The 65,395-nt window shown below is 47.0% G+C and overlaps 1 protein-coding gene across 1 annotated transcript; it reads right to left on the bottom strand.

Annotated features, from left to right (window-relative positions):
• Nucleotides 1-7,784: 7,784 nt before the first annotated feature.
• Nucleotides 7,785-33,805, bottom strand: LOC118935953 (matrix-remodeling-associated protein 5). Its single transcript, XM_036932630.2, has 7 exons — nucleotides 33,410-33,805; nucleotides 31,112-31,326; nucleotides 24,588-24,717; nucleotides 23,973-24,363; nucleotides 16,407-21,329; nucleotides 13,117-14,017; nucleotides 7,785-10,762 (listed from the first exon to the last, which is right to left on the bottom strand). Exons 2-7 carry the CDS (start codon nucleotides 31,297-31,299, stop codon nucleotides 8,854-8,856), a joined length of 8,442 nt encoding a protein of 2,813 aa, XP_036788525.2. The 5' UTR covers nucleotides 31,300-31,326; nucleotides 33,410-33,805; the 3' UTR covers nucleotides 7,785-8,853.
• Nucleotides 33,806-65,395: the final 31,590 nt, after the last annotated feature.

The following is a 65,395-nucleotide window of genomic DNA, read 5'->3' as shown; positions in this document are numbered from 1 at the left end:
TAATTTCTGTGCTGTAAATACTCCACTGGGGTTGATTGCAAGCTACCCACGGTTGAACAGATGGCTTGCAGAATTCCTGGATGACTCCAAATGAGCCGTGCCCCCTTGCACAACAGTGTGGGGAAGGCCTTTGATTCATTTCCATACCCTTTCTCAACAAAAGAGCACACTTAGTAACTCAGGAAGATTTCTCTTGAATGTGGTGAATGTTTTGCTTCAGGTTGCCTGCAGATTTTGTTCACTTGAGAAGCCCTTTTGTTTTCTTAGAGCCACTGCTAGAAACGGAGACAAAACCGTAGTTCGGAGCATGACCTAGGAGAAGCTGCTTCTTGGGTATTTTTCTTCTTCAAGAATGAGAGATATTGCTCACCTGCGTCTTTGGAACAAGAGACATCATTAAGAGGTAGAACCCTTGGAGAAGAGAATAAGCTATAATTTTTCACAGACAATATGATCGATTAAGGAGCTCAGCTAAAAATGATGGAGAAGAAAAGATGTCCGCCAGCTGATTCATCAGGATTGTTGAGACCTCTATGAAGAAAAAAGTCAGAATCTATCTGACGGATACAGAAAGATGCTCAGAAACACACAGGCACAAGTCATGTTCTTGCGTGAGAAGACACAAATCTTAGGAGATGTAAATATTACAAAGGTAATTCATGCCTTTCAAACATTGCAATTGACATCTCTGTAACTTTTTGTCGCAAAATGTTTTGTTACAAATTGAAGCTGATCTCAAGGCAAAAATGTGTAAGAATACATATGACAATATGGTAAATATGAAGAGACTTGTATGGGCATATTAAAATATTTTATGAAACACTCTACGATACTCCAGAGGACAAAACCCACATGGATTTTTACTGTAAATCCATTTACATTGTATCACTGGGGAAAGAATAAATGAATGCCTGGTATTAAGGGTGATTGGTTTAATTCAGGTCAAGAAAAGTTAGACTTCTTATACTGTAGAGTCAAGATACTTCTGAATGCTTTAAGTTTTAATATTTAAAAATGAAAAATCTTCTAGGAACATATAGGGGAATATCTAATCCCACAACAAAGAAGAGCTTTATAAACATAAGGGTGAAAACAGGAAAAAATATGTGATATGCGGCTACCAGCAGTTTTAAAACTTCTGGGCTTCCACACAAAATATACTTCTATCCACAAAAATGAAAGGAAAATAAGGACTGTGAATATTGCTATATTTAGGACAATTACTAATGCCTTGTTGTTGCATGTGCTATATTTGGGACGTGTTAATGGGTTGTTATGTAAATTATTATTACTCAAAAAAGAATGTCGAAACAGCTCAGCAGAAATGTAGGGACAGACGAATAAATAATTTCTTCATGAAATGACCGTGTCATGTCATTTGGCTGTTCATTAAGGTGCATGGAAGACAGGAAGAAAGCACCCCTTTCGAAGCACCACGTTAGGAGTGGTTAAAACAACAGCAATGGCTGGGCACAAAGTTTGGGGAAACAGTCCCATCATAGTCTGTGGTGTGGTGGCCATACACACTGCACACCCGTTCTGGAAGGCCTTTCCAAAATGTTTGGCAAGAGCCTTGCCTATGTTCAACCTCTTCACTGGAGTAATTCTAGATTATAGAAATTCAGAGATTTATGGGACATTCTTTGCAAAAGTAGTTTAAAAATATAGAACAATCAAATGTCCATCAAGACAGAATGAAACACTTTACAGCGCATCTGTGTAAAGGGATATCCGTCCAACTAAGGACATTGGAATTTGCAAATCATATGCTTTTATGGGAAAAATAATTGGGCTTCACATCACACGGTGTGGTGTATCAACAGAAGTTTGCACACACGCTTACCCAAATCTCAGCACATTCAGAGTTTCTGTGAGTAATGGAATTATGAATAGTTTTCTCTTACTCACTTTTTCCCCAATTTCTCTATCTTATTTATAACACTTATAATACAAAATAAAGGCTCTACAGCAACTCTGTATAGTATAACCTTTCTGTGTGAAAACATTGGAAATGCAGCCTTTCTCCCCCAAACGGCCCCTATCTGCCTTCCGCTGGCTGCATGGTTGGTGGCATTTTGTGCACTTCTCTGCCTTCCGCTGGAAGGATGTCAAGAAACATTGTTTTTTCCCCATTTTGAAATGTACTCGATGCAGTATTTTCTGTAGGAAAAAATCTCTGTGGTTACTTTTTTTTTTTTTTTTTTTGAGTAGTTTAAATACTGGCTTCACGAAAGTCTCATTTTCCAGAAGCAACCGTAAGAAAATGGAACTGCTGCCAGGGCTAGGAGTCCAGCCCTCTAAAAATCATGCCTTAAATCTCTTCTGTTTGAAATAGATTGGAACCTCCTAGCATCATGCAGAAAGAGAAATAGGAAAAAGCTTTTTGACATAACCTATTTTTATAGTCGTTGGAGTCAAATCCTGAGGATACCACAACTGCAGAAAATGTATCGTTGAATTATGTTGACACGGTTTACAGAAACTTCTACCTTATGAAAGAGTAAGAGGGACTGGGTGGACCTCCATGGTGTGCATATAATGGAGCTCAGCTCTGTTCTTTTCTTTCAGAAGCAGCATGTCTGCATTTTGTTTCTCATAACAGACGGTGGTTGGAGGCATTGCTACTCTCATGCCTCCAGATGACGTTTTAAAAATTAAAATATACTTTACTCTTACTGTAAAATGCTAAAATAGGGCATTAGAGGCTGCACGACTTGACTAGATCAGTGCAGAGAGCCTGAATAGACACCGTGTTTAATAATCTAACTGAAATGTTGGCCTGGACAGTAGGCGATCTCTCCCTGTCACTCCCGGATGGGAGAAGCAGGACCTTCTCCAACCCCATGAGCTCTCGAATAAAGACGTAGCACAAACCATCCATATTGGGTGTCTGTTATGTTGTGCATTCTAAGTCACAGTATAATGAGACGTTGTTTGAAGAGACAACGCATGCATAGATCTGAGCTACACTGTCATTCCATCAAGATCAGCGTAATAACAAATAACCGCTTTTGTTTTGAATTCCACCAGCACGACCTTATTGACACATCACAACCATTTGACGGCTTACTATCTTCTGTGGGGCTCTGCTCTGGGTCGGATAACGCTCAGACTTGCAGAGATGTAAGACAGTGAGCATAGTTTTCTATGTTTAAGAGCAAGGGTGGTTTGCAAACGCTATGGTGCCGGGAAGAGAGGCGAGTTTTTGACCCTTTTAGACTGGAAGGGAGACACATCATTGATGAGAATTCATGGGATTCTCCACCATGGAACCCCAGCTCCAGGTAAGACAGCCTTGGAAATGTAGTGTCTCTCTGGGAACCTGGACCGTCGCATTGCCTCCTGGCAGCTGAGGCTAACAGGATTACTTTTATAAATATGTTTTCTGTAAACTAAAATGTGAGTGAGGTACCGAAGGAAATACTACTGAAGTTTTTTTTTTGCATGACTTTTGGGGGTTGAAAATGTGCCCTGAGATTGTGGTCCTTCCTCTACCTGACCTTTCGGATGATCCGGATGTACACTTGAAGTCCCATTCGCTCATTCCTCCATCGGTTAGGATACTCCCTCCAAAGAGAAAAAAACTTAAAATGAGAAGTAACTCTGAGGACCACATTTGTGTGTGGTGGGGTCTGAACACTGTTTAGGACTGTGCTATTGTCTTCCATGGATAAAGGCAGTTTATAAAAAGATGAGAGTTACCCGTCCAGAAGAGACGTCATAACCGGGGCACATGGACCGTGCAAAGGGACTGGGGTGGTACCTTTATGGTGTGTGGACCAAATCCAGATCATCAGGGGGAAGCAGAGAGTGAGATGTATGTGAGTATTTTGTACGATAAAGGACTCGGCAGGTTCAAAAGTGATATAACAGGGGCTCAGAAAACGGTCCTTAAATTCCAATATACATTCACATGCATATATCATTTTATGTTCACCTGTTTCTATTTTATATTTTTGTTATAAACCATATCTATCTATAGATGTCTATTTATTTGTCATCTATCCATGGGTTCATCTAGCATCTCTATCTTATCTATATGTCACCTATCATCTCTCTAATCTATTATCTCTCTCTCTCATCTGTGTATCTACCATCTATCCATCCACCTGTCTAATCTCTCATCTTTATCTATCATGTATATATCGTCTACTTATGTATCATCTGGTATCTATCCATCACCTATGCTGTCATCATCCATCTATCGTCCATCTATCATCTAAGTCATCACCACTTTGCTCCCTTATCTTAACACCTTACTGGCCATCCAGCCCAGGGAAACTGTCCTTTTACATAATCAAAAACTGTCGTAAAATGTTTCTAAACAAAAACATGTATTTATCTTTCAGATTATGTATGTTACCTTAATAGGTGGTGGGCAGAACTTCAGGACTTTTAAAATAGGTTTTGGACCTTCGTCCCCCCGCCCATGTGCTACCACAGTGGATTTCCCAGTAATCTTGTAAAGTGAGTGGTATGATTGTCATGCAATAAAGAAAGAAATGAAAACTCACATGGCGATGCCACATAGATGAACCTACATTCCCACAACTGTAAAGAGGCAGGACCTAAATTCAAGCCCACACCTCACTGATTCAAAGCTCCGTCTGCCACATTCTAATGAGCCTTGTGGTTGGGCAGAGCCCAGCCTGGCAAACAGGGGGTTTCTGCTTGTGGTGCAACCATGTGTTTGGACAGTCAAGTCACAGCCAGTACTGCATGGTGTAGGATCAGACGGTATCATCTCCAAGAACCCTTCCCCAGGATCCAGCTCTCCTGAGAGTGCTTGCCAAGCTTAGAGGGAATATACTGTGAGTGTGATTTGCAAACCACAGCTCTTTTAAAAGCTCAGAGGATGACAGCACCAGGTGTGGAAAGAGAAATACATATTAAATGCATGGAGTGGCAAGGGCTTGTTCTTAGCACCTTATTACCTATTTCTACAATGGGAGGTGATTGCAAAATTTCTCTTTTTCTCAAGTCTGGAAAATAGAAACATAGAGATTACACAGCACTCACCCCAGTTCTGAAGTCTGTGTGGGGAGGTGCCCTACAATATAGCACCGAAGACCACACAGGATGCCCCACAGTGACTGGCTGGACCACCTGAGGGGTCTCAGCATTAAAGCCCCCACTCATTCATCTCGAGTTTTCTTTCAGCTGATTATCAATGGGGCTTCTATCTCGGAGATTCTGGCTAAGTTACTCAGGGATGTGAGTTGGTGTAGTCAGTTGAATGGTGGCTTATAGAAGACATGTCAACATTCCATCCGTAGGAACCTGTGAATGAGATCTTATTTAGGAACATGATTCTTTTTTAGATTACTTAGGTTAAGGATTGCCAGATGAGGTGCTCTTGGATAGCATGGCCTTAAATGCAATGACAGGTGTCCTCATAAGAGACAGATGAGGAGAGACACAGGCACAGAGGAGAAGCCACGTGGAGATGGAGGCAGAAATGGCAGGGATGTGGCCACATGCCCAGGCTTCCTGGAGCCCCAGAGGCTGGAAGAGGCAGGAAGGAGCCTCCCCTGGGGCCTGCAGAGGGAGGGTGCATGGCCCTGCCCGACCTGCACCTCAGAGCCCGGCCTGGACCTCAGCTCCCCTTTAGGCTTCCCCTCCCTGCAACCTCAGGCCCTCCTGGCATCCAGGGCCTCACCACACTGCCCTGGTCTTATATGATCAAAACTTCAAAAAGTCTCCTATAGGGTCCGGCATCCTGCAGTTTGAGTTCTGTAGCAAAAAGGGAGGCATCCCTCTTCAGGTTCAAAGTCCACTCCCATGTCATCGGAATGACAGCTGTGATGGCAACGACAAGCTAAATCTTACAGAGAAGAGCCTGGTGGGGTTTTGTTTTTCAGTGAGGACCTGGGAGCAATCAAACAGTGACCACTGGCTGCAAGCTCAGGGTTTTGCTTGTGCACAGGGATTTGCAAGCACATTTGCAAGCCAGATGGTAAAAGTTGGCCATCGTACAGGGACGCATCTTTTAATTAGCATGTTATTTACAAATCATTAGAGAGCCATATGTGATCCCAGCGAATTATTTTCTCAGATCCCATGTGTCTGTACTCTGGGGGAGCTGGTTTAAGAGGCTCTCAGTGTAACTACATCACGGAGTACCCAAGTAGCTCTTACTGTGAACGTCCTTACTGGAAAATTTTAAGTATTTATGTATTTTTTCCCCCCATGGCTGCTATGGCCAATTTCCCGAAACTGGGGGCTTACAACCTCAGGAATCATCCTCCCCAGCTCTGCAGACCAGACGTCTGAGGTCCAGGCGGGGCAGGGCCTCCTCCCTCTGCAGACGCCAGGGGAGGCTCCTTCCTGCCTCTGTCAGCTTCTGGGGCCTCCAAGAAGCCTTGGGAGTGTGGCCGCATCCCTGCCCGTCTCTGCCTCCATCTGCACGTGTCTCCTCTTCTGTGTCTTAGAAGCACACCTGTCACTGCATTAGGGCCACCCTGACCCAGGGGGACCGCATCGTAAGTAGTTATACCTGCAAAGACCCTTTTATAAGGTCACATTCTGAGATTATAGGTAGACATGCATTGTTAGAGGACAGTATTTAAGCAACTACAGACTCTTACCATTTGTAACCAAAAATGAAGCACTCTTGAGATTCTCATCCAAATATACCTGTTATTTATCTGTCACTAGACCCCAGGTCTCCCTGCTTCAGGCTGTAACTTTGCAATATTTTTGGTCCTGAGGGTGCAATCCTTGCCTCCTGCCGATCTCATCATGTCCAACCATCCCTTGTTCTTAGCTGGTGAAAATGCCTTCTGCCATAAAAAGTGTCCCTTGTGTTTCCATCTGATGTGGGTCCCCTAGAGCCCGGACACTCCCCGAACCACCTTTGGTGCTTGTGAATATGTCAGGCTGGTATTAAGCTGACTTCTGCAGCTGTTTTCCATCCTGGGAGAGGATGGTGAGGACCAAGCAGGACAGGCAGGTCCTCTGAATGCATGTCGAGTCCTCCGACACGGACCTTTGTCGTGTCTTTAATCTAATACAGGTCAGTGGGATGGCTTACCTGTTTTTTTTCTTCCAGGTGAGATTGCCTGGAGGTGCATCTAGCAGAGGGTTTCCCCGCACCTAGGCTGCTTCACCACCCCAGGACCAAGGTTCTGTGCCCACACACCGAGGCAGGAAGAGCAAATGAACATGGCTCTAACACCCCTAGTTCCATCTACCTATCCAGTCCACTGATCTCCAACCTGGGGTGATCCTGCACCCCAGGGGACGCTTGGCAGTGCCTGGAGATGTTTTCTCGTTGTCACCACTGGGGAGAGGAGATGCTCCTGGCATCTGGGGGTTGGAGACCAAGGATGCAGTGTACATGATGCCCAGCTCCACAGAGTCATCCAGCCCCAAGTGCGGGTGGAGCTAATGCTCAGAAGCCCTGTGGGACACGCTTCCTATGCGTCTGGGAATTCCCAGTGCCCGTCCGGGCACACAGGAAGGTCTCTCATTCAGCAAACGAGTGAGAAAGTCAGGAAAACCCAGTGTTCTTTACTTTCCGAGGCTGCCCTTCCTTAAGGATCTGGCAGCACTGTCTGATCCTCAGGGCTCCCACACGGGACCCAGGGCCCCACCGTGCCTTCCTGTCAAACAGTGGTCAGAGCCACTGCCCTTGACTCAGTTTCCTTTCCTGTAAACACCTGCAGAGAACAGACTAATTCACATGCAGCAGGTCCAATCAGATTTGCAGCCCCTGTCATTTAAACCCACATTCACTTGATGTGCTTTTTGCCCTTAGGAATATCACCGTTGTCATTGCCTGCTTATTTGGAAAATATCATTTTATTATCAAATGTACATTATCTTGACCTTAGCAATACAGTAAGGCAGTCATGGAAATAACAGGTCTCCGGGCTTTCTTGGGAGGCTCTGCATTCCCTCTGTGGGGTCAAGGTTGAGCTCTCTCCTCCTTCTCCCCCACTACAGCTCTTAAGAGAAACTTCACAACGAAGGAAATCCCATATCCCAGGCTCCCCCACTGTAGGATTTCTGGGAAAGCCATTCTAAGAGTGGTTGCTGAATTCGAGCGAAGGAGGGCGGAATATCTTTTCATTGCATTTCCATGCCAGCTCAAATGTATCCCAGTCTTGTAAAGACCAATAATTTATTACTTTTAATGAGACACAAAGTATTTCTTTTTTTCTCTCTAGTCTCATCGTCTGATTAGAAAGAAAAAAAATATACATATAAAAATCACTATATTAAAAGCAAGGTCCAGGGGGAAAGAATTCCATCATAGAACACGGTAGCTGTCATGTATGAAACTTGTACGTGACAAGAAAAAAGAAAAAAATCAATCCCTCTGATTCTAAGCCCTTACTGGGCAAGCGAGAGTTTTGAAGTGACAAGAAATAACTGGAAAGATGGGTATTCATTCTAGAATGTTCTATGAAAACTGCAGCAGAGTCATTGTGGGAGCCATTGTCACTGGGGTAGCAAGGCACTTTAACGTCTCTGGTGTGTTTCCAGTGACGAACCTGAGGTCTCCCTACATGCTCACGAAAGCACCTGGATGGTACTTGCAAAACAGACATTGCACTTTTTGCACAGGTCCTGTGAAACGGCAGACAGGAGGCGTGCATGGCATCCCGTAAGCCTGAAAGTCCTCCAAGAGGCTGAACCCTCCTTCCCATGTGTGCAAGGCTTCTATTGGCCAGCAAGCATAGGTCAAGTCAACTTGAACTTGAAGCCCAACTGGGGGACCGCTGTGCCCTGTGACACATCCTTTGGGGGATGGACTCTCTGTATGGCCTGCTTTCCCTACAAAGGAAGCTTTGTCCTCATTTCCAGAGCCATGACTGTGGAGGAGGCCATGTTCTTCGGGGGGGGTGTTCAGTAGATGTGGATGTAAGTGGTCTTTGAGTCACTGCCAAGGATGTTTTTGGCGGTGCATTTGTAGAAACCTGCATCTCTCTGCGTGGCTTGCTGGATGGTTAAGGATCCCTGGGGGTGAAGGAATCTGTTTCCGTACAGACGGGCCTGGGCCCCGGCAGTCAGATGCGACTTGTCCGGCAGCTCCCACGTTATCTCAGCTTTGGGGATCGCCGTGGCCATGCAGCTGATCTTCACGGTGGTCCCAAGCCGGGTGTACATGACGGGCGTGGGCTCACTGGTAATCCGGGGTGGGTAAGCGATCACAATAACTGGGAAATTCACGACGGAAGGGCCGTACTTGGTGTCCGCCTTGCACACGTAGGTCCCCCTGTCAAACACCGAGGCATCCCGCACCGTGAGGGTGCCATTTTCCCAAAGCGAAAAGCGTCCGTGTGTGTGTGGGCCCCCCAGAATCAGGCCGCTGGGCAGTGTCCAGGAAACATGTGCCTGCGGTCCCCCTGGAGGGATGCAGTGCAGCTGGAGGGTCTCGCCATTGATGATGGTCACCAAGTTGTGGTATTGGTTGTGAATTTCAGGTTTCAGCCCCACCTTCAGAGACACCAGCCTCTCCGAGTGGCCCGCGGCATTCCGGGCCACACAGCGGTAAGCCCCAGCGTCCATGGATGAGAGCCCGCTGATGTGCAACGTCCCTCCCGCCTTATGGTAGAATCTGTGCAGCTGGTGGCCACTCTGCAGCTCCGTCCCATTCGGAAGGACCCACAGCAGACTGGGCACGGGGGTCCCCACGGCCGAGCAGTTGAGGCTGATGGTGTGTCCGGCCATGGCGGTGATCTTCTCGCTGACCGGGTCGTGGAAGACAGGCTTCTCCACTGGCTCCAAAACCGTGAGCTGGACAATCAGCCTGGCTTCCCCTCCTTCGTTGCGCCCAATGCATGCCAGCTGGATGGAGTCGGTCTTCCTTAGACTCCTGATGTCCAGCGTGCCGTTGCGATGGATAACGATCCGGTTCCCGTAGTATGGGGCTGGCAGGACCACACCCTCAGGAAAGGCCCAGAGGACTCTCGGGGTGGGGATGCCTTCCGCTTGGCAGTCGATGAGCTTCCGACTGCCCCTAGGTGCTATCTCCCGCACGGTGGTGATGGCGTCGGGGTTCCCGTTGATTCTGGGTGGCTGCACATTGACGTGAATCCACACCGTCTTCCTGTCCTCGCCAGCGCTGTTCTTGACCACACAAGTGTAGTTACCGCTGTCTGAGCGCTGGGCTTTCTGGATGAGCAGAGTGCCGTCCTGATATATCTGGTACTTCTCGGAGGAGGTGGGGATGAGCCGGTTGGTGGGAGAAAACCAGGTCACCCTGGGCGTGGGCTCCCCTTTGGCCTCACACGCCACGGTGACCACGTTGCCATAGGGCACCTGCACCACAGAGTACGTCTTGTTGCGGATGGCAGCCGGCTCGGTCACCACCTTGACGCGCACCCTCATCTCATCCTTGCCAACCTGATTTTCAGCAAAGCAGGTGTAATCGCCTTCTTCCCGCATGCCCACCTCATTGAAGTAGAGGGTCCCGTTGTTGAAAACGACAAAGCGTTGAGTGCGTCCACCGCCATCGTCCGACTGCATAAAAGAGTTGACCAGGCTGCCATCTGGGAGACTCCAGGAGATTTCAGGATTGGGAAGCCCGGTGGCCACGCAGTCCACTTTCAGGTCACCCCCGTAGAAGACCCTGTGGTCATTCTCCTCTTTGTGTTCGATCTTGGCCGGTTTCATGACCACGTTCACCTTGAGCACGACGAAGTCATCGCCGACCTTATTCCGGGCCACACACAGGTAGTCCCCCGCATCTTTGTCTGTGACGGATTTCACCACCAGGGTCCCGTTGGCAAACACCTTGATCCTCGTATCAAAGCTGACCGAGAAAAAGAAAAGGAGTAAGATGTCAGTCTCCCAGACGCTCCGCTCTGGTTGTACATCTGTGCAATGAAAATATAATAAAATCCATGTGGTTCTGAGAACGATCAGGGCAGGGTTACATCAGATGGTTTTTGCAGCCTGGAGGAGACCACGTCCAAATGTGGAAATGATACACGTACCTCAAATCACTCCCCGGGTGAGCCTGACCTTTGGCTGGCCTGGCCACTGATTCAAAGATGGGAAAGGCAGGGAAAGACATCAGCTCTGTTAGTGTGGGTGTGTGCGGATCAAATTTTTACATGGCACTTATAGCAGGGATAAAATCAGCCACAGTGAATGAATCTGAGCCGACTTTATAAGGAGGTGGTGTTCTTCCCAAAGAGGATGCTCTAGACATCACATCGACTCTTGACGGTTTTTTGGGATATTGTATTCTGGGCAACAGACAGCCAGGTGGTTATCTGATGGACCACACAGTTGTGTCAATGCTAGAATGGGATTCTTCAGAACTTGGCAATATCGATGTGAAATCTTCTTCCCTAGAATCTGTAACTAAAACTGAATATTCACCAGCTAGCATATCAAGGCTGGAGTTTACTTGTTACGTGCATGGATAACAGTTGGACCTAAGCCCTCACACTCCTATGAGCTCTGGAAGGGTTTTCTGTTTAAAGGGAGCAGCGTGGGAAGGATGATAGAATGACCTTCATTACGCATGTGACATTTTCATAAATATGGGGATGTCCTTGCATGATTCAGAACTAATGTTTTGAAAAACAGGTAAAAAGACTGGGGAGTTTTCTTACCTGAAATGTGTTCAGACAGCCAATGTCAATTACACACCATTCGTAAAGGTGCCATGGTGGGGGGAGGGGCAGGGCTTGAATTATCCTCCTGAAATATTCCCTAAACAGCATGCATTACTCAAGTAGGGTGTCTGGAATGCTATTGTAGATTTAAACAAAAAGGTCTGCCTGTGATCAAACTCAACCAGAGAACCTGATTATAGTTAACAACACTCAGACAATCTGTTGCCTTGCCCATGAGTGAGAATTGAGGCAATGTACATCATTACGTCATTTGACAGGTGTGGACAATGAGTTTTAATGTGTTTTGGAGTGAGACAGGTGACTCCGAAACTTTTTGCAGGAGCACATGGCATACGTTTCAAAACTTCCAATGCAATGATTTTCTGGTTGTGATCAGAGCAATTGAGCAACTCTGAAAAACATAGGTGCCTACACTTCACGGGGCCTTGGGCTTTAACAAATGCAGCTCCCATATCTGTATTTGTTAATAGTCTGCACGTATAAGCAGGGAAAAGATTATTTCTATTATATATCAATTTTATATAGATTATTAGGTATAAAATATCTATTATATAATTATTATGTAACTATTATAAAACAGATTGCATTTATTTTTTTATCTATTATAAATCTCATATGGGTTGTTTTGTTTCATTTTACTAAGCATGTAGTTCATCAGAATTTAGTAATAAGGAAGCCTCAGAGATAATGATTTGTGATTTAAAGGGAAATACTGGCCCGTTTTCATTCTGGAAGGACATTCTTTTATGATCGTGCACTCATCCTTTTGTTGGTCATGCCAACGTCAGCTGAAAACAGTTCTCCCAGCAGGAGGACATCCCATCAGCTGGAAGAACTTTCGCGGGAACATTGGGTATGCTGTATTCTGGGTTGATGGTGCAATGGTCAGTAGGCACTGCCCAGCCATCTAGAGTTGAAATACCAGCTGGGAGGAAATGCCCTTGCCCTTCTCCTGCATTGGAAAGCGACTGAGGATGCCAGGCACAGCTGCGGGTTGAGAACCACCATCTAGGTCCGTACCTCTGGGAGCTGGAAGCGCTGGATTCCAAAATAAACTTGTGGAATTGCAAATGCTGAAATAATGCCCTGAAATGCATTGCTTTGTTTACATCCATTCTATCACGAATGCCGTTTTAGGATTGGAAGCATCTGTGTGTTTTGTGGCTGTTGGGAACATAAGGCAACCTAAATTGTTTTATCTAACGTTACCATTTAAAAGATAGAAAGGTGACCTCCCAGCAAGAGTCATTGGTTCCCTTGTCACTGTGCGGGTGGGAGAGAAGGTAGTGTCCAGCTACTTGTGTGGTGAGATTTCACAGTGAAAAAGGAACGGTCCCCGTCCCCCATCCGGGGGAGCACGCAAGGAGTGTCTGTGGGTATTCACCCCTGACAAGGAGTCACGCCCTGTTCCGCCTGCTCACAGGTGGAGCAGAATGGCCCCAGGACTCCATCCCCAGGGTGCAGAGGGGAGCCAGCCCAGAGGCCCAGTGATGGGTGGCCAGAGGGAGCAGCCACGTACCTGAAGAGTGCATCCATCATCTGCTTGGACGGTAGCCTCCAGAGGATGCGTGGCCAGGGGTCCCCCGAGGCGCTGCAGTCGAGCCTCAGGGTGGCCCCGTACCGCACATTGGTCCTCTGCGGGGAGGCGCCGGTGATGCGCGCGTTGACCGCCGCCCGCCTCACGGTCAGCTGCACTGTCCTCCTTGAGGAGCCCACCATGTTGGTGGCCACACACTCGTAGCGGCCGCTGTCCTTGGGCGCCAGATTCCGGATGTACAGCGTCCCATTGGGGAAGACGAACAAGTTCCCGTTGATGAACTGCGAAGGGCGGATCTGGGTGCCGTCTGCGGTCACCCAGCGCACACTGGGCACGGGTGCAGCCTTGGCGGTGCAGTGGATATGAATGCTCAGCCCCGGGGGCAGCGAGATGTTCTCCAGCTTCTCCTGGTGGATGACCGGGGGCAGCGCCGCCACGTGCAGGCGGATGGCCAGGCTGTCCGCCCCGGCGGTGTTGCTGGCCACGCACTTGTACACGCCTCTGTCTGCGAAGGATGCCTCTTTGATGGACAGGGTCCGGTTTTCGTGCAGCGTGACCCTGCCCTCCACGGCGGACACGGTCTGCCACACCCTCCTGTCGGGGAAGATCCAGGATATTTGGGGAGCTGGGGTCCCCTGGGCCAGACACTCCATCAAAATCGTGTCCCCCAGGTAGACGGTGACATCCTGGTAGTGGGAGGCCAGGATTTGGGGCTGCCGCACAGTGACAGACAGCAAGACCACCATCCTGTCCACGCCGTGCAAGTTTTTGGCCACGCACATGTACCGGCCATGGTCCTGGACGTGTACGTTTCGGATGACGAAGGTGCCATTCTTGAGAACTTCGAACCGTTCTGCTCGGGTGTTGGGGGTCATAAGAGCACCTGCAAATCAAAAACAGGGATAAAAAACATCAAGACACACATAAACACACCTTTTCATTAAGGACCAGGAGGGAGCCGAGCTGTCCTCTGCATCCGAAATAGCAAAAGCAAACACCGGTGCCAACTCCAGCAGGCAAAGGACAGAATGTTTAGTTTTGCTGTTCTCTTTGACTCTTACACCAGAAATGCAGCATCAGATTGCACATGTCCCCTTCTAGCAAAGGGCAGCCCGCCTGGGTTCCCCAGACGATTGCAGAGGCGGCCCCAGGCTGGCCGCCTCAGGTTGGCTGGGCTGGAAGACACCCCAGGCTTGCAGCCACTACCCACCTTTTCTGCACAGGGTCCTGAATCCTCCATGATTTTGGAATGGACCACGTGCTTGGGGGTCTGTATTGGTCAAGTGTTTTTCATGCTTTGATATACTGGGGTCTTGCTGACCTTGGAGGGAAGCCTCCCCACTCAGGGCTACTAATTCCTAGACATAGCAAACGACTGCTTTCAGATGGAATCCAGACAATGCAGAGCCCAAGCCCGCCACCTGCCTCGTGGGCTGTCACACTCCAGGCCACCATCCACCTGCCCTCATCTCTCCAGGGCCAGAGGCCAGACAGTGAGAGACGCCCCTACACCGCAGAGCCCACCCAGATCATTCAAGCAGGCCAGTCCTACATCTGTGCTCCACGCCTCGCCTGTGCCTTCCTGCAGAAGCCACAATAAAGACTTTTGTCCACAATTCCCCCTCCTTCTCTGCCTCCTACGGACTGCGGTGTTTCCCTGTGTGGCCCCGCGTGGTGTGTATGTCCCCTCCTCTCAGAACAGTAACAGACTCTCTCAGATGGCAGTCATCTCCTGATCTGTTGGCCTCGCCATTCTGAATGATAACATTCCTATATGCAAAATCTGGAAAGCCCTGAGTTTTGGTCCTCCCTTGGTCTCTGATGCTGTGGGGTTTCCTGAGTTGTGGGGGAATCATTGAGCGCTGACAGTCGTCTGCCGTAGCCAGCAATAGGAGCTGGTTCCTGGCAGTGCACAAGAATGTGCGTGGATGTCTGGTGACATGATGGTCCAGGGATGTCTGAGCCGGTCCAAGGGATGAAGACCCCAAGGATTAATACCGATATCCCTGCAATGGGACGCCTTACAAAGGCACAATCCTTTTAGCATGAGAAGCTCCCGGTGTTTTCCATTTGCTACTTGGAGCAAAATGCCTTACTAAGTCACTGCACACAAGCCTACATGGTCATACGCTGAGCTCATCAAAGACATTGGCGATTTCCCCACGCCCAGAGCCTCTGCTAACCTTTGGGACACTTCCAGTGTTTGTGAGATAACCCTGAATGAAGAATGCAGGGCTTGCTCAAGTCCTGTTAGCATAAAGCACGCCTGGATGAGCAAAATAAAGACCAATCCTCAAAACACCTTAGGTCCGGACCCAGGCCCAACTGATGCAGCCCGGTTGGGAGAGAAGAAATCGTGTTGCCCTTCAGACCAAACAGATGGTTGCCTTGATGAAGCTAAGCACTCTTTGGGGATCACAGGATCCCAAGAATGGAATGTTGTATAGACCATTTGTTGCTGGGGACTGAATTGTGTCCCCCCCAAAATGCATATGAAGCCCTCACCCCAGGACCTCAGAATGGGGCTGTATTTGGAAAGGATCTTTAAAGAGGGGATCAAGGTAAAAATGAGGTCATGGGGTGAGCCCTGATCCCTTAGGACTGGTGTCATTTTAAGAAGAGGGGATTGGGGCACAGATATGCACAGAGGGATGACCCCGTGAGGACACAGGGAGAGGACGGCATCCACACGCCCAGGAGGGAGGCTCTGGAGAATGACCCCAGCCCACACCTGGCCCTCCTGGAGTCCAGCCTTCGGGACAGGGAGGCAATAATGTCCGTCGTTGAAGCCACCTTGTCCGTGGTGCTTTGTTATGGTGGCACCAGGAAATGAATACATCGGTATTTTTTAGGTGTAAATCAAAGCAAAACGTGGCAAGGTCAGACCAAGCCATATATAGCTTTGCAAGCCAATATCAGGACAAGGGGAATCTCACCCCCACTGCGCCCCCACGTGGGTGCCCTGAACCTCACTGGGAGAAGGCAAGAGACTCCTTTGTGAGAAATTCCTAAGCTTAGTTACTCCCTAGCCAAAGAACCTATTATGTGTTTCTCCAGCCCCATTAAATCTCACATGCATCCCAGTTGCTGACTTCCTGTCCCTGTAAAGGAATATCCTTGTATGCAGGTTCTCGGGTGACCCTTCCGTCTTGTCAACCTGTCCTTTGCCCAAAGTCTGCGGTTCTTCCTGGGGTGGGGTGTGGGGTGGCACAGGCTGAAGTAACATCCTACACAAGCCCCAGTTAAAACGCAGGTCCTGAAGCACCCCCTACCTGTGGAAACCTTCGTCCAGGTAATGAGAGGCTTCGGTTTCCCCGTAGCCTCACATGGGAACACGGCATCTGTCTCTGCAATGACAGACACGGTCTGAGGCAGTTTGCTGATGATCTGTGGCTTTTCCCCAAGCGTCCAGAACTTGGAGGCTGGGGCACCTCCGGCAGAGAAGAGCTTTGAGCTGCTCTGAGGGAAGTTTCTGGAGGGCTGGACAGATGGCACAAAGGCCAGGGAGCTCTGGGTGGAGTGGACCACAGGCTTGTGGTGCAAGGCTCTGGAGGGTGGTGCCGCCGTCCGGGGAGGCTGCGCTAACGGAGGGGCAGGGGGTCCGAAGTCCACGTGGATGACGCTCTGAGAATGTAGCCTATTGTAGGGGCCTGGGTTGAGGTTTCTCTCTCTCATCACGGGGGCAGGAGAGGTAGGTATGGGAGGCTTTGCAGTAACCCCCAAATGCGGGAAAGAAAGCGTCGGGTTCAAAAAGAAAGGGAATCTTCCATTGGGATAATGAGGGACTGTTGAACTTGGACGCTTGCCCAAAGGGTCTCTTAGATCTGGGATGTTGTTATTTCCAAAAGCTTTGAAATTGCTGTTCAGTTGGTCAGTTCCCTGCTTGGGAAATTTTGCAGGAACACTGGGTTTGAACCGGTGCCGTGGCACAACAGGAGTCGTACTTGGGAATCTTGGACTCTTAAAGGGCTTGTTCTCTGGCAAGACCCTTGAAGGATATGCAGTTACTTCTGGTTTGTTGGTCAAGGGAGGAGGGGGCTGGGAAGTTGCAAGATGTCTAACGGAGCTTTGTGTGGCCACGGACGCTGGGATGGGTCTGGCAGGAAGTCTGCCTGGAGAAGGAAGCACTTGGAGCCTCCCATCCTGGTGGGGGTGACTCTCTGGGTCACGTGCAAGACTGTTTTTGGTCCTTGCATCCAATGCTTCCCGTCCCAACTCCTGCTTTGCAGTGAAGTTAAATTCGCCGTGGTTGGGCAAGGGAGTGGATAATTCATTTGGCCTCAACACACTTTGAGTCGGTTCGTGAGTCTCCAGGGGTGTTTTGGTTTCTGACGTCCCCACGTACTTGTAGAAGACATTTTCCTTGGAATATGCCCACGTGGAAGATGCCCTTGAAATAAGAGAGATGGGCGGTGTGGCGGTTTGTGCTAAAGTCACAGGAGCCGTGGGAAGGAATTCAGTCACTGGCCCCTCGGAGGAGGCAGGAATAGGGACATGATTCTGGGGCCCTGGGGCACCTGGGGTGATCTCATGATGTCCCTGACCCCTCACGGTGGTTTCCACCTGACTCGGAGGCGACTCTACTTTTACACTCAGCACAGTAGTAGAAGCTACACCTTCTTCCTGCGGAAATAACGTCGAGGCTACAACAGGTGAAAACTCGGAGGGAAAATCCGGATCCGGCGACTCAGTCCATAAAAACGGTGAGTCTATAAGGGTTTGCAAAGACGCGGTGCCAGGTGTGTCTGTCTGCAACTTCCCCCATGCGGCTGCCTTTGAGACATTCCAGCTCGGAGCTCCTGCAAAGCCAGAAGAAGCTGATTCCTCCTTAAATTTTCCCACCGTGGACACTTCAGAGCCAGAAGGGGATGCAGCGTTAATGTCTGAGTCGCCAGGGGCTGAAGCATCGGTTTTGTAATCATTGATGCTTGTCATGTCGTATTTCTTGGTTTCCTTCTCTTCAGATACAGGCTTCTGTGTCACTGGCGTTGTGTCTTGGAGCTCATAGGGAGATAGATGTATGTTTGCAGAGGTTGGCATATCCTCTTCCACTCTGGTTGTCTCACGTGGGTCCCCAGTCCTCAGAGGAATGGGTGTCGATAAACGTACAGTTTCTGAACTAGGAGGAATAACACTTTCCTGTCCGTAAAAGCTGGGCTTAGGTGCGGAAGCAGGAGAGCTCCCTGGAGAAGGCATAAAGTGATGTTTATTTGGCCTCTTCCTGTGCTTCCTTCGTGGGGTTCCCTTGGTTACCAGCTCTGCCTGCTTGACCCTTTCCAACTGTTTGGGGAACCCGACTGTGCTGTGGACCCAAGATGCAGGAACCAGCGAACCCTCCCCTTGGTGTGCAGTCTGTGCTTCAGGTACTTGTGATAATGGAGTAGAAAAATTGTCCGATGGGGCCAAAGTGGTGAGTGGGGCTTCTTTATGGCGGTGTCGGAATCTGTGGGGGCGCAACCTCTTCCTGCCGTTGGGTCTCTTCCGAGGAGGGGGTGCGGTCGGCCCCGAAACAGAAGCGGCCTTTTGAGTTGCCATCGTCACTGCTTCTGTGGTGGCATCCTTGTCCAGGAAGGTGCCAGGGGTGGATTCCCAGGGTCGCTGAATGGGGGTGACGGTATTCACCGCTCGCAGGGCAGAGTCAAGCACAGTGGTGGATTCCGCGTCCGTCCCCTGACTCTCTGGACGTCTGGACTCTGTGGCGTCTCTTGCCAGCATGTCTCCTTCCTGTAGCATCTGAGAATCCTCATCTGTGCCCGCTTGCACCAACAGGTTGCCTTGAGTGCTGAAACCACCATTGGCAAGCTGGGTGTGCTCTATTTCACCTTGTGCGTGTGCTTTTGTGGGGACCTCTGGCTCTCTGAAAGTGGGGTCTCCATGTGGCTCAGATGTCCTGGAGTCATATACCCACAGAATGGAGGTGAGAGGCAAGTGTGTGGAAGTCACTTCTTGCATTTTATCTTCTTTGCCTTGTGGATGAGTCTGCACCTCTGGGTAGGAATATGGCACTGCCTCAGAGGCAGCCAGTGGAGACCCATACCCCTTTGATGTAGGCTCTGGCATGGATTCAGCATCTACTGTAGACCAGCCCTTGGGGGCTGTGTGTTCATTCATCGGCTCTTTGTAGACTGTGTCTAGGGTCCATACGGTAGAATATTCATAGGGCACAGATGTCCGGGTAGTGGCCTTAGCCCGTGTTGAGTCAACATCAGTGGGCGTTGCATCCTGGGTCTTCTCAGAAAACTCACCCTCAATAAATTCTTCCCGAGGTGTGTTCATCCCTTTGGGTTCAGCAAGCATCACCCCACTATGACCGTGTTCAGGATCCAACCTGATTGCGGACACAGCACTGGAAGCGTGGTCATCCTCAGCGAATAGGGACATATCTGCTGAGGATTCGTCGGCACTGGTGGTGGTCTGCACAGGTGATATTGATGGGGGAGGGTCAGCAGGCAGCAGGGGTCTCCCTTGAAGCCCCCCTGAGGAGGGAGTGGTGGTTTCAATGACCTGCGGCACTTCTGTGGCCTTGGGGACATTTTTCCCACGTACTCTGGCTAAAATATCTGCCCAGCGCTCGGGATTAATCTGTTTGTTTGCCATATTGATCCTTCTTCGGGACTCAAACACTCTGCGACCCTCTGCGATGTTTGTCTCTGGCTCTTTCTCAGAACCCTTCCACGGTTTCAGTTTTCTTCGCCCCGTCTTGGTTTTCTTCGTGACGGCATCGCCCTTCGTTTTGACGAACACCTCTTGGTCCTTTGGATGCAGAGCTGTCCTGGAAGTGTCTTCACCTCCTATGCCTGAGCCCCCGTCATCCTCCGCGACATCTTCTTTGGCTCTGGAAAGAGTCTTCCCACCCGAGTGTCTGCCTCTTTTTGATGACCTGCCAGATCCTTTCTTGCTCACTGCGACCTCCACGGTAAAATGATCTTCCCCTTGCTGGTTGACGGCCACACATCGATAGTAACCGCTGTCACTGACTTGGACCTTTGGGATGGAAAGCGTTCCATTGGCCAACATGTATGCATGCGATATGTTGGCCAGATCATTAATTATCCTGTTATTTGGAAGAATCCAGCTCAGCTGGGCTTCGGGGATGGCCAGGGCATCGCAAGGCAACATCACAGAGTCGCCTGGGTTCTTACGAATCGTCACTGTGTGCCTTTCAGGTGGTTGAGTGGCGGGTGGCTGCACCAGGACCCTGTACGCCATTCGGTCCATTTCATCCCTCACCTGAGCGATGCACTGATACAAACCCGAATCCGCCTGCTCTGTCGATTTGATCCTCAGCCAGCCGCTAGTGAGGATGGAGAACTTGCCTTCCTGGTCTTCCATGGGTGCTTTTAAGACAGAGCCGCCTGGGAGCACCCAGAAGATGGATGGACTCTCAGAAGCCCTCACGTTGCAGCTCAGATGGCATGGGCTCCCTTCCAAGACAGTCTGAGCCCTCTTCACAGCTTCACCTGGCTCGATCATCACCCAGCTTCTGCTCCGAGACCGCTGGGCATCTTCGGTGGGCATTGACAGGCAATACTGGGAGTGGTAGGAGAGTAGCACGTTTTTGGGGGTGCTCTGACGCCGGTCCAGTTGGATATCTATGGTCGGCTGCATGACCCATCCTGGCTGGGTGAGAACACGGGCTCTGACGCCTGTGTAGTACAGAGCATCATGGTCAGGATCTTGCCTGTACTGGTAGCCGACGTGGGGGTCTTTGCCGACCGCGTGTTCTCGGCGCAGCCTAACAGGCACCTCGCTGTAATACGCAATCAGTTTCCACAGCTTTTCATAGTTTTCTCGAGTCATTGGACAGTCCAAGTTCAAGGCGATTGTTGCATTGATATCAATCTGTGGAGGATCCGTTTGATTCAAGTGAATTTTGTACACATCCCTCGGCTTCTTGATGGTGCAAGCCAAGTCCACCGCGTTTCCATGCTCGTCTGTCATATTCAAAGACATGTTCCAGGGGGCGGACTGGAATCCCTCCGGAGAGAGCAGGCTGGCATCGTCCTCCTCACGTTCCTGGTCCTCTTCGTTCCCCCTGCTCTTGTTCTGTCTCAGAGGAGACTCTATGGAAGGCTTGACACAGGTGACGTTCCTCAGCTTGTGAATCTCTTGTTTGTACAACTTCTTGGGACTGGAGCACAGGGCGCACAGCTGACCCCCTTCATAGGCTTTGTCCTTCTTACACTTCAGAACCCCTAAGACAAACAGACACGCAGGCTGTAAGTGAATGAACCAAAGGGCGGCATGCCTGGCACACGGCCAGAATATAAAAAAACCTTTGCATTTTTTTATCAACTGGTGCATTTCAATAATGATATTGCACCTCTCACCCGGCCTCTGTGACTTCACTTGATGACCTTCAATCAGTTTAGCCCAGTGTATGGTAACTAACCAGGACTGAAATGACTGGACGAGGAATAATGAGTCCTTTTTTAAAAAATGTATTTTCAGGTTAAAAGAAGCAATGACTCTCTTTGCACACACTGCACAATTCACCTTCTAGGAAGGTCCAGGAGGATCTATATACATAATTGCAACCCATGAAAATATTTCCAAGTTAGAGGATGCACTTTAGCCATGTATCACATCTACCTTTCCTAATTATTTTATTCTTGGGGTAAATTTTTAACTTAAGGCAGCGTTTAGCCCGTGGATTCACATTCTACTCTTTGCTTCCTGGACATCAAATCCTCCAGAAGTTTCTCTTTCTTCTCCGGCCACCCCTCTGTCTCTCTCACTGCTTCCTTCTTCTCTGTCCAGCTCATTAGTGACAGAAGGTTCCTTGCTTGACTCCAGCCCACCCCTTCCTGCTCTGCCCACTGGAGAGGCCTCGCCCACACGCATGGATTCAATTACCAACCATTCGGCAGTGATGACTCCCATATGTACTTCTAAGCAGTCCAAACACATCCTTAGGAGCTGACACTCAATTCCTGCTTGACATGCCTATTTCCATGTCACAAGGCCGCCTCAAACTGACATCCGCAGACCCAAATTATGTTTTCTTCCTGCCCCAAACCCAGGGACCTTTGCTCTATCAGTTAGTGGGGCCATAGCATCTCCCACTGAGGAAAATGGAAACAGAGGATGCTTTCTGATGGACCTCTTAGCATCTGCCCACTTTTTACCACACCTCCCTGGGAACAGAGCAAACTGCCATCATCTATGACATGGCATATGATAAAACTGCAGACTGGTTTCACTATATTTTCTTTTGCCTCCCTGAGCAGTTTTCTAGGTGGCTTGCAGATGAAGCACCTCAAAATGCAAACAGGATCGTTTCCCATATGTCTCCCAACACACATACACAAATATACAGCTGCACCATATACACACAGAGACACATATGTATGCACACACATAGACATGCACACACAGGGCATACACAAGTATCTTCAGACTGGCCGAGATGGCGCTCTGCCCGGGGAAACCTCCATGGTGCCACTTCTACAGTGTAGCGTTTGTGCTGCGAAATGATATCCAAATGGATTTTCAGCTCTGTTTGCACCCAGTGAGGTTCGGGGACTAGTCACTCATGAAAGATGAATGGAGGTGACATGTGTCTTTTCTTGTTAAGACGATTAAGAAGTGGGTGTGCCTCTGTGTTTTTGCCCACCCATTGCCTGATTAAGTAAATGTGATGTCAGATTTAAGGCTGAGCCTCAGAGGAACGCCACCTGGCAACTGAAAGCGCTCCCATCGAATTGTGGCACGAGGTGTGTGTGCAGGAAGGTTTTTGATGGGCACAGGCTGGGAGACTAAGTAGAGGCTAGCGAAAGTGTTCAGAGGAGGTGACCTTTTAGCAGAGATCCGAATGTTGATGAGAAGCCCATTCCTTGAACATCTGGCAGAAAGGTTTTCTCAGCAGGAGGAAGATCAAGTCCAATAACACTGAGTTGGGAGTAAGTTGAGAAGGTGTGAGGCTCAAAAAGGAGAGCTGTGTGGCTGGAAGTGGGTGAGGAAGGGGAGTGTGCAATCAGCCCGTTGCAGGAGGGTGCATTGAGGTGCAAGCAATGGCACGAACTGCTGGTAAAGAGTGTGTGTTTTATCCTGGAAGCAATGGAAAATCAGGGCAGATTAATGTGGCAGGATCAGATGCTCACTCTGAAAATGTGTGGTGACAACTGGTCCATGAGGAGTTGCTGAAAGGGGGCCACCAGGGCTGTGGGGACATCTGCTCTACTCTGCTGCACAAAGAAAGGAGCTCAAACCCAGGCTGGTGGCCATGAGGATGGAGATGAGCCGAGAGCCCCAGAGGGACCTGAGGATGGTTTTCAAGATGGGGTTTAGGGAAGGGGGGAAATAAAGAAAAAAATTCATTCCCTATTTTAAATCGAAATCCACTTTCTGGCTACTTCTTTGCATCAGTCTCGGTTTTTATTCTCTGCATGTGTAGAAAGATGTTCTACATCTCTCTCCTCCATTCATAAGAGAATAATGTGATGGCCACCCCACCCCCCTGCAGCCTTTTCTTTTCCAAGAACCTTTGGACGCTTCCTCATAGGAACTGGATGCACAGAAAATCCCACACGTATCTTTAGCCCAAGGTACAACAGAGCATGTCCCCCGTCCATTTACGACCAGTATCGTGAACGATACATAGCTGATTGAATGAGCACCCCTTAACAATCTACCAACAGACTCATGCATCTGAATTGTGGGGAATGAGAATATCCACGCTGTAAACATTTCACGTGTAGGTTTCCTGCCTTACAGATGTGGTGGTGCCGTTTCCCCAACATGAGACAAATCCAGGAGGGGACATTGGAGAATTCAGTGTCTGCAGAAAGGTAAGCAGTGAGCAGGCAGGAGTCACGGTGTCTGTCCACTCTTCTTACCTTTGGATTTTGCGTCCCATTCCAGAAACCATGCCATGTCACAGTCACAGGACCATGGGTTCCCGTGCAGGTAAAGGTTCTCCAGTAGCGGCATGTTCTGAAGCATACCCGTGGGGAGCGTTCTTATCATGTTCTCTGCTAAGTAGAGGTGCCTTAGGGTGGACAGTCTGAAATAATCCAGAAACGTGAATGTGGAGAACGTGCTGGGGTGCAGCTGGTGAAGCATGTTGCCTTCCAAATGGAGGAGCCGGAGGGCCGTCAGGCCGTGGAAAGCCTGGGGGTGGATGAACTCTATCTTGTTGTGGTCCATGTGCAGCCTCAGTAGGTTCCAGAGCCCCTGCAGGGTCTGTCCTGTGATCACACGCAGCTTGTTATAGCTGAACTTGAAAACCTACAAAGATGGGGGGAGGGTGGAAAAGCCTGTTTGTAATTCAGAAAGCTGTAACCAGGAACAGAAAGCAGAAGAGCAGGAAAGTAATGGCACAAAGCTTGCTTGTTAACATAAAAAAAAAAAAAGGCAAATTTGTTAAGCATTAGGGAGCATGATATCATTTCCCTATTCATTAATGGTTATCGAAGCTGCAATTACTAATGTGCCTATGTGCCTCTGTTTACCTGTAGAGAGCTGAGGTCTCTCAAAGCCCCATCAGGGATGCGGGGAATGTCGTTGCCGTGGACCATCAGAAGCTCCAACTTCGTCAGTCCGGCGAACGAGGTTTCTGACAGAGCCTGTATACTGTTGAACCTACAAAAATAAGTATATAAACAATCGGGATAAAGAGAAGTGAATCCTTAAGTCCCACTGGGGAAAAGATTCCCTTGCTTGCCTAGGAACAACTTTGCAAAATGTGGATTCTCAGGTGGTCTTGGTGTCATTCCCAAAGTATATGCATCTCTGTCTCGGTCCGTGTCCATTTCTAGGGTCAAAAAGAAGCTGACATATTTTATGAGCCTTCATTCAAGAAAGGAATTATTCACTGGGTATTTTGACTAGGAATAGGCTAGTGTAGTTGGTAGCAATTTAGGGAAACAAGTAGGATTTAGAATTGTAAAGGGAGCTGGTCCAATTGCCCCTCGTAAGCTGGGGCGGTGGTAATGAAGGATGCGCGCCGGTGTCCAGCATGCGCACAAACTACAGGAAGCATCGGACATTGTCTTGCATATGGTGACAGGCAGCAGACATTGCTCCTGGCAGCAGACCAGATAAAACCGCTGATTTCACAAGGATATGGGGCCCGACGGGTTATCTAAATTATCGACAAACATTCTGATGTGTTTTGTTTTTTGTTTTTTGCAGAAGCATTGATAAAGATGCTTCCCTGACGGGTTTGGAGACTCGCTAGTATGTTGTTCCTGACACTACGGAGTCCCAGTGTCCATGGGGAGAATGGGTTATGAGATGAATGGAGACCCCTGTCGTTGGCTTCACTGGAGGGCAGTGAAGCAGGTTCTGCTAGATATGATGCATCGACCCTGACATTATTGGTCACTTCTCCTTATCACCTAAATAAAAGGAAATAGGCCAGTTGAGAAGGCAGGGGACACGTGTACTGCTGAATGCAACAAAGGCTAGCCGTGTCCACATTCCCATCAACACATACGTGCTTCAACACAGACCCCTATTTTGATTTCAGTAGCTGGATAATTACTCATCTAAGAGACCCCATCAGGAGCCATGTTTCTGCTCTAAACTCTGAGTGTAAGAAACATAATGTCCAACAGCAAAACCACTCACCTTGCTTTAACCTCTCCAAATATGTACTCTCCTTGTTGCCTCATTTTTGAAGACCAATTTATGCAAAGAAAACATCAGATGGAATGAAACGTATCTCATGAGGATATCGCTATAGGGAGGCAGCATGATCGGTGATTAAAAATCACCAGGGTTCCTGTTTATCACTGGATTCTGGTTCATGGACAGGCAGAGAGTTTTCCTCTTCCAGATTATACAGTGCTCCCCACTGTTCCTCTTACATGCTTTGCACCAGGGACATGTCGGCTCAGCTCTGCTCTCATCAGCAGTGTGAGACTTAAAATACTAAAAAGAACTGACCTAGGGAAGAAATCCTGATTGGAGGATTCAGCAGAGAAGAAATCAAGTCAAAGCGCCCTACACACAGCGAGACTTTTTTCCCTGGCAAATCAAAGGAGCCCAGAGGGAGAAGAGGATTCCTACCTATAAGGCAAAGAGCAGCCAGTGTAGACACCTAACACATACTCCTTCATGGACACTCGGAGTCTTGAGAGATTTTGGGGTGTCACAACTGGGTGGGGGTGTGTTAGTGGCTTCTAGTGAGGAGAGGATGGGGTGGTGCTGACCATGTTTAGGATGGTCTTACCACAAAGAATGATTCAGCCCCAAATATCAAGCAAGGTTTGGAAACTGCCTTATCATGACAGACTCTGTCTGTTGGTCTGTTTGCTTATATCATCTATCTATCCATCTATCTATCTATCTATCTATCTATCTATCTATCTATCTATCTATCTATCTATCTATCTATCTGTCTGTCTACCATCTATCTATCTATATCTATGTATGTATGTATGTATGTATGTATCTATCATCTATCTATATCTATCTATCTATCTATCTACATCTGTCTATATCATCTATCTATCATCTATCTATATCTATCTATCTATCTACATCTGTCTATATCATCTATCTATCTATTTATCTATATCTATCTATCTATCTACATCTGTCTATATCATCTATCATCTATCTATCTATCTATCTATCTATCTATATCTATCTATATATATCATCTATCTATCATTTATCTATCTATCATCTATCTATCTATCTACATCTGTCTATATCATCTATCATCTATCTATCTATATCTATCTATCTATCAATCATCTATCTATCATCTATCTATCTATCTATCATCTATCTATCTATATCTATCATCTATCTATCTATCTATCTATCTATCTATCTATCTATCATCTATCTATATCTATCTATCTATCATTTTTCTATCTATCTATCTATCTATCTATCTATCTATCTATCTATCTATCTATGTATCTATCTATCTATCAGCTATCTATCTATCTATCATCTATCTATATATATCATCTATCTAACATTTATCTATCTATCTATCTATCTACATCTGTCTATATCATCTATCTATCTATCTATCTATCTATCTATCTATCATCTATCAGGAAGAGATAAGAACGGTGGTCAACATCTTGCAGTTAACAGGCAGCCGGCACAACAGGGAATCACCCTGTCCAAGATGGAAATGGTGTCCCACAGGCCCATTGCACTGAGGTGGAAGGACTGCACCCCCACCCACGAGGGGGCCGTCTCTGAGTTGATGTGGTACCCCATTTGTGTATCACTGGTTAGGAGTGTGCAGGAAACCCGCATGGGATGAGAGCACGCAACAGAATCGACAGCAACCTGTCACCCTGTCCCCATTTCTGGGAGCCTGAGGTTTGTCTGGAAACAGTACGTGTGAGGGAAAATGGGGTCAGGTGAGGTAGGTGGAGGTGGCAGGCACGGGGCCATCTAGGAACTGGGAGGGACCTGGGAAGGACACGCTCCAGGTTGTACAGGAAGCCACTGGACGGTTTAAGAAAGGGGGTGATAATCAAGTAGGTTATGTGTTAACGTGGCAGTGATCCTTTCTGTGGAGAATGGGTCAGAGATGGAACCAGAGGGGAAGTAGGAGACCAGGTGACTCCCAAGGAGGGACGCTGGTGTCCATGGTCAAGGTGGGGGCAGTGGAGGTAAAGGGATGTGGGAAGTTTCCAGACGTGCTCAGAGGAAGAGTCAGCAGGCCTTGCGGAGTGATGGAGGTGTGAATAAGGAAAACAGGGGAGGGTGGACTGTGTCAGTGAGGATGGGGGAAGGCTGGGGGGACAGGTGCAGGAGAAACCATTCAGTTGCATTTGCCTGGAGTTCAGGACTGGGATAAACACCCAAAATATGCCCATTCAGGAGACGGTGGCCAACAGACTAGTGGAGTAAAGTAAACCGACCTGTCGTAAATAAGATGATCCGAGAGGACCCCAGTGGTAAGGAACAGTAGAGAGGCCAGAAGGAGGAGGAGGCAGGTGTTGAGAGAGAGGAGGTAAGGGTCTAGGGGGTCCATCTCTAAAGTGGGTCAGAGAGAGTCTGACTTGTCAGCATGATTTAGTCCAAGGGTTTGCTATGTTCAACTGCTGTTTCTTCTCTAGTCTTTGTTGCTGAAAATTCTCACTTCCAACCTGACCTCCAGTTACAATAGCAGGTGTCAAGGTGGAGAAGGGAAACAGAGGGATGTGGGTGGGTACAGAGCAACACCCTGTCGGGGCTTCCTCGACACCTGCATTCATCCCTCCAAAGTCCGGCATGGGGTGGGGGTCGGGGGGGTGCATATCAGCTTAGGAACCTGTATTTCTGTATCCTCTTCTTGGTATTTGTTTTGAGGAAGCACCAGTGAGCTACCTGTGCAACTGTTAGTGCCAGAGCTATGAATCAGGAGATTGTTTTCTGGGACAAACGTCCAGGGGACCACCTGAATGCCAAGTGGAGGCACCATCTTCTTTCCTCTCAGGACCCGACCCTTTTTGCATCCAGCCGATAAGCAGCAGAGAGAAAGGGAAATGAGGTCCAGGAGATCGAATGACCAAGACGAAGCCCAGTTCCACAACTTACCAGCCACTTGTAGATTGGCAGCAATGGGATCGCTTAACCAACTTGGCGAAATGTTTTCTTTCATACCAGAAATACATATAAAGCTGCTTTAGAGCTGCCACGGGGTATTCCAAAGCAAAATTTAAAATATAAACTAGGCCTTTGGGAAGTTCAGAAAGATGTCATGAAAACTAGTGTTGTAAGCAAAAGGGGGGAAAAAAAAGTCTTTAAAGCTCACACATCAGACACGAAGTGGATGATTTGTCTACTCAGAAATATTTTGGGAAGTAATTTTGGAAAATACTGTCCATATTGGAATCAATCGCTCTTTCTCTCAATGCTGACAGAAAGCCCTAAAACCATCCGTGTGGGAATGAAAGGTTTCGTTATTGCTTGGCCAACAATCACCCATTCTTTGAAGTTTTATACTCTTTCCAGACGGCTACAAAGAAAAATCATACCCCAAGTTGTTCTCTCTGTACTAGACATCTGTCTCGTTTTCTTATTTTCCTCAACAAAATGCAGGAAGCCGTTCTCATTACCTGCTTTGACACTGATTTTCAAACACAGTGTGCTATATAAGAGTGACTTAAAAGGTGTCACCCTCACTCATGCTGCAAATTAAGCCAGAAGAGAGGAAATGTATAGTGGCGCTTCACTAAGTCATTCCTTGGTTGTTGTTTTTTTCTTTTAATATTACACAGAGCCATCTCAAAATACTATAGGCATCTGTAGGAAAAGGAAGCAACTCAGTATCTTTGTTTTATTCTAATGGCCAAGCTTTTAGGACACCATAGGGTCATTGCCTTCAATCTTAGTTGTTTAAAATGAAATCACCAGAAACTTTATCCTAAGAGAGGTGAGTTCAGGTCCACGCTTATAAAATACTTCACTGTAAAGACGGGCAGCGGAAAAACATCCCAGAATCTGTAAATGAGATGTAAACAGCTAGGCAAGTCCATGGGCGTTCCCCATGTCTACAGCCATCACACTGTTCAGACTTTGTGGAAAGAGGCAGGCGGCCTCTCTCTCCAGCCCCATTTCCAGCCTGAGAGCCAAGACCCTCAACGTGGGCAAGAGGTGGAGCAGAAAACAGTTCCCCTGAACTACCTCATTCCCACACTTTCTTAGGGGGCTCGACAAAGGCCTGTCCGACAGAACCCCAAGCTCGGTGGCCTGCCAAGGTTTCATCCCAGGCTAGCGGGACAATAAAATAAAAGTGGTTCCTGCAGGAGCAAGGCCTAGAAGAGGCACTTTGCACAACAGGAGGAAACAAGAAGGAAGAGAAATCACAGCTATGCCCCATTTTCTGGTGCACAGCTCCTGTACCCAGATTCAAATCAGCTCTGACTTCTCTTCTTTTTCTACCTCTCTCCCATTAGGCAAGGGGTGTACCATCATAAATCGTTTAAGACTGTAAAAAGGAAACTGGTTGATTCATTAACATTCTCTCTTCTGGCAAAGCCAAATTGTTTTCCCTACTGAACTATCATCCCTGCTTGGCGTTTTCCAATAGTCAAATCATGAGGTTTCCCAAGATTTTATTGAGAAAATGATTTAATGGCTCTTGCCCTAGACATTTTATGTTATGATTTCATCATCCCATTGTCTTGGGCTATGACTGGACTTTATAAATGCAAGAATTTCTTTAAACTCTGTACTCTGCCATCTCAAGGCACATTTACAAAGATTTGTTTGTTGACTGAGGTTTGGCCATTTCCTTTTATTAAGATGACCCCTCCCTCCATAATTATCCTTCAAACGCTAAATTATTTTGCTGTTTCTAGATTGCAGAAAGTAGCTGATACATTTTGTGAAAGAAGTCAAATGACTTTTTACTATTGATATTGTAAATGTGTACTTATAATTTACAGCAACTAACATGTGTGCACCTAAGGCATTTATGTGCATAAAACAAGAATTTTAAATGTACAAATTATACTGAAGTGCTCCATTAAACTGCCTCTTAAAAGCATACTAATGTTTTAAATAGGCAAAATCTGAAAGAACCCTGTTTCCTCAAAGTCACAGATGACATAAAATGTCAGAGATGCCCACTTATTCTTTTTATCAGTTTTCATAGTTTCTAATATTTTACTATTAATGTTTTAATAGTTTAACAGCCTACTTGAGCACTGTTCCTACATTTATGTGTATGTCATTTACATTCCCATCTACGATACAGTAAAGCATTGTTATCAAGGGAAATTTGATGATTTTGTTACCAAGGAAGTTTGTTCGGGTTTGTTTTGCTATTAAACCTCTGACAGAAGTTGCCGTCCACGGTTAAATTTGGATAATGGCCCCAAAGGGCTGCATTTAGCATAGTTAAAACCCCTCAGCCGCACTCTGCCCACATGGACATCCATAATGCATGGCGGAGCGACCCCTAAAGGCATCTCCATTTGCGGTTCCGTAAACGCACAGCGTGACACGAACACCGAATAAACAGGCCAGCGAGGAGGCTGGAAATGTTCAATAAGAATGCGGTACAAACCCCAGATTGATTCTTTCCACATGTTTAGAAATCCCAGCAGGCACAGAAGCCAAGGAGCGAAACGTGCAGTGGACCTCGCTGGGAACGTAGCAGGCGCAAGGGTGCGGACAGGCGAGCGCAGGTCGTGGGTGTCCCCAGAGCAGAATCAGCACCACGGACAGGGCCCGCCAGGGTGTCCACGTGGGCATCTTGTCGGGGGCGCTGTCGCTGGACACCTGTGTGGGACCACAAGACGAGATGCTCTTACCCTCGGCACTTCTCCTGACCCGCATCTTTTAGCTGAACTGTGCATGATAGTTTGAAGCTTCCCAAGACATCAGTTGACCTACTTTAGGCACACAAAATAGTGGAGTCCGGATACTTGGGTGTTTTAATTTTCGGCCATCAACTTACATAGTTCCTATTGAGCATAATCTTATTTCCTGACTTTGGTACTTAATTGGAAATTATGCGGTGTGCAAAGGTATGGAATATACATGCACGTTTGCCTATCTATCTATCTGTATCTATCTATCTATCTATCTATCTATCTATCTATCTATCTATCTATCTATCTATCATCTATCTATCTATCATCTATAGGGAGAGAGACAGAAAGGTACATTAATATGTCCATAATAATAAAGTAATTAATTAAAAAGTCATTGTTAGGGGTCTGCCTCCGACGTTCATCAGATATTGCCCATCTTTGTACACAAAACTTCTCCAGAAGTTTCATTGCTATCAGGGGGGTGACCTACTTCCAGTGACATCCCTTCAAGTTTTTAATGACCTTTTTCTCAAAGTGCTTCACTAAAAAGAAAAGCTCGCCATGCTACGAGGGGGCACTCTCCATAATTTTTTTCTTGGATTATTAGCCAAAGAGATGCGATGGGGCAGAATCCTTGTTTATCTGGGAGGAATGTTCCAGGAAACCTCTGTAAAATGTCCCATTAGATAAAGAGGATAAGGGATTGCCTGACGAAATGGATTTAGGGGGGGAAGGTCCATGAGATCACACACACACACACACACACACACACACACACACACACACACACACACACACACTCAGGTGTTTCAAATCCTGGGGGGAAGGTCCATGAGATCACACACACACACACACACACACACACACACACACACACACACACACTCAGGTGTTTCAAATCCTGGGTCCATCGGCTACCTCCTGAGCGTGTCACTGATTTTCTTCCCCATGCATTGGCCCTCCTTCACCTTCCCATTTTTGTGTCACCTCTTGAAGGAAGTTTATTAGTGCAAAGAACGCGCCCGTCCTCGCGCCCCTGCTCTGAGCAAGCGCTGTGCTGATAAGCAGCGCTTGACCCTCTCCCACCGGGTGGGAGCCTCCCCAAATCCCAATTTTCCAAGCTTTATAAGACCCCAAAGGAGACGTCCAATGAGCCCGTGTGCGCCTCGCCTTCCAGCCGCCCACAAAGAGCTGACTGTGCAGGCAGCTTGGCAGCGGCGAGTTCGGGCCCCACCTCGGCGCCCTGGAACGCGGGGGCTGTGCAGCTGCGCGGCCAGCAGATTCCGCGCCAGCGCCCCGGAGCCCGGCCTGCGCGCGGCACCGTCCCCGCGCCTCTGCCCTTCGCCAGCGGGCCGGCCTGGCGCCGTGGTGCCCCCGGCCTGCTCCCCCGCCGAGGCTCCCCGTCCCGCGCTGCAGCAAGCGGGGAACCCCAGTCGTGGGGGCGGCCAAGGAACCGCTCTGAGCCTGCAGGGCCGAGCCCAGGAAGCCAGGCGGGGGCGCCCAGGACCCGCGGGGCCGCGCGCTCCGCCCTGCGCGTTCTGGCCGGCTTCCCGTGCCCGTCCGGACGCGCCCGGCCCGGGGCACGGGAAGTACCTGCTCGAGTTGCCGCGCGCGCGGCCGGGACGCCAGGGCCGTGTCTCCCGGGCAGGGACTTGTCCACCCCCGGTGCAGCCCAGCGCCCGCGGGCCGGGGGCCTCCCCTTTGCAGGGCAGGTCGGGCGGGGAGACGCTCGGGGCCGGCGCAGGGGCTCTGGAGCAGGCCCGGGGCTTTGCGCACCGGCGCAGGGGGCCTCGGGGTCCCCCTGGGGTCCCGCTGACGGCTCCCTGGAAACCGGGGGCGCGGGGGTGCGGACAAGGGGTCATTCGACGTGCCCGGGCGCCCTGCACGCAGACTCCGTCAGCCGCCCCCCTGCACCGCCGCTGGTCCCCCGCCCCTTCCGACAGGGCCCCCCGCAGCTCAGACCTCCGCGGCCCTGGCCCTGGCCGCCCCACCCCTGGACATTGACCCGGTGTCCTCGCCCCTTGCAGACGGAACCCTCAGGGTCTCACCTGTCCTTCCGAAGCCGCGGCGCACGGCAGCGTGGCGCCCGGGGCATCCACGGGGCCGGGGCGCGCGAGTCACCGCCGGGGGTCCTCCGGGGCCATCATGCGCTTCCCGGGCCGGGGGCGAGGCAGCACGGCTTCCCAGCGCGGCACGGCGAGCCCGCGCCCTTTTATTCCCGGGGCCGGTTGGCTTCCCGAGTCCACGCCTCGGCCCACCCCCACCCTGCCCCACCCCGGGGAGACGGGGCGCGGGCCGAGCCAAGGGACCCTGGCCTCTCCGCTGCGCGCTCAGCCCTCCTCGCGCCTGTTCATGGCGCCGCGTCCCGGGTGGGCGCGCCCCGCGCACGCCCGAGGGAAGAAAGGCAGGAAGGTCCGCGAGGAAGTCCGGGGACCCGGGGGCGCGGGGGGAGGCAGGGTGTGCGCTGCTCGCTGCAGCACCCAGTCCGCGCACAGAGCGCTCTGTCCAGCCTCGCTGGGTTCGGTTTTTCTTCCTTTCCGGGTGGCGAGACGGAGCAGGGTGCGCTCTCCTCCGCTCCCCGGCCACGCCTGGAAGCCCCAGCGCGGGCTGGAACCGCCTGAGCCCCGCCAGCATCCCCCCGCTGCGCCCTGGCTGCAACCTGAGACCCGCGGCCACGCCCTCCCGCCGCCCCTGCGGCTCCTGGCTGCGCGCCTCCCTCCCCTGCCCGGTGCTCTCGCCAGAAGGTGGGAACTGCTCCGGTCCCGCTCAGGGAGCCTGCAGGGGCAGGGCCAGGGCAGGGAACTGTGTGGGGCGCCTCCGGGTACCAGCTGTGGAATGTGGGGGCGAGCTGGGCGGAGGGCAAGAAGCAGAAGTCAGCCGCAGAGGATGGTGTGTCCCTATCCACAAGGGGAGGGAAGGTGGGCAGGCCCTCTGGCTTCCAGGAGGAATCAGAGTGGGAAAAAGTGGGAAGGGGTCAGGTAAGTACAATCACTCACAGATACCATGTGGGCGAAAGGACAGAACCACTGTGAAGAGAGAAAGCACGTGTCCACGCACCCAGGAAAGATCATTGTAGGTGACCTGCTGCGTGCCCAGGACTCGGCCAGGGGACGCGCTTAGAAAGGAGGCTTGGAGTGACTTTCTTCCGATTAATGGAATATGAACTGCCTCAGTTTCTCCTAAGACACACAGTGTCTAGGAATTCCTCACTGCCCCTCCCCCAGGGTGGCATCCGCAGGGTGAATCACCGATAGGCCTGGGTCATAAATGGGCCGAGATTCACTTCTTCCAAAGCTCCACTTTCCAATAATGCGCACTGACATATTTCCAGGGAGTGCTGTCACCTATCCACTTTCTTAGAACGCTCCAAGCCCAGCCATTAAATGTTAAAAAAAAAACCCATCCCCAGAATGTCTCCTTATCTTTGGTCATGGCATTGCCATCCACCCACTCGGCTAAGATGGAAACAAGCTCCCAGAGGACCTTGCGGTCAACTGGCCAGCACAAGTCTAGCAAATTCAGACTCTCAAAAATCAAACCAGGAGCAAACAGGTGGCTGAGGAGGGATGAGAGAATGAAGGCCAGGCTCACTCGCTAGCCCTGCTTGGAGCCACGTAGTAATGTCCTTAGAGCACAGACGCCGTGCTGACCTCAGTTTTGACAAGAGATTGGAACCCTCCTAGTAACCAAATGCATGCAAACCGGATGGATGGTGGTGGTTGCACGATGTACCTGCTCATAGGATCAACCATTTTTTCCCATGTTCCCCATTTTTAGCAGCGTGTCTCCTCTTGAGCAAGATTTTCTGCAGCATGTATGGTGTGCATCAAGATGTCCCTCCTTAAAATTCATATATGGACTCCCTGCCCCTTAAGGGGATGGTACTGGGGGGTGAGCCTTTGGGAGAGGGTCTGGGTGTGATGAGGTTGTGAGGGTGGGGCCCCCATGACAGGATTAGTGCCCTTATAAGAAGAGGAAGACCCCAGAGCACTCTCTCCAAGTGAGAACGCAGTGGAGGTCTGTGATCCAGGAAGAGGGTTCTCCTAGACAGTGAATTAACCAACACCTTCCCCTCAGATCCCAGGCCAGAGCCATGAGAGATGGACAGCTCTTATCTAAGTCACCCCTCAACACTATTCTCTTGCAGCAGTCCAAGCTAAGACAATGCACTTCGCCACCAGCTCTAGTGTGTTGTGCTGTTTGATCAGCAAAAGACATCTGTTGGTACAGAAATCTATTTTATGCAAGCCCAGGTGTACCATTTCCTCATGCAGCAGCTCAGACAGGCCCAGATGCCCTGAAGCACGCCGATAGCACACAGGGTTTTAGAGGTGATATGTGGAAAAGGCATCAGATTAAAGGCGATGCATGGAAGAGGCATCAGAGAGAAGTGTGTCCTCCTTAAACACCACTCTCTGGACTCCTGCATTCAGAAGGCATTCCTAATGGGCTTGCTGGGTCTGTTCCTAGCCTTCAACGGCTGCCTTTGACCAAATGTTCCCTGTAGGAACATGGAAATGAGGGCAGGTCGCTGCTCAGAAGCCCCTACCCCCCTTTGCTGTGGGGGCACCCATCTTCTGACTGCCTCGTCTGCATCATGGAAAGAACCTGAGGATCCACCCTCCTTTTGAGGTGTGTATGATCCTCTAATAGCAGAGCAACTGAGTCAGACAGGTGGGTCAAGCCATCCCCTTCTTCTAGTCTTGGCTGCATCGCCTAGAATGCACTATGTGCCCCCTGCTAAAATCAGATTTCCCAAATGTAAAACACAGACAATGATGCCTACCTGTCGAGGGGTTGAGACAACAAGATACATCCCTTGTACAGAACACCTGCGTTGTATCTGTAGTAAATACACAGGATCTGGCGGACCCACCATCATTTATTTTCACTCCATTCTTCCCATTGTCCAGTTTCACCTCAAGGCAGAATCTCTGGGGATGTATTGGCTGTTTCTTGTAGGAGCTGACATTCCTAAGGGCTCTGAGGCTTGAAAGGAACCGTTTCATATTCTACAGGAGCCTGTGGATGGCCACGGACTTATGTGGCTCTTGGCTTAACAGCAACTGTAAAAGGAACGTCTGGGTCACATGACTGCATGCCCCACTGCCGCCTACCCCCACCATCGGGGGAACGGGCTGATCCTGAGTCCTGCAGGAAGACGGGGGAGAGAAAAACAAAAGTCTGCACAGGAAATGTGCACTTGCATAGCTGGGAAATCCCAGGGGTGGGCTAATAGCTCGTGGAGATGTATCTTTATTTGAGCAGAAGCAGACTTTTAGGAATGTTCCATGTGAAACTTGCCCCCGGTCTGTCTAGGGGATAGCGTCAAGAATAATACAGGCTACTGGCAATCTCGCTGAGAACCAGGGGGTGTTTTTGTTTTGTTGGTTCATAACATACCACAGTCAGTGGAAGTCTCCTGCTCGTTTGCATTTACTAAAATGCTTCCAGATTTTCACAACAGCGTATTCTAAAAAAGAACCAAGTGAAGAAGAGATGGAAAGTCCGTGTCAGAGAACCTCCCCGGGGTCTTTCAAGCACTGTGGAATTATCTTTGCAAAATAGGCTGGAGATAATTCTGTCTGGGTAAGAGGCAGCTACCTACAGAAAATGCATTGTGTGTGGATGTGAACTCAGTCTGACCCATCATGCGGGCTGCAGTAACAGGGATTTCTGGGCAAAATGGAAGCAGTATATCCATCACTGCCCCTTATCAGAGCCAGAGACATCTAGAACAAGGAAAGAGTCGTAGGAATACATGCTCCCCACCAATCTGGGTCTCCAAGTTCCACTTGGTACAAAATCAACTGCAGTGGACTGAGATAGTGGATTTCTACCTCCCTCCACACCACACAGAGCGGTGATGTGCAGATGGGGTAGGCGAGGTGTCAACCCTGATGGATACATTCCCTCAAAGACCAACTCTGCAGAGGAATTTGGCTGAAACAAAGATCTGTCACACTTTTCCAGATAGGCACTCTGTGGCATCTTACTACACTGATGGACAGTGACTGCAATGGGGTATGCGGTGGGGGGAGGACTTGATAATAAGGGTGACTGTAATAACCACATTGTTTTTCTTGTGAAACCTTCATAAGAGTGTTAATCAATGATATTTTAATAATAATAATAAAAATAGAGTAGAGATGACAGGAAAGAAGTAATGTATTTGAAGACAGATCAATAGATGCTCCTCAATCTGAACAGGGAGAAAATTGAATGAAAAAAAAATTAATAAATGATCTGTCACACTTTTCCAAATAAAAATTATGAAAGGTCCCTAGGTCAACGTGAAAATATTTGCTTCAGGACAAAGTCCTATAAGGGATGAATAGTCACAATTCTATAAAGTGTCGTAGACTCTTGACAACCTATTCCGGCCTGCGTTCGTGTTGACTGTACTTCTGATGGGTCAGCTGCCTCTAGGAATAGAACCCAGGTAGCTTCTAGGGGATAGAAGCTGCCCCAGAAATGAGAAGGAAAGAAAAATCATCTCAAAGTGCTCCTTCTGAGTTCTGGAAGGCAGGTGAGACCCAGCCCTCCATGGTGAGTGCATTCAGGACACCGGATAAGCCTCTTTATTCTTTAATAACATGCCTCTTTCATGAACTGGAAGGCGTGGCCTCATTAGAGGACCAAAGATGACTGACAGACGGTTCGCAGCCTTCTGAAAATAGACACATTAATAAATCTTTGTGCCCAGGGACCTTCAGCTCCCCGAATGTCAGGGAAGAGAAACATCCTGATTTCTGCAGTTATCAATAAATAAAGGTGTGTGTTTATCAGCAGCATGGCTCAGACGTCTGCAAAAACCCAAGCTCAGATCAAAGACGGATCTCTGTGCTTTGGTGCCTGGCCTTAAAAATGCATGTAGAATTCACTTATATAAATAACACGGAACAGAATGATTTAGAAAGCATGCAGGAGAAAATGAAGCTCCTAGACATGCGCCGGATGTCTTACAAAAAAGATAGAGGCCAAGAAAATACTTAGCTCAAGCGGAATCTGTGTGGTGTGGTAACAATTTTCCTTCCAACTTGGGTATCACCTGCATGAGTTTCCTGTGGGCAACTGCTCACGTGACACGGCGTGGTGGAGGCAAAGAGACAGGGTCCCCAAATGGCCAGTACTGACTGTCAGTCCTCCACGGGGGCCTTCTGCCAGAACCCAGCCGGTTCTGTGCTGAAGAAATACCATGGCTGCACGTCTTTTAGAAGCAATTCTTTGACTAGAGCCTTCTCCACTCTGATGCCTTTTGAGACCTCGATATACCCAAGAGCGTCCATGTATGCAGCCCCTCATCTCCAAAATATCCTTCATCATGTCTGTGTGTGTGTATGTATGTGTGTGGGGGTGTCTGGGTCACATCTATATTGGCCTCTTTGTTATTGCTTGGTTCAGCCAGGTCCCTGCTGCCCCAGGACCTTTGCACTGGCTGTGCCCTGTGCCTTCTCCTGGGATTTGTTCAATAATCCTTTCTAGCAAGTCCTGCCCTGAGTGCACCGCGTATACTTCCACCTGCTTCCCTGATTTAGTTTTTCCACGGTCCAGAGCCCGTGGAGGCCAGCAGACCTGAGGACACCCTGGCCTAAGTGGTCAGTAGGTTCGTGTCCCAGGTTAACACCCCATGGGATGTCCACGGTTCCCTATTCATTCAGGAAAAAGTTCTTCCTAGCACCAAGGAAGCCAATACAACCTTTACTGCTTTCCTAATTTGGGTTGACTGTTTCTTACTTGCAGTGATAAACAATGATATAATTAGGGTACAAATGTAAACCCAGTTTTTTTTTAAACAGTAGTATTGTTTAGGACAAAGGATAATGTTAAGATTCAGTGCTTTCTAAATCAACAAAGCCAGGACTGAACTGGTAGAAAATATAGGAGAAAAAAATGTACATTTGCTTTGTTTTCATGTGTATGCTGTGTTCTGTGTTTTATTATTACCAGGAGGCATAATGATTTATGCATGAGTTTCTTTTTTTTCCCTGAAAATGGTTGCTAAGATAATAGTTTACAGCCAGTCTTTGTCTATCTATTCCTACAACATAAGCATTGTAAAGATAGGAGTTTGTATTGATATTTATTCTTTCCCTAATTATGATATGTTAAGTGGCATACATCCATGTATACACACTTGACTGTATCTAAAAATTCTGAAAGAAGTTAAAAGAGATTGCTAACACCCACTCTTGGCATCTAAGACTGGAATACTACTGGGGTAGACAAAAATGGAGGTTTAGTGCTTGAATCGTTTCTTTTTTCTTTTCTTTCTTTAACCATATATATTTTTGGTTTTATACCAAGAGGGGAGGGCTTTGCGTGATTTGTGCATGTCTTCTGATTTTTTTTTTTTAACAAGACAGCTGAATGTTTTATTGCCTTGACATTTAAACACAAAACCATTAAAATGAGCTTATCCTAGTTAAACTTCTGAAAGGCCCAGGGCATATGCTGCATTTAATCTTTTTCTTTCCCTTTTCACTTAGCATAATCTTTTAAGACGGAATATGTCTTGTGGAAATGAAGCGTGTCTGAAGCTCAATACTTCCTTGAGTTTCAGCTTTATTTTACTGAGGTGAAACTCACACAATGAAAAATTCACCATTTTAACTACTTTAAAGTGGATAGCTCAGTGGCGTTTTGTGCATTTGCCATGTTGTGTAACCACTACCTCGCCTACTTTCAGAATATCCTCATCACCTGCAAAGGAGACTCCAGCCCCAGCCCCCTGAGCATCCACTTCCCACCCCTCTTTCCTACCACTGACAACCACTAACCTGCTTTCTATCTCTGTAGATGTACCTGCTGGTGGCATGTCATGTCACTGGATCATACAGCCCTGGTCTTTGTGTGGTTACCTTCTGTCACTTGGTACCATGCTTTCAAGGGTTCTCCATGTTATAACCTGCACCAGAGCTCCATCCCTTTTTCATGGCTGAGTAATATTCCATCGAATGGATGGAACCACATTCTGATTATCCATCCGTCCATGGATGGATGGGTAAAATTAAGTGTAATGCTTTTTGGACACTAACCAAAGATGTTGGACTCTACTTTTAACCTAGGGAAACAGGCCTGGGTTATGCATGTCAAGAATTGTCCGGCCATGACTGGCCTGCAGAAAATCTGAAAACCTCCACGCAATCACAGTTCTTGTCCTTCTCCAGGAAAAGGTGACCTTTCTCCCAAAATTTATCTTGTCTCCACAGGGATGAGCTGTATGGGAAATCTCTCTGGGACTTAGGTGCAGTGTCATTCAGCAGAACTATTGATTGAGATTGGTTTTTGAAATCTAATAGCCAACTTGTATTGGTGATGTGTCCTTAGCACTTATTAACAGGCATTCGAGTCTGGATTTCCTGTCTAGATGCAGTGGTTATCTCAACTTGTCATTTGTATCCACACAACTCTACTTAAGGAGAGCTGACAAACTATGAAGAGCATGAAAAGTTTTCTCTGCAGCTTAGACAGGATTCTGTCCATGTTAGCATCCATTTGGGGCTACCATCTGATTTACTTTTTGCCCAGCATACCTGCATAACCCACAGACCCAAATATTCAAGTTATGGTGAAAACCTCATATAAAAACATCACCACAACGGCAAGTATGGATATTGTAGAATTTTGTCTGTTACAAATTTTCCATGTAGTCTATTTTTTTCCTGGATAGAGGAAAGTTATATGTCCAGCATCTACCTACCTATCTATCCACCTACCTATCAACATTTAAGATAAATAAAAGCAACCCATTTCCATTCATTTGATTAAAAAGACAGCCTGATTCAAAGTTTCATTTGAAACTTGGAGTCTAATATTTCTTCTGAAATAAGATAATGATAAAATGCATTTCCATATTCTTGGAAAAGTGAGATTCAACTTTAAATTATTTTGGATATCTACCCAGAAGCAGAGCTGTTAGATCATGTAGTCATTCTGTTTTTAAATTTTTTTTGAGGAACTGCCATACTGTTTTGCAAAGTAGCTGCACCATTTTACAACCCCACCAACAGTGTATGAGGTCCTGTTTTCTACACATCGTTGTCAGCTCTTATTATCTTCCATTTGTTTTTTCATAGCAGCCATCGTAATGGGTGTGAGTTTTAACTTGTATTTCTCTAACGGTTAGTGACGGTCAACGCATTTCTCTGTGCCTTTTCATCACCTGTGTATCTGTTCAAGTCCTTTGCCCATTTTTGAATGGGGTTGTGTGGACTTTTAGAAGTTCTTTATATACTATGGGTATTATTCCCTTAGCAAATATACAGTGTGCACACATTTTCTTCCCTTTGGGTGAGTTGCCTTTTCACACTGTGGGTAGTGTCCTTTGATGCACAAAATTTCTTTAATTTTCCTGAGGCCCATTCTGTCTTTTTTTTTGTATTTGGTGTCATATCCAAGAAATCATTGCCAGATCAAATGTCATGAAGATTTTGTCCTGTTTTCTTTTCTCCATCTCACGTTCTCTCCCCAAATTACCCACCATGATGCTGGTATGCCACCTGAATATTCCTGATATTCATGCCCTGTTTATAGGCAACATGAATCTCATTATTGTAGTCTCCTACTTAATAACTTTACTCTCAACATTCCTGTCTTAAAAGAGCTTGTTAAGGCACTTGCGTTAAATTAGATGGCATAACTGAATTAAAAAAAACATGCATTTAATTACATAATCTGAGCCCCTGCTTCTGCCAGTCTTAGCAAAAATGCTCATTGCATGTGAATTAGAATCTTAAAATAGGAGAGCTGTGTTGTAAATGAGCCCCCCCCACCCTTGCAGGCTCCCTATGTGACCTGCATAGGTATCGGAGAGGATCCGACTTTGTTTACTTATGGGACTATCTGGTCTCCTTAAGTGACGCACACCATGAGGTGATGTTATGTAGCCGTTTCCAGGAGAGACTAAACATTTCTGGACTGTTAAGTCAAAAGCAAGTAACATGTTCATACATAAACCTTAGCCCTGGGGCCAAAACACCTATTAAACACCTGGAAAATTGTATCTTTTTTTTTTTGAAGGAATACAGATACAATTTACATGCTTTTCACATATGGAAACAATAGCCTGCATCTGTCATCCAAGTGGCTACGTTCATTACAAATAAAGACAGCGTTTCAATAGAAAGGGCATAACCTGGATGGAGGGGAAGTGTGTGAAGACCCAGAAGTCAGGGTCCTTAAGCTTTAGCTGTTGGGAGCTCTACAAAAAAAGGTGGAAATGACAGTGGATGGGGCTAACTCAGAAGTGCTGTTTAAAGAACAATGGAGATGAGAGATGATTCACTTTGTTTTCCAAGGAAATAAGATGCACTTCCCTTTGGGCATCTTGTCATAGTCCTTGTATGAGTTTCCTGTGGTGGCTGTAGGTAATGACCACAGAGCCAGTGGCTGAACACAGCACACATTTACGATCTTACAGCTTTGGACCTCAGAAGTCCAAAATGGGTCTCACTGAGAGGAAATAACCACTGGCCAGGACCATCTCCTTAATTTAGGATAGGCTGAGGAGCCATCTCAACTCCCCTTGGCCATGGAATATAATACAGTCATAGGTTCTGGGGCGGGCGGATGCGGACCTTTCCCAGGAGGCTGTATTCTGCCAAGTCCTTTCATTTAAACTGTTTTGACTTCCCCTTTGAAGAACTATCTATCCCTATTCCCTTCTGTTTTAATACCATCCTTTGCCTATTGTCGATATTACCTCCTTGCCAGACTGCTACACCATGCAGGGGGCAAGGTTGGGGGGTGTGCATTTCTGTCCCATTTACAAGACACTTCTCTTTCTTCTCAAAGAGCAAATGCTTAACCAGGATACAGCGACACACTCTTTCCTCTCAATTCTTCTCATCTGGAACTAATTAAGAACTGGATTGCCGGGAAAACCGTAGTAATCCTTATTTTAAAAATAAAAGCATGTTATTTTGTAGATGCTGGAAAAATACAACCGGTTCGTTTCAAAGAACTCTGCGCATTCATTCTGAGCCTCTGCGTTACCCCAGAATTCATTTTTGTAGGTACTGTATCCTCTGAGGATGGCTCAGGGTGGATGGAGTCTCAGGCCAAGGTTTCTGTGAAAGTCATTTAACTGGGAATATAGAGTGCCGGGAGCAAGTGTTAAGGAAGCAAGGGGTTGGAACAAAGAAGGCAGAAAGGCCAATGTGAAGACACGTTCGTGAATTCGTCAACCAGGACTGGCCACTGGAGCTTGGTCTGTGGGACCTTCTGGGGGACCTAAAATCATCTCAAGTTTCTGCACCTGGGAGGTGGTAAGGGAAACTCTCCATCCATGCCCTTAAATGCCCGGCTGGTCCACGATGGCCTCCCTTCCCTTCTAGATGTCACAGCTGAGAACCAGGAGGGTTTCCATGCCGGCTGAGTGACTCCAGCCAGGTGGAAGTCTACGGGAAAAGCTGGTAAAGCAACAGAGGCTGGAATGAAAAGAGGATTCAGAGAGCTTGATGTGGAGGGCAGACACTCGGTGTCTTGTAGATGGTCAAAGATTAGCCGCCTGACATGTCTGTAGCATTTCAAATAATGGTCATACCAAAATGATAATTATTACCGTTCTTATTAATATTAGTATTAGTGGTTGTGTAGGTTTTTCATTGCTGTTTCCGTCCTTTCTTTCCCCAAGGTGCAATGACCTCATCTGCATTCTGGGGCAGCCCTGGCCCGTGGTTCCCATGTCAACCGATACCCCTGTTAGGTGTGGCTGAGGAACAAATCAACCCCAACACAAGTGCCTTCTAGCAACACACGTCTGTATCTCACAGGGATCTGAGGACATACGGGCATGACTTGCCTGGGTCTGATGGTTGAGGGTCTCAGGAGGTTGCTGTCAAGGCGTGGCTGGGGGTAGCATTCTCCTAAAAGCCTGGGGGTGGATCCTCTTCCAAGCTCACTCACATGGCTATTGGCGGCTCACATCCTCACCAGAGACATGCCTTTATTCCTGGTCTGCGGACTTCCCCACTGGGCAACTCACAATATAGCAGCCAACTTCCCTCTTTATTGCCCTATGGGTCGTAACCAGGGTCTCTCCCTCAGGGAAGTGTCCTCTCTGGGCATTTGAGCTTTCACAGGAGACTTGAAGTCCTGGGGACCAGCAGGTCATCTTCTAATGGACACCAGCCCGTTCAGTTCATCCATTTCCCCCAAAGCCTTTTCTGTGTGCTTCTTGCCCCAAAGCTCTTTTATAATGCAGCGGAAGTTTTACTTCTGGAACATATTCTATGCACAAACCCTCCCTGATTCTGCACATTCTGAATCTCATGCTCTAACGAAGCTCATCATGAGCACGTTTCAAAGTCATTGAGATCATTTGGTTACCACCACCCCTCAGTAGTTGGGGTTTTATGAGCTGCCAGCAAGAGCTGTTGAATGACTTGCTGATAGACGCCCATGTGAAATTGATTACTGGACGCAGTGCTGAAATCTTGGTAAAGGCTATACCTGCTTCATGCATCTCTCTGCCATATGTAACGTCACAACAAAGTGGCCTTTTTGGGAATCCTGTAGGAGAAAGAGATTTGCTTCCTATAAAGCAGTCATACTGCCTTCTCTTTAGTGTGGAAAACAGTGTGAGAGCTCCTGTGCCTTCTTGACTGAGACACAGAAAGCGTAGAAACATCATTATGCTCATTCTTCTGATTCAGTTTCCAACTGCATTTTGCTAATGTTGTGTTTTTCTGCCTCTTCTTGCCTGAAGCTCCGTCCTGCTCTTCAAAGGACAAGGAGGACCGAGGAGTTGAAAACAGAAAAGGGATCTTGCCTTTCCAAATCACCCTCCAACTTGGAGCAGCTCTGGTGGGACACGCCATTTGGTAAACTCCCCTGATTTCACAGACCTTTGAGGGTGTGATGTTTCCCACAGGCATGCATGAGGCACATTCTGGGAGCTCAGGGATTGGCTGGACTTTTTTTCTGTCCCCTCTCTCTGCAAAAGGAGGTTTTGCAATAGATGTCAATATTCACTTCGTATTGAGTGCATTGAACAATTGTGAATTATGTTCGTTTACCAGGTTTGTAAGAGTTCCCAGGGCACAGAAAACTGAATTGACTCAACTAATGTGCATTATACCCATTATCTAATATATTAGAGTTCTCCAAAGAAAAACACAGTGAGATGTTTGTGTGAGTGTGTCTGTGTGTATATATATATATGTATACATGTGGATAGACAGAAAGAGAGAGAGAGGAACAGAGACAGAGGAATGGAGACAGAGAGAAAGAGACAGACAGATTTATGTTTTAAGAAACTGGCTCATTTGAGTGTGGAGGCTTGGCAAGTCCTAAACATGTAGATCTTTAGGATAATAGACCAGCAGGCTAGAGGCCCAGGAAACTGATGGCAGAGAGGCTCAACAGCAAAAGCAATCTGCTGCAATATTCACTCTTCCTCTGCCGACATCCTTTTTTCCTCCTAAGGCCTTCAACTGATTAGACAAGTCCCAGCCCCATTAAGAAGATAATCTGCTTTACTCAAAGTCTGCTGATATAAATGTTAATCTCATCCTCAAAAATCCCTTCACAGTGACCTCTAGGCTGGCGTTTGATCAAATATTTAGGTACTATGGCCCAGTCACGTTGACACACATCCATTAATCATCACACCTGAAGTTCAAAATCTTTATATTTCAATTTCAACTTCATTTTTGCAAGCACCTTCTTGGAGGAGCGGGTCACCTACTTTCAAATGAAGTCCTCACACATCGATTTATCCAACCTGCCATTCAAAATCTGCTAGGATCTACCTGACACTTGTGTTGTCACGGATTTGTGAGAGAAGGGAAAATGGAAGAAAAGGCCGACAAAGCTAAATAAAATAAAAGGGTGGGAATGCTTGCAAGAATGGAAGCCTTCTGTGTGTTTTTGTCTTTACTCGATAACCAAGAGCAGGAAGAGCACAGGTTGGCAAGGCAAGCTTAAATGAGGCTGCTCATAATGACGATGCACATGCCAAGTGCTTAGGGGCAAGTAGGGACCTCCAGGGGGGTCCCTGGGATCCCCAGGAACACACTCATCAATACGCATATGTTTATGAGCCATCAAGCAGACATTGGCATGAGCTCATCTATCCATCTACGGCCACTGTTTCCTTCATGAGGGGAAAAGGTGATCGGACGTGTTGGGTGGTCCCAGCAGCAAGGTTGGCTCAGGGCCGAGGAATGGACTGGGCAGTTTCCCACAATACCTACCCTCCCTCATTGCAATCCATCCCTACCCTCAGCTACTGCAAATGGTGTCCAGCCCAAATCATCCTGAAAAGTCAGGGGTAATTAGGTCGATATCCCATCTAACTCTTTGAGCATCTACAGAATTATTATCATCATTATCATTACTATTACATTGTCTTGGTTTCTTCTGGTGGACAAAGTTCCCTGTTTGGCTCCAGTCACACAGTGTCAGGCATGGTCCTCATACCCTTCCCAGATCAAACCTGCTTGTTGAGGTTCATTCATAAGCCTCTGTGTCCCTTTTCAAGGTCAGGATGAGAATGGACAAAGATGGGCCTTTGTACCCACAGGAAATAGAGACTTTTCTTTGAAATTAGAAAGACAGACTGAATGTATTTCTAAAAATTCATCTCCATATGTGATCCTAAAGTATTAATCCTACCCTTCTTTGATCGTGTTCAGCCTTGTGCCTTCTGGGTGCTTTTAAAAGTATGTTTTTTTCCCATTTGAAAACCATTACACGACTAGCATTCGAAAATAAAAGGCACGTCAGTTCAAAAGACTTGAACTTCTTCTTGGCACCGGAACCACGAGTAGCGTTTGATGATATATAAACGTTTTGCATCTTTATTCCAACTACTTCCAAAATGGGGGAGAGGGGAGAGGAATTGGCAATTTTAGAAATTCTTATTTGAACCTTTCTCCAAAAAGACCACAGCAAAGGGAAAAAAAAAATCTGCAATAATTTTTCATAATAGAATAAACCATAAATGCAAAACATAACACATTTTAACTGAGGAATGCAAAAGGCGAATATTCATTACACATGGGGACAGATTAATGGAAATGAAGATAAATGTGATGTACTGTGTGTCAGCACCTAAAGATTTTTTTTTTTTCAGCTTAATAAAGAGAAGCAACTGCATCTACTTTTGTGATTTTGGCAAAGACCCTGAAAATTGCAGCCTTTTAGAACAAATGGGCATTTTAACTGTCACTCAGCAGGTAGATTAAAAGACAGGGAAGGCGGTGGTCCAAGAAAATGAAGTGATCAGAGGAGTTTAAATTGAACGAAGCAGATGGAAAATGTCCATCCATTAAGTTGCTCCACATCTTGGAAGACACTCAGGAAAAGGAAGCCAATTTCTAAATTAAAAAATAAAGAGGAAGAGTGTCTTCTTTCAAACATTTTGTCTTTACTCTCTGTTAATGGTGCCTTGGGTCCCCAGTTGCTGGGCATCTGGGAATTTGTGGTTGCAAATTGTTAACGTATAATTTGTTTCTAAGATTCCACACGATGCCCTGAAACTGGAGTAGACGCTCTTGTGGGGTTTAGTACTGGTTTAGGAAAAAAACAAATAATGAACCGTTGAAGAATTCTTTCTCAACACTGTTTACTTTGAACGAGGTCTGAGGTTGCCTTTCGGTGCACAGTTTCTCCTGCACTAGATTAAAGGTTTACAACAGTAAGTATCTATTAAAGAAACTTAAAGGAAAAAAAAATTTCTTAAGTGTCGATGTAATATCTAGGTATTAAAGAGTGTTCTGGGGTGAATGCACTTCATGGATAAACTGCCTGGAAAGAGCTTTTTTTAATATAAAGTCGGTACCTTGTAATTTCAGGATATCTGGCGATTGCACAGTCAGGAAACCCGTAATGCAAGCATCTGATGAATCCTGTTAGGTCACTGCTTCTCAAGTTTTCGGGTGCATATGCAGGGCTCAGGGGTCTTGTGTCAAGGCAGATTCTGCTTCTGCAGGTCTGATGGGGGTGGGGAGGGGGTCCCCAAATTTTGCATTTCCAACAGTTCCTAGGGGATGGGGAGTAGCAGACGCATAAGCCAGCAAGTGCAGGAGCAGAACCTGACGTGGAATCGCTCTCAGACTTCCAGGCTAACTCTAAGATGCAGTGAGGATCCCAAGCCCCACATATACCCAGACATGTGGGTTTTCCCCAAGGGGAGAATGACCTGTAGTCATCAGCTCTGGGGGCCTGGAGTATTCTGTCCATCTCACAACAGAGGGGAATCACAGTACCCACGGCCGGCTTCCCTGATTCCCAGGTTTGGGCACCTGATCCTTAGCCACTGTACCGTCTAGAATCGGAGGAATTTTGATTGGATAAAAGACATCAGGTGCTAAGAATGAAGGAATATTGGTCCAAGAAACTCTATTGCAGAGAGGATCTTTGCATTCCTCTGTTGGTGAGAATGTGGCTGGTCACCTGAGAAGAGAGCGTCCTCTATCCCTGATTTGGGGGGACACAGTGGGATGGTCAGGCAGGGGGCAGCCCCCAGGAACAGACAATTTCTCACCACTCAGAGATGGAAACATACAACGGCCGGGCGTAAAAAGGAGAGAGCCCAGAGCCTCCGACTGTATCATCCCTTTGCAACTGCAGAGGGGCGGGGGGCTGGGGGGGAATATAGGGCCTTCCCAAACTGGGTACTTCTAGAAACAAAGGATTGGGGTTTTTGTGTTTTGTTTTGTTTTTCTGCAGTGATGGGAGAACACGAGAAACAAATATGCACAGACTGTCCTGTTGAGAAATTTCACACTGAGAAATATGCTCTGGCCCCGTCTAGAAACTGCTGGGGAGAAACACCTCGAGAGAAGTTATCGATTCCACATGTAGGGAGGGTGGCTCAGCAATGGTTTCCCCAACCGCCCTTCTCCTGATTTGCATTGAAACACACTCACGGGGTATTGAGTATCTCCTCACCCAGAATAAGCAATTCCTATTTGAGCACGAACACCATTTTTCTTCCATTATAGTCTTCTGCTTGGAGGGAGATGAGATAGAAAAAAGAAAAACAGGAAAAAATGCTTTTCTTTTTTTCCTAGCAAAGTTTCTGTGTCATGCAAAAAATTCCCACATATTTACATTTTGAAATGACTTCAAGATCGTGATGTGAAAAGATGTAATAATTACAGTGAGCCCCCAAAGGCCGTGTTGTGCAGGCCAGCGGTTGAGAGCTCCGAGGCGGGCGCCAATCCCTGATCCCGCTTGGATAATCACAATCCTGGTTTCAGAAGATGAATGTGTGTGAAGCAATGAGCCCAGGGCCTCGCTCACGGACAGCATGCAGCCTGGGGAACTGTGCTGATTTCACAACGCTTTCATTTCTTTACAACGGACAGGCAGGTTTGCTGTGTTTCTCCTTATTTTCCTCAAATCAGTGAGCTCTGTCTTTTCCTTCTTGCTGTTCCAGACATTGTATACTCACAGACGAGATGCTGAGGCCATTCGATAATGAGATGTTTGTGTCCACAGGAGGGTGCGGGCACTACAGTGTGAAAATGTCCTCTAGGGATGTAGGGAATAACATACAGAAAAGAATTAAACAATTAACAAGGGCTATGAAGAGTAGGAAATGATGATTTATTATAAGCCGTTGCTTATGAGATGATTATATTGCCAAAAATGATCTCAGCAAGGAGCAATTTAGGTAAATGGTGCAGGGGAGGTTCTTAGTGGGACACATGCACGTAGCTGTTGGAATTCTGAGAGGCAGTACATGTGAGCGAAGCCATGTCCTGGGTTGAACAACAATCTCTGTCTCAGGGTTTTGTGCTCAAAGGGCGTTGGTGGAGTCTGCCAAGCGACCCTATCTGCGTGAGCAGGGCAGACCCCTTGCCAGGCGTAACTCACTGTCTAGACATGGAGACAACCTGCTGATTAGACTGGACCACGAAGCTTTGTAGGCATGCCAGATGCATACATAAGGCACCGAATGATATGCCCGCCGTATCTCAGCTCCAGCAGACAAGAGAACTAATTTGGAACTCGAGCAGAGAGATGGCGTGAGCTTTGCCGTCCTTGCCTGCCCTGTTGTTCTAGTTCTAAGAAATTCTCCACCACATATTGAACTTTGGGCATCTTTGACAAATACTCTAACACATGCAGGGCCTGAACTCAAGTGAGTTTGCACTTCTTTTTAGGATGCTCTAAAAATATTATCCTTTTCATGTTGTTTTCCATTTTCTCCCCCAAGGGTCAAGATTTAGGAGTGTCTACAACCCTAGTCAAGGGAGGCATCCTTTGTTCAACCTTTCTGATTTGCTCTGGAATCTTTTACGGGACTGGACATCTGCTATGCCTCAAAATTGGTGCAGCAGATATGTCTTCTGAGCTGTTAACAAATGGCGGCTTTTACTGTGCATGGGAAAGGGAGATACACAAAATGCATTCATCACTAAAAATTAAAACGGTGTGCCAGCAAGTCCCTGTGCCAAATTTTCAAAACTCTGGGAGCCATCTTTGCTTGGAAATTAACCCCAGCATCATTTAAAGATAATGCGTCTAGGCTGAAAGTGGGGGGATAGAAGGAACCGAATACCTAGTTGTAAGCTGCTGGGGTTCTCATGAGCATCGTAGAATATTGACCAGCCTGGGAAGAGGGACACACCTCTGCTCAGGTATGCTGTGGACAGCGGTGACCACTGACTGCATGGACGTGTTAGTGTTCTGGGGCCAGCAGAGCAAAGGACCACGGATGGGGCAGCTTGAACAGCAGTCCTGGAGGCTGGAAGTCTGACATGAAGGTGTGGGCAGGGCTGGTTTCTTGTGAGGCCTCTCTCCTGGGCATATAGGTGATGAGGATGGATCCTGACCCAGTAAGACTGGTATCCTTAAGAGAAGAGGGATGAGGGACACAGGGAGAACATGGCATCCCCAGGCTCCGGAGGCCCAGCCCTGTCCACACCTGGACCTTGGTCTTCCAGCGTCCAGGATGGGGGACATAAATGTTTGGTAAGCCACCCTGTCTGTGGCTAGTAGAGGATGAAAGTGGAATTGCTTTGTTGTGCCAGCCGTAGGAAACTCATTCATATGGAAATGGAAAGGAAAGCGTGTCCTAAAGTCCAGAGATCTATTGCCCACAGAATTAAGCTCCCAGAGGTGTGGTTCTTGCTCTGTATGGCTTCATCATTTCATCCTCAAAACCTTGTATCAACCTGCAGAAGCACAACATATGCATGTCAATGTAAACACCTGTGTGACGTTAGCCTCCCACGGACACGGCCCTGGGTCTGGGGATATTTGGGGACTGTCCTCTGGATCGATTAACTCACGCAGAAAGTCTCTCCAGCTCAATGCCCTCTCTCCACTCCACGGCCACGTCTTGAACCCTCACCGGGAAAGAGTATGTGTGAGCAGAGCTTACCAGTCTTGTGTTTAAGGAAACTGTTCGCTGGAAAAGGTAAAAGGATCAAATAGAATGTGCTGTTGGTGAGCTGGAGGCCTGGCCGTTCTCTGAGACAGGGAGCAGAAAGGTGGGCTGGGGGGTACAAATCGAGGAGAGACAGGGAACAGGGGAGAAGGGGGGCTTGCAGGGCACAGGAGGCTGAAGACCAGGAATGAGAAGACAGAGAAAGGCAGGGAGGGGCCCCGTGGCCACGTTGCCTCCAGCTCGATGTGTTCCCATGGCCGGAGCCGTCCAGTTTCCACAGCCCATCCCTGGACCTTCCAGTGCTCCCCATTCCAGGCTTTATTCTCCGCGTGGGAGGCCGGTTTCCTCTCCAGGAACTTGCTCCATCCAGCGGCAGCCAGATTCTAGCCCGCAACATGTCCTGTGGTCTCCACCAGACCAAGAGACCTCGGTGCAAAAGTCTCATCCTTGAGTTCTTTCAGGGAGGAAGAATGCATCACCTCCATCCCCTCCTTCTTGGCATGTTCCTGGCCTCCCCTCACCCGACAATGCAGGGTCTCCCCTCTTTTCCATGCTCAGAAGAACCAGCCATTGGCCACAGAAGAGGATGGCCCCAAGCATCTTCCCAAGAGGTCCCTCCACGTGGTCCAGCCCCGTCAGGAGGCTAGGAGTGGAAATCACATTTGCTGTGCAGCTGACGTTTGGAGAATTGCTGACATACGACGTTCCATCCAAGAAAGCAGAACCGCTTCCCACTCAACAGATTTTTTGGAGAGTAGCAGAGACCTCCCTTCTCGCTGCTTCTGGAACATTTCCTTCTCTCCTGAAATGGTGAATGCGTATTTTCAGGAACGATCTTCTGCTTTTCATAGACTTTCATGACTTTGGGAACTTAACAAAGGCTGGCAACGGGCCATGCTATTAAATGGAAGATATTTAGTTTTGCCTGTTAAGATTTCAGTTCCAAGCGTCAAAAAAAAAGGTCCCAGGGGAGAAGAGAGACACAAGGATTGCATCCTTCTTGCTGAATGCAAACCCTGTGCTTTTGTGAGAGAAGTAACAGGAAAAGGGTTTCTTTCTAATGTCATATGGAGATGGTATCACAGGAAGTATATGCGCAGTGAAATGAGTGCAGTGAACCATATTCTTGGAGTTGCTGTTAGTGAAAATCTTTTCTCTGTCTCCTTCATCCTCAGACGTGACCTGAACTGTATCCTTCCCACACCCCCCTGCCTGTCCGTCCGCTCGAACCTCCACTAACATCCCTTAAAGCAAAGGCTGCATTTTGATCTTTGCCAGGCAAAGGGATGTTGGAGCTCCTCAAGGCTGTCTCCTGACTAGTTTCTCTCATTCTATTCACTTTCTCTCAGTTTTCTCATGGGACACCCTTGGGGTCCCTCACCGTCTCAGACCTGTCATCCCAAACTCATGGTTCCAGCCTAGATTTTGTCTAGACCCTCCAGACCCAAGTGCATGTCCCAGATTTCCACTCTGACATCTCAAAGGTCATGCAACTCCTCAAGATCAGAAAGCATACTTCTGTTCCGGCCTTGAGGTCCATTTCCACAAGCCAGGGACCTGGAAATCTTCTTCCCCTTTGTCTAGTCCACTAGCAACCCTCACAGATGGCTTTCATTTCTCTGCGTATCTCCATCGCTGTGACCATCAGTCTCATGGAAAGAGCCATCACGTTTCCCCTGGACTCTTTTTCTGTTTCCTAAGTGCCCTCTGGCCCCGCTTTGATCCATATTCTCTATCTTGCAGCCACAATGACCTTTCCAAGATGCCCTTCCATTTGCTGCACCCTTTCTCCTTAAACCCTGTTTGCCATGGCTCTTACAAAGAATGCTACCCTTGACATAGTCCTGAAGACTAACTCTGGCCCTCCCTCCCCGATTGCATTTCTCACCTGTGTTTACTCTCCATGTGCCTTCCAGCCCCTGTGGCATTCCCCCATTTCCACGTGCCTCTGTTGGAGACCCTGATGTGTAACAACGTGTCTTCCAGGAAGACCCTGAAACCCAGAGGCTGTATATCTGGGTTCCTGGACCCACCCCACTGCCTCTGTGATACCGACAGACCCCAGAAAAGCCATTGTAAATACGCCTGACCTACTGAACCTCATAGCTGAGCCCAGCCTACCTTCGACAGGCCCAGGACGCTTACACTGGCCCACCGTTGGGCAGAATCACCTAACACGATGCCTGCCGGGTGATGAAGTGCTGCGCATCTCATGTCATATATTGAACACTGGACGGAACGAGAAAGACAGGACAGTTGTCTGGATACAGGTGGTTTTCGGTGTATCAGGAGTTGACCCTTGTGACTGCGTGGCTGACGGGGAGCTTCCAATCGCTGCCCTGCCCAGCGTCGGAAGAGAGGATCGTATTCCATGTCACAAGCCTGCGAAGAGACACACATTCAGAATTTCAAGAATTCCAAGTACGGCTGCTGCTGGATGCATATTGATTTCGTAGCACGGTAAAGTCAAAAAATCGTTATGTTCAGGGGCATTTGTGTATTCTGCAGTCGTAGCATATTCCTTATTATCATAGCTCCCTCCACATTCTGTAATGATGCATCTATTTGTCTGATTTTTTTTTTTAAGATACTGTCTGTTTTTACCAGACGGTGAGCTCCATGACCACACGGGTGTGGTTACATTCACTCCGTAATCCCCATCACCTCGCCGTGTGCCTGGTGTGCAGCAGGTACATGGAAATACCCGCGAGCAGGTGGATATAGGTTCTGTACTGCTGAGCTATTGAAGACCTAGCCACCAGGGAGCCTGTCTTGGACGAGAAAGTTAAACAGGAAATTCTATCCCTCAGGAGTTGTTCCGGCTCCTCCTGATGATTCTGAGAAGCAAGCAATGCCCTGCAGCCACACAGCATGCAGTTTGTGACTATGTCTAAAGATGTTCTTCGTTTAGCTCATGGCAATGAATTAATGTTCTCCCCGCTGCACCCTTAAATATAAGGGGTCTCCTCGAAGCGCTGCGTGTCTCCAATCACAGGACTCGTCCTAATGGCTTCATCCCTCTTACGGCCTCAGGCTGGGAAGCATGCTCTGATCTGTTTTCTCCAGCTCAGGGAACTCATCTTCGAGATGCCTAGTAAGGGGAAAGGAAGTTAATAAACACTAAACAGCAGTGTTTTTCTCTCTCAGATGAAATGATTAATTTGAAAAGGAAAACACTTTGACCCATCATGGTCTTCTGGTTATGTCGGTAAGTCACACACTCCCGTTATTTTGTTTTCCTAGTTGCTCCAATGGCAGGTTTTAGAGAAACCTGGTAAGACATCGGACATTGAAGAAAAGAGGGGTTTCCGTGCGTGTATGCTTGCATATGGAAACTTCATCAGTGTCAGGGAAAATTTGATACTTTTATATTTGTTTGGAGATTGCTCCATGACACGACATGGGAATAGACGCATTTCATCCGGCAGTGGGCACCACCTCAAATCCTAGGAAAATGCGGGTAGGAGGATAATCTTCATACACACCTTGGACCAACTCCTTGCAAACAACATCTTATTGAATCCTGTCCAAACCCCAATAACATGCAAATATGTTTAATAAAGATAACTTTTGAATAACTGAAGTCCGCCAGACCATGAGCCGTCCCTGTATCAGGTGGGTATTGGTGACATAGTGTGCAATCCCAAGATGTCCTCTGGTTTGTGGGGCAGACGGGGGAGACGGTTGGACAATTCAACCAGGGATGGACAGGGTAACATGGAGAGCCCAGTGCCTGGGGTCTGACTCAGGTGATTTAAAAGAATCAAGCTTTAAAGAAAAGTAACTGAAAAGGTCCATGTGTTCTTCAATGAGTGTGTCTAAGGTCATTACAAATGGAGAAAATAATTTAATTTGCATGAGACAAATTAGCTTTTTTTTTTTAGACTTTATTTATTTATTTTAGAACAGATCTAGGTTCACAGCAAAAGTGACAGGAAGGTGCAGAGACTTCCTCTATGCCCTCTGCCCCCACGCATGGATAGACTTCCCCACTCCCTCCAGATAGAACATTGGTTACAACGATTGAACATTATTATCGCCCCAGTTCATGGTTTGTATTAGGGTTCACACGGCGTTAGGCATTCTATAGGTTTGGACAAATGTACGGTGACATGTATCTGCCACAAATTAGCTTTATAATTAAAAAAAATAGTTTTTTATTTCCATGAAGTGACTACATGAATCGGGGAGAAACAACAGATGTAAAGTGGTCGCTGGAGGGACACCGTTAGAAGGCATAGAATTGTGCTGGACTCCTTTCCTCACGATGCTTCCGGAAGCATCAGGAGTACATTTTACAAGATCTCCAGGTGAGGAACTGGGGGGTAATGTTGGAAATGCGGTCACGTCTGAGTCAGCGATAAGCCGGTATTTTTTAAATGTCTCAGTTAATTTTAAAGGACAAAAACAGCCAAGAAGAGGTGTGCCATGCATACGTGTATATGTCCATGTGTGTATGTATGCCTGATACGTTTCTCATATTACAAGACAATGTGAAGTCCGTCTGCGTAACAAATAAGCAGCCAGTTTAACTTTATTCTGCTAGTTTTTCCAGAAAACGGTCTTCCGAGAGTTGATGTGAATGCTGCGCACCTATTCTTGACAAAGATCCCCGTTCCAGTCCTTGCGGGTAAGACAGGAAAGAGACAAGTCGTTTTATCATTGTCAAAGAGGAATGTTGTTCACGCAGACATTAAACGATTAAACCGAATCCCTTTGAATCAGTGAACTCGCATCTCGAGGCGGGACACATTTTGATGATTTTCAGTTTTCAGTGTTGCATTAGTGAACCTTTGGGGACAGTCCTTCTGGGTGCATGGTGCCTACAAAGGAATGAAAGGAATTAATAAATGGATTAAATAAAGGTAAATAAATCAATGAATCCATCCCCCCAAAATCAGCATTTGCCAGTATTCCCATTCTTAAGGCTGCAACAACCGTATGTACGTTGGTGCAAACCCAGTTTTATTTTCTGGGGAAAATTTTGTGCCAGCGAGAGGTATCTCCCAGCCCCCTTTTTAGGCAAGATTGGGGTGGCATGGATTAAGTGACAATTTTGCTGTTTTTAATGAGAAGACACAATCCTTCCTGGCTTTGGATTCTTTGCCAGATAAAGTCCCCTTTGAAAGCTTGTCCTCTCTCAGGCTTTATCAGAATCCCAAATAAATTACATTAGTGGTAAAGGATTGCCTGAGGGAAGTTTAGGCATTGGGTTCCTCTGTATCTCCTAAATCTTATCCTCTGGCCAAATCACACCATGAAAGGGTTTGGAGCTTAAGAGGGAGAAAAATCTTAGACTGAGAACTCAACGTGCTGGCTTCTTTCCTGAAAGCCTCCCCAAATTAACTTCTGCTGCATGATTGGTTTGCATTGGGGCCAGGACACGAGGGGGCTTTTGAAACGCAGCCTGTTTACTGCAGGGTGTTATTTAAGATCTTTCTACTAAATCACCTTGAGGAAACCTGGGAACAGTTCTCCCCTCGTATGGAGGGGTTTCATTTTATGTGGTGAACATTATGGATTTTCTTTGAACTGATGGTAATTTCCTTCTAAGTATAAGAAAGTGCAGCTGCAAATGTGGCCCGGTCCCCGTAGCGCCTGCACACGCTCAGCACCTCCCAAACCTGTCTGGGGCTTTGACAAGGCAGGGTCCCCGAGGGTCAGCTGCCTGCCACTCGGACTGAACAAAACGGGGGCTTAAATGTGCTCTCCTTTGGCTTCACAGTAAGCATGATGCTGATTCGCTTTAAAGTTGCATGTGTGTGTGTGTGCACGCGTGTGTGTGTGTGTTCCTGTGTGTATATTTCCATTTCCTGAGTTGCTGTGAGTCAGGAAAACCGTGAGTCCAAACCCTGTCTTTTCCTCCTCTGCCCAAGCGATGGATCTCTCAGGCATATGCCTCTTCTTGCCGATTTTTGCTGTATCAGGTAGGTTATAAAATTTGCATCATGGTGAACAGCCGATGGAATTTTGAAGATATACCAGGGACTCAGATGAAAATGCTTTAACTATGAGACTAAATATGGGAGATGGTTTTTATAACAAAGTTTTGTTTTTTTGGGTAAATATCAAATGCCGCATGTGCCATTATGGGCTGTTTATATTTTCCAATTTACACCATCACATAGCATATAAGCGGCCATATCCACCTTCAAAAGTAACAAATCGATACTCCAAACGGTACCAAGGTTACAATATACACATCAATTTGGTGAGGTTTTAGAGAATCCATGGAATTATTTACTGCCTATGCAACTAACTCACAGTTCCTCTTTTTTTTTATATGTTTTGTTTTCCAGTGAAAAGTTATCTTAAAGAGGACAAACTCCATTCTGTGAGTGAAAATGAACTTCAAGCCATCAACTCATTTTGTGAGGGCTCAAGGGGTAATTGGCATTTCATGCTGAAAACCGTGCTTTTGATTTTCTACATTCCATATAAATAATGTAGTAATGGGACCATAAGCACATGGGGCAACGTTAGCAGGGCACATTAATGATACTTCTTCTGCTCTCACGTCCATTTTTCACCAGCTTTTTCCTAATTTTCATGGACTCATGCCCACCCCCAACCGCTGCCCCCTCCTCTTCATTCTCCTTGTCAAACTATGTTTCCTAAAAAGCATAGAATTAAAATGCTACAGAAAGCATGCTGTGCCTCAATACGCACGCCAGTCATCCCAGGAAGCTGAACAGTGAGCAATACGGACAGTGTCCACCTTCCTTTGTTAAGTGCAGGATGGTGATCCACATCGCCATTATTTTGAACCGTTTGAGATATTTAGAGCTTTATGGTATTTTGGCAGGCCTCCATAACAAGCCACAGACAGGGTGACTTCAACGACATGTATTCATTCCCTCCCCATCCTGGAGGCTGGGCCCCGAGGTCCAGGTGTGGGCAGGGCTGGGCCTCCTGGGCGTGTGGACGCCGTCCTCTCTGTGTGTCATCACAGGGCTGTCCATCAGTGCGTGTCTGTGTCCTGAACCCCCTTTTCTCATAAGGATACCAGTCCGAGGGGATCAGGGCCCACCTATGACCTCAGTTTACCTTAATCCCCTTTGTAAAAGATCCTAACTCCAAATGCAGCCCCTTTCTGAGGTCCTGGGGGTCAGGAGTGCAACACACGAATTTGAAAGATGAACATAGTTCAACCACATCCATTATTGTTCTTATCCAATTTATTTCCCTGACCTAGAACTTGGATGTACACACACACACACACACACACACACAGACACACACACACACACACACACACAGATGGAAATATCCACTGAGATATTTAGAACCTCTCAAGTTAGTAATTTTTTTTTTTTATGGGTTTGCACAGCAGTGCACCTGGATTCACCACTGTGGGTCCCTCCGCCCTCCGGAATATCTTGATGTAAGATGGTCCACGAATGATTATCACTTGCCAAAAGGTTTCCTTTACCAGCTCTGCTGTAAACTGGTAAAAGCCAGTTCCTCTTTTTTCCCTACCGTTTATGACCTTGAAAGGAACTCGCTGCAGCTCCCCTTTAATTCTAGGAAACGGAAAAACCACCTTTATGAAAGGTTGTTGGAAAGCCTCCATGAAACACAGACAATTGATGAAAAAACTCTAATAGTAATAGGAGATAACCCTGTTTTCCTGAACATGGTCTCTCGGCTCCCTCCCTTGGGCAGTATTTTCGAAAGGAAAGCATTCCATAACAAGGAGAAGGCACATGGGCGTTCTCTCTGAGTGTTGGAGTCTTGTCTACCAACTTAGGAAATCTGGAAAACCCATTTTCTGCCTGTTCAGTTTCTTATTGTGAGGCATTTTTTTTGGTTACAGAAATATAAGCCAAGTGTTGGCCACCCTTTGACTATTCAAGTAAAAAAGCTGTAAGTGTATTGTGAGTACGTACGACTGCTAAGCAATTCCATTTGCAGTGTATGAACAAAGATTCAGCATCTAGGTGGCGTGTCAGTCTTTAACTGTTTCTCGGAATTCAGCTAAGTGTTTAATTCGGGATTATTTACTCTTCTAGGGCACGTCCCCCAAGGTGGCTTTGATTCTGTCTTGGCATTCCCAGAAAGCCGGGGCGAGAACCGTCAGCCACGCTTGCTTCGGACCTGGGCATGTCTTAGTTCCCATTTGCACTCTGTCCCATCCACGACCTAGTAAGAGGTCATTTGCAAACTATGGCACTTTTTGTTTCCAAAACTATCAACAGAGGTAAGATGAACTCACATCAGTAAATAGCAAAGAAGCAAGCCATCTACATAAAAATGGGCAGAAGGTCTAAACAGACACTTTTCCAAAGAAGACATGCAGATGGCTAATGGGTGTGTGAGAAGATGCTCCTCACTGCTAATCCTCAGGGGAATGTAAATCAAAGCCACAGCGAGATATCACTGCACACCTGCTATGATGGTTTTTATGAATAAAGAAGATGTGGCACATACGTGTATACACAAGGGAATACTAGTCAGCCATGAGAAAGAAAGAAACGTGCCATTCACAACAACATGGATGGATCTTGAGGGCATTATGCTAAGTGAGATGAAATAGACAGAGTAAAACAAATAGTGTATCATCTCATTGCTATGTGGAATCTAAAGAAAAGTCAAACTCATTTTAATAGAGAGTGACAAAGTCGCTGCCAAAGGCTGGGAGTGGGGTGGGTAACAAAAAAGGAGAGATTGGACACTGTCTGGTTCCTAGTTCTATGCCTTGAGAAAAGATTTCCAAGGCTTTCTGTTTTGAGGTGAGCTTTTTTCTAAGGCTCAAGGGAACAATGAGGTCTTTGTTCCTCATGGTGGATAAGAAGGCATTCCCTGTCTTAAGTCTTGGTTCCATCATAAACAAAGCCCGAGCCAGGGACCTTGGTGAGCTAGTTTATTTGGGAGGCCATCCCAAGAAGCTGGCGCAAGAGAGACAGAAAGAAAGGAAAGAGAATCGAGGGGCAGCTGGGCTTCCATCACAGGGGCCACTGAATCAGCCTCTATGGGACGGAATCAAGGAAGGAAGTTACGCCTGCAGGTGGACAGGTAGATCTGATGAGAGAAGGTGAAGCTAGTATTACCTGGAGATTTTTATTCCCAATAAGGAAGACCATTAACTTAGCCTTGGAAAGGCATATTGAGCTTTAGGGAAAGGGGGAGAAAGAAAAAATGATTTTAGAATGAAGGGAAAGAAATGTCCTAGTGGGGGAAATGATAGTCCAGAGAAATGGGTACAACGGTGGGGTTTGTCCACAGCCACACCCAGCTCAGGTGAATTGGCGACAGGATTGAAGCAGGCTTGCTGTGGGTTGTCAGAAAAGGCCCCATTGTGTTCATGGAATGTTAAAGATATTCTCACTGGGTCCCTGACAATCGGATGGTATCAAACACAAACTGCAAACTGACACAGAATCTGGAGAGATTCTGTTTGTGCAATTCCCGTGTGGGTCGTCTACAAGCAACAGGGCAGCCAATTCGTTCTGCAACAGGTCATCAAGGACCCGTGCTAACCCCAGAGCTAAGGGGTTTTGCCGGGTGGTGATTAGGGCTCTGCCCCATGACGCTGAATCTAAGTGGTGGAAATACAAGTGGGTCGGTCGACAGGTCAGTGCCAAGGTGGTATGTGATGGAGGATCCTAGACAAAATAACCCCCAGTCAAGCTTAGAGACAGGAGCGTGGTAGTATTTCAGACATGGTGCTGGGGACGGCCAGTGTGAGTGACACCCGAAAAGGCAGAGTCGAGATCAAGGAAGGGACAGATTACTTGGGGTTCCGAAGATCAAAGGCAACTTAGCGGTATCATGCATGCATTCTACAAACTTCAAAACTAGTACAATTCCAACCCTTCCATTGGCACATCCCTTGCATACCGTTACTTCAGGTTGGCTGCAAGAAGCCATAAAAATAATTGAATGCGTTCCTAAGTTACCAAAGAGAGAAGAAACTTTATTTCCTTCATTCCTCTGGCATTTGAAGCAAGCCTCCTTTATTCTTTGACTGTAAGTCTATCTTCATTTTTCCTGTAAGAGGATATATTTTTCTTTGTGAAACTATAAATGTAGAATGCCAGTTCTGACACCTTAGACTCTGAAAATACTTTAGGAAGAGAAAATGCATTAAATTATTTTCTGTGTGTAGTTTTTGGATGTGCGTCCAGAACTAAAAAAAAAAAATTTTTTTTATAAGAAAAAAATGAAAAGGTAAAGCCAAGCCAAACGCAAAAACAATTCGAGGGATGATGAAAATACAGCGTTTGGATTCCATTTGCGATAAATGAAGACACATGCATTTTGACACATCCAATTTGTAAAGAAATGCTTTCTCCTTCAGAGGATTTTTAATCCAGGAGGAGAAAAAGGCTGGAATGTGAAAATCACACGGTCGTGGGTCGACAGAGCTGTGGTCACAATGTCAGCCGGTCTGTGGGAGTCACAGTGGGTGAGGTGGTATACTCTAAATGAGGTGTTATTAAAAATGTAAGTATGGAAAATATTTCCTCCCAGTACATAGTAGTTCAATGTCAGTGAAAGACTGCTAGGGGACTTACAAATGCCTTCCACAGAGGCCAAGTCTTGGGATGCTCTGGGAGGCTTTCTGGGGAACCCAGCCCACCTGAAAGGGTCTAGGTAGGCTCCACAAGATGATTCCTCTTTCCCTCCACACTCCATCCACCCACCTGTATGTGCAAGGATGGACGCCACACCAAGAATCAGACTGAGACACATTATCATGGACGGTCTCCCAAATCTGGCATTATCTCTGAAGGTTTGTCACCCTGACACTGAGATAGATGCATACCTATGAATCCAGTAGGATCTTGAGAGCAGACACCCACGTATGGACCTGGTTCTTTGTCGCCCTAACACGGAGCAAAGCCATCGGCTTGAGTCCATCCTGGACCACAAATGATGGATTGTGTATCAGTCTGCTAGGGCTGCCTTAGCAAAAACCTATCTCCCAAAAATGGGGACGATGATAAAAGGACTTCCTATTATGGGGTTGCCGTAAGTCGTAAGAGCTCTCAGAACATATTCACTGTTTAGTCCAGATTTGATGATACTTGGCAAATGAGTAATACTATTTTTTCTGCATAAGCTCAAAAATGCCTGGGTCAGATTGCTCAATTCAAACTGGGATAAGGGATTTTTTTTCTTTTTTTAATGACTAGTTTTGTCTGAGGGTTTCTTAAATGCTGTGCTTTGCCCTGGTCTGTGGGTGGATGTGACCTAGAGCTGGCTAAGGCATGCTGTGTAAGAAAGAAAAGGCCCCATTGTGTTCATGGAATGTTAAGGATGCTTTCACTGGGTCCCTGACGATCGTATGGTATCAAACACAAACTGCAAACTGACACAGAATCTTGGGGGATTCTGTTTGTGCAATTTCCATTTGGGTCGTCTACAAGCAACAGGGCAGCCAATTCGTTCTGCAACATGTCATCAAGGACCCGTGCTAATGAGGAAAAATACAGGAACATATCACTTTTATTGATAAATGCAAAACCACAAACGATCCGGAGACAATGCCACAAGGATGAGCATTGTTTGGTAAGAAAGACATTGGCCACACCCCGTTTATTTCACTGTGCTTTGTTTTTAAGTTGCATTTGTACAAGGTGTATTTTTGTGTGTGTGGGAAAATAGGCATAACACAAAAATGTACCATTTTATCCACTTTTAAGTGCCCATGTCAGCAGCCTCAAGCACATTCACGTTGCTGGGTGGCCACCTGCACCATCTGTCTCCAGCACTTTCCATCGTCCCAAACTGCAGCTCTGCCTCTGTGACCCACTCACTTCCCACCTCACTCCGCAGCGCCTGGTCCCACCATCCTCCCTCTGTGTCTGTGGAGATGGAGACTTGAGGGACCTCCTATGAATGGGATCAGTCAGGCTTATGTCCCTGAGCATAATGTCCCCAAGATTCATGCTCATTATACCCAGTGTCAGAATCTACTTTGTCTTTAAGGCGGAATAATATTCCCTTATGTGTACATGCCACATTCCATTTGCCCATCCATCCTACACCTCATCCTATGCTCAGGCTCAATTACAACAAAATCTTAGCAAGTTTCACTTTACTCATCTTTATGACTGCCTTATCTATCTCAAAGAACAATCATAAAGATACTAGGTAATAAAGTTAAGAGGTTTTTGGAGATTTTTAAAGTGTAATAAATTATGTTACACCTGATTTCCTTTAATTTACCTCTCAATCTTCAAAACACGCTCAGTGGCAGAGATTGTTATACCACAGGCATGAACAACAATGTTGAGAATAAAATCCAGTTTTGCAATTTCAACTGAACTGTTTTCCAGGTATGGTAAATACATAAAATGTATTTTAGACAATACGTATCTGGTAAAAATGTTATTTTAAAAAATGTCTTCAGGTATATAAACAGCAATGAAAACCCAGTGCCTATGTGAAAATGTCAGAATTGGAACAAATAAGAACCAGCACACACGTGTATATGGATTATGGTAATAAGGTTAGTCATTTTTTTGGAGACAAAAAATCATACCTAGGCATGGAGTGCCATGGATTTTATTAATGGAGGAATTCTGTCACTGGAACTAAGATTCAAAACACGCTCTGTTGCATTACTAATGAAAACACATTATTTTCCCCTGGGTGATGGTTTAGATGAATTTGGAGAGATGAATATGGCAGCTTGGTCATTTTCATCTTCGTGTCTTTCCAAATCTGCTATGTGTTTGCGCTGTTTCTCACTTTATTATATTCTGTGTAACAGATATCAGACGGGATGGCAAGAGGGACGGCCTTGAAGTCAAAGCCAATATTCTAGGAAGCTACAGAATTGGAATGTACAATAATCTCCTTTCTCTCAGTATACATTGTCAAGTGCAAATTTGGGGTCCACCCATTTAAGGATGCTAAGTGGGAATCTCACACATATGTTTATTATAGAGTAATGCCTGGGTCTTGATTCACAGGATAAACACAGAATCAAAGATAGTGCATGATAACCTTAAAACTAGCAGTAATTTCCCTGAATGACTGGAGAAATACATTGCCAGATGATTTCAACTGGAGATGACCATATGTAGTTCACGAAGGAGATTTATTGGAGAAGGTTTGCTTGTATTTTTATATATACATATTGAATGTACAACATATATATAATTCGTAAATGATAACCTATAGTTTAATACACAAATAGGTTTGTCTAGTTAGTCTATGCTTATACTTTGAACATGGATTTTTAACAAACATTAAAATGTAAAGGGTAAAGGGAGTATAGCTTTGAAAAAAGAAAAACCCTACCTCTTTGCAGAAGCCAGAAGCAACATAAAATAGTGATTAGAATGCTTTTCCCCCCACCTCAGCACTGACTCTGCATTTGACAAAAGACGTGCTCCAGTGCCAAGAACTTCCAAATGAATCGTTTCTGTTGCAGTTTTCCACCGAAATGTCAGTTCTTTTTGGTAAAATAATTTGTATAATGCGATATTCTATTATAAACACAATATCCCATGATTCTGTGAAACCGCAAGTAACTTCAGTTTCCGTCCTTGGAGGGAAATGTTGAGACCTGAGTAGAAATAGGGTGAGTGTTGTTTTGTGAAGGGGTGAGCTTTACAACTCCGCTCACGGGCTTTCCTGGTTCACACAAGGAAGCTCCTGGATTGTAGAGTGTCCATGTTCACTCGTTGGAGATTGAAGGGAAGCCTGTGGTATGTTGAGGCAGGGTGTT

Source organism: Manis pentadactyla, chromosome Y, assembly GCF_030020395.1.
Source record: "Manis pentadactyla isolate mManPen7 chromosome Y, mManPen7.hap1, whole genome shotgun sequence".
Classification (NCBI taxonomy): Eukaryota; Metazoa; Chordata; class Mammalia; order Pholidota; family Manidae; genus Manis; species Manis pentadactyla.
The sequence above is the reverse complement of the archived record's forward strand: the minus strand, read 5'-3'. Positions and strand labels throughout refer to the sequence as shown.

What these genes read in the sequence shown, in the direction of transcription:
- LOC118935953 (XM_036932630.2), bottom strand. Translation starts at nt 31,299, where the DNA reads ATGCCCACGTGGACACCCTGGCGGGCCCTGTCCGTGGTGCTGATTCTG. An exon ending in GTGGAAAGAATCAATCTGGG is followed by an intron (nt 24,718 to 31,111) that starts GTTTGTACCGCA and finishes TTATTTTTGTAG; the next exon opens with GTTCAACAGTATACAGGCTC. An exon ending in GAGACCTCAGCTCTCTACAG is followed by an intron (nt 24,364 to 24,587) that starts GTAAACAGAGGC and finishes CCATCTTTGTAG; the next exon opens with GTTTTCAAGTTCAGCTATAA.